General features: G+C 40.4%; 1 protein-coding gene across 1 annotated transcript; it reads right to left on the bottom strand.

The window, feature by feature from the left end:
• Nucleotides 1–44,900: 44,900 nt before the first annotated feature.
• Nucleotides 44,901–62,362, bottom strand: TMEM26 (transmembrane protein 26). Its single transcript, XM_067299504.1, has 6 exons — nucleotides 61,876–62,362; nucleotides 58,571–58,649; nucleotides 52,796–52,909; nucleotides 52,047–52,267; nucleotides 50,955–51,031; nucleotides 44,901–48,676 (listed from the first exon to the last, which is right to left on the bottom strand). Exons 1-6 carry the CDS (start codon nucleotides 62,223–62,225, stop codon nucleotides 48,264–48,266), a joined length of 1,254 nt encoding a protein of 417 aa, XP_067155605.1. The 5' UTR covers nucleotides 62,226–62,362; the 3' UTR covers nucleotides 44,901–48,263.
• Between the last annotated feature and the right edge of the window lie 9,727 nt (nucleotides 62,363–72,089).

Below are 72,089 nucleotides of genomic sequence, written 5' to 3'. Positions count from 1 at the left end.
AAAGCCCTCGTGTCTCCAGCAGGCTGTTGTGGTTCTAAAGAGGATTTGTAGGAACCCTGAATTTGATTTGTTGGAAATTTGCAAATCACAGATTTTAGAGAGAAATTTTATGATTTCAGCCCATGGATATCTCTTTGATGAATATTTTGCTGGAAATTTTCTACCAGCTCTAATATACCCCACAAATTTACTTGGCAGACAGCACCCTCCTTCCTTCTTTCCATCTACAAGTACCCGCTGCTGTGCCAGCTGCATGGGGATTGCTTTCTGTCATGATTTGGTACTCTTCCTTTTAGACTGGTTGTCATGGTTTAACTCTGTGACATAGATTCTCTAAAAGAATATTTAATGTCTTGGGAATGTTTTCCATTTCTCTTCTGTCCCAAGAGAGTCCCCTTATTTAAACGTGGCTGGAGTAAATCTTTGATGTTTGTAATACAAACTGAGGATATATTTCAGACTACTGTATAGACATTAATCAGAGAGAGAGAGAGTCCTGAAAAGCTAAATCATTTTCTGAATAACTTGAACTCATCTCTTTTTACAGTCTGACTGCCAAATATAAAGTTGTGGGCCTTTAAAAACTTCATGCATCCCTTCAGCCATGAAGTATTTGCAATGGAATAGACTTGTCATCAGCATTCAGCCTTTCATGGAAAGAAGGAAAGTAGCATTGTTTATTTTTGGTTCAAAACCAGCAAGTTTCTATAGGAGACATAAGAGGAGTTTTGATTATTTTTGGAGTTCTCAGCTTAAAAATGCCTGAACTTTATTAGCTGTTTTTTGAAACAATAACTAATCATTCATCAGAACTCCTTGCAGCAGGCACTTTTGTACAGCTTCTAAAAATATTTTTTACGTTTTGGCCAGTTTCTAATCTAATTTCCACATCCTGTTTTCTTGGAGCACTTATCTGCTCCATTGAAGTTGTTCAAGTGAGTTCCATCATCATTAACTCTCTATCTGCATTTCCATGATGACACTTCTTTCTTATAAATGGAAAGAGGGTTGCAAAATCATTTCAGTGCGGAGGATTCCTCTTTCTTTTGGCTGCAGAAATTTGGGTAGAAACAGAAACCCTGATACTGGTATGTATCACCCAATCTGTATGGTATGAAAGATAGCAACAATGTCAGAACATCGCCAGGTTATCCCCCTCTTAATTATCACCTGCTTTATTGTCTCCTACCAAAATAGAGTGGAACAGACTTTAGAATTACATCAGACTGTTATGGCATGGCATTTGTATCACATTTTCATGTCGGGGTGATACCAGATAATGTTAATAGCAAATAGTGTTTCTCAAGTTAATATTGTTCAGAACATTTTCTGGTTGCAACCTGCTTGGCAGCGGTAACAGCTACTGTATGTAGGAACTAGCCTCCAAGACTATTTCACAAAAGGCAAATTGTTGCCTTTTTAGTGCATTAAAACAGTAAAGAGCCAGCAAAGCCATGGAGGATTTATTTTCACACAATTATACTGTCATTTCTTTTTATCGGTCATTTATCTCCTTCCTCTTTTCCATTCACTGACACATGCTCTTGTTTCTGGTTCAGGCATGTGGGAAGTTCCACATATGGAATAGTTGCACTGCTGAACTCACAGGAAATTTTTCTATCCATTACCTTTTTGTAAAACTGATGAAGATTAAGGGTTATGAAATTTTGCTTCTGATTCCAGGAATAAAGAATTCCCCCCTTCAGACTCGCATACCAGAAAGAAGAACAAGTCTGTTTATTTTAAGAAAGATTATGTTGATTATGTTAAGATATTTGCTGTTTATACTAAGGCTTTTTGTAAAGCTGTGTATAAACACATACGTCATTTATGCTTTAGAGAGGCAAAAGGTTATGTTCATTCTTATAACTGACTTGAGAGTGTTAGACCTTGAATAGAAAGTGAAATATATGAAAGTTTATTTTAATATAAAAAAGGTCACCTGGCTCCTGTTCACAGAATAATAGGAGCAAGTAACTTGGTACCGCATTTATGTTTTAGTTGGAAATGTTTGTAAAGTAATGGAGATGTTTTAGCATTAACTATCATTATATGACATTAGTGAAGTCAGGCTTGTTTTCAAGACATTTTCAATGTTAATCTTTAACAACACTATAACTCCGATAGTATTCTCATGTGAACATAATGTCAACCAATAGAATAAAAGTACTGAGTATCCTGTGACATCAACATCCTTAACTAATAGTTTTAAATGATCATTAGGAATTACATAGTTTGAAATTATTTTTAGCTGAGAAGAGATTTCTGTATCTCACCTTTATCTTCTGCCGCGCATGGCAGAGAAAAAATTTGTAAGTACAAGAGCTGGTAAGGATTTGACTTTCCTTGAAGGCCTATGAAATTAATGGTATTAAAGAGCACTAAACAGGTATATTTCATTGGTATTAATGTGCAAACAACCAATATTTCCTATGATAATTTCCATTTGACTCTGCAGAGATGAAACTAGTTAAAGAATAGGCATATAACTGGACTCATATTCAACAGTTTGTAGGTGAAGGATGGATTTTGGACTCTTATTCAACAGTTTGTAGGTGAAGAATGGATTTTGAAAGCTTGCATGTTCTCCAGGGAATACCTTGGCAATTATTTTAAATTTCTAAAATAGAATGAACTTCATGGTTCCAGTTTCTGAAACTGTCCTCAATGTGTAGGAACTCAGATTGTAAGCATGTTGAAAGTCATTTCACTCAGTTTTAACAAATGAGGCCTACAGACTTCCAAATAGGATTTGTTTGGTTTTCCAGTTGACTAGTCTGTCCATTCAAGAGTAAACATAAACAAAGGCATTACTAAAAGGGGCTAATTTAGACAAGGAGCCAATAGCGTTGGATAGAATTTTTTTATTCACTTCATAAACTTCAAGTTGGCGTATTCTAACAGGAGATTTCTCTGTTGTTCTAGTTACAGTGAGTTTAAAATTAATCTAGCTGTTGCTAGAACAAACTCACTCCCCTATAAAAATCATTGCATTTATTCCATGGTGATACAGTAGCCATTATTCTTATATGTAGTCTCAGTAGGGTCTACTTGTTAGAACATGCAGAGTATTCACATGGAAATGGTTGCAGTGTTGGACTCATCTCAGACCTTATGAACTGTATTTTCTCCTGGGGATGAGTGGAGTTTTTGATATCCTTCCTGATAATCTGAAGAAAAAGCTCAGGGTTGGATTTGCAATATTATGTAACAGCCACAGGACTGGATGCTGGTTGAAACAACAGCGCATCTTAGAAATAGGACCTTTCATCCAGAAAGCAACCTTCTTATTTGATCAAGACCCAAATGATTGTTGCTTTTCCTAAATGGGCCTTGGATTTATAACTATCTGTAGATACCTAAAAGAGCCTTCCTTAATGCTGATGCAGGAGGATCCCTCACGGCATAATTGGATGATTTTCCCAGGTTTCTATTCTCTGGTGAAAGCAGATGCAACTTCTATATTAAAGCAGTGGGTGGTAGTAGAAGTAGGGGTCATTCCTGACTTCCAAGCAACTTCTGTTCCTTTCTCTACTCAGGAATGGACAGTTTTTGTTATTCACATTAACAGTTTTTAAGTTGCTTTCTTCTGAAGTTGCAATAATTGAAACATCATTTGTGGCAGAGCTTCCTGAGAATATCACCAAAAATTACATGTTAACATGCTCTGTGTAGATATTTTGTAGGTCAAAACAAGCTAGAGTAATCTCTGTGGCCAAAACATGGCACCATTCTATTTGTTTCAAAGGACGTCAGTTTGTTCTTTCCACAACTTTTGATACAGGTCAGTGATTCCATTAATGTCACCTGATAAGCAAGCCATGGCCTTTATAAATTAATGATCACATGCCCTTGGAAACCTAGTTCTTGTTTTAATGTAAAACAGAAGTTCTTTATTTCTGTGAGGGTTTTCCCCCCCCCCGTTTGGAAGCACTCAAGTGTGCATTATCTTTGTGCCATGGCAGTTCCTGAGTATGTTCTGGAAAAGATCAAAGTCCTGTGTTGATTGCTGGATGTGATATACTTAATCATTTTATTGTGATTTGTTGGGTGGAAATATATGGCACATTCTTACAAAAACAGATAAAAGCTAACAAATATATTAAGAACCACAACATTAGAATCTGTAGCTTTTAGAACATCACTGCTAGTATTAAATAGTGAAACTGCCCCTTTTTTCCCATTTTTCTCTGTATTTCAGCCTAGATGCTGTTAGGATTGGAAAGACACCACTGCCTAAGAAATGTAAATATGGAGTGTTTACTATTTATACATTATTCAAAAACTACTTCTGTATTAATAATAATAATTAAAGGTACTTTAATCCTTTCAGGAGAATTAGTAGCTTTTCTAAAATCTACCACAGCATTAGTCTAGCATTGTGCTTAAGGTGTAGGCATGTATAGCTGTGACTTTTCCCTGTGCTTGAAAATATGTGCCAGCCCTACTTGGCTTATCTGTTCTCAAGGAAGGAACAGTGTAAAGCTGCTTTAAAGGAAAAACCTAAGTAATGAGGTGTGATTTCATTTTGCAGATCTACAACCTCAAATCCTTAGTGCCTGGGGGAATTAATTTTTGTTAGACCTGTCTTTTGCATAACAAGACAGTTAAGCCATCTAACAGGCTGGGGTGGGAAAGTGAAGTTAATGTTTCTGGCAAGAAAACTTGGGCAGAGAGATCATTCCATTCATGTAACAATAACAAATTAGTGAGATTTTTAAGGCTATTTCACACATACATGCAATGTACAAAGAACTTTCTCAAGCCCAAAGAACTGACTAATTTGAAGAGAACTTACGAATGAAGGGGTCAAACTCTCCTATTTGACACAAACAGTCAGCACTGTTGAAATAATAGGAATCACAGGTGTGTATAAGGGAAGAGTAGAACACAGTGTTGAGGGATGCTGAGTACCCTGAGCTTACTCTGAAGTCAGAAGGGCACCAGGACACTCACTCTCTCCTTTTGGATCCTTAGTCCACGTTACAAATCAGCACAAAGGATTATTGTGATAGGAACCTACACTTTAGCTGGACAGTTACCAGGCACAGTAAAATCAGCACGTTAAGATGAATTCCAGCTCAGCCTCTTCAGGAGGTGGAGGTGCTATTTTAAATCTTTCCTGAAATGGAAGCTCTTGAGTTTGAACTATTTTTTCTTCTAGTTAGTGAAAAGAAGAGGAACATTTATCTTGATTCTGACTTGCCACAAAGTTCTGAGGACATAGAGGGTTTCCATAGAGTCCCCCCTCTCCTTTTTTGTGTGTTTGTGTATTTTTTCAGACACTATGGTTAAATTTCTGGTATTTCCCACCTAGAACCTCATGGCTGAGAAGAGATGGGGTAGTGTGACCTCTCACTGTCTGTGTCTTCTTCTGCTCATTATTGCTCTCCCAAAAGGAAGCAGCAATATGCATTTAGCCTGAATCTAGTGGCTTTTCTGGGTGCTAGAAGTGTCTTGAATCTCATTCATTTCTCTGATTGCCTGTGGAAAAATGAGCAGAATCGTAGGGACTGAAGCTCCCAACTTGAAGGAATAAGTTATATTCTATTGTATGTTTACAGGCTTATTTAAAAATAAAAACAAGCCCTCAGACATTTCTGAGAATAGAATAAAAATGAGAGTGAGCTGATGGAGTTGGTCCTAGTGCTTTTCAGGATAACCCCATGTTTACTAAATGGACTTTCCAAGCCCTGATGGTATCCACATTTATTTAAGCTTGATTATGTTTAATGAAAAACTCAAAGGTTACATGAGTTAGTCACGTAACTTAAAATCTGTTCCACTGGCAATGGGAGTAGGTGTACTTTGGAAAGCCAACCCTGAGGAGTGGGTTAAACAGGCAGAGTCAAAAGGGATGCAAAACTAAGTGTGTACAGCTCTTTCACAAGCTCTGAACCCACATTGCAGGTTAGAAATCATATCAAAATAGTGAGATGGGAAATCCTCCTTCTTACCAAGCAGCTTGGTGCTTATTACAGCCTTGGTACCCATCACACCTAATCCTGTGAGGTGCGCAATCCTTCTAGATCTCACGGAGACTGATCTCTGAATACCTTGTCATTACAAAGATGCTTTCAGACTGCACAAGCGAGTTCAGAATACAGTTCCTACAGTAATTTCCTTTGTAAGGCATTGAGGAGACAATAGATCCCTTTATGAGGCTCTGTTTGACTACAGAAATGAGCAATTGTTCACATTATATTTAATAAATCCCTTGACACCCTGTTAAAAGGGCCTATGTTTAGCCAAAGCCTTGGCGTGAATGTACTTCCAGAGGTTTAATGACCTTTCACTTTTCAGAGGTGTTCTTTATTTAAACTAATGAAAATGAGCTCAATTTAAAAGGCTTTTAAATGCTGATTAAAAATTAAATCAGCCGTTCATTATCCCCAGGTGGCCTTGTTCTAAGAGCAGTAATTCATAGAGAGTCAAACAAGTAGTCTTTTTGTTTTTTTTTAATGTAGCTAGATCTTGTATTGGGAGGACTTTATTAGAGCTATTTATTAGTCACCAAAATTTCAACTTCTAATGCAAATGTGTCAGAAAACACAGTTCTTCTTTCTTCCCTTTCTCTCTCCTGCTTATTACAAATTTCAAAGAAAATCAGATAAATTTCTTATGATTCATTGTAGCATTTTGTGATAGAAATGTAAACAGCTGTGATGTTTTGCAAACAAAATAGATATTGACCTAGTGAGTGCCATCAGATTAATAGCAATAAACTGAGAAATTACCTATGGAAAGTCTCATTTTAGGTATTTGATTAGGTTGCTTTAGGGTTGGAAAAGTTTCAGAACCAATTACAATACAAATCACAATGAACAACAATAAAACCACACTGGATTATCAGCTTGAATTCATTATGGCTGTTGAGAGCACTGGCCTGGGATTTAAGTAGTTAAACATGATGTAAGATGCTGAGACAATCAAGTCTTCAAGGTTATAAAGTATAATTTATCTGAGAAACTGGAACAGTACTTGGAGACCAAGATTGTTTTACAGAATTTTTCATGTACTTTTTAGCTGCAAAATTTCACTTGATAGAGTACTTCCTGACCCTGAAATGCAATATTAACTAGAAAAAGATATACTTGGACAGAGCAAAATATTCATGATCACTTTGAGAAAAGATAGCATTCTTGAGAGGAATATAGGCGTAAGAGGAAAGGAAATGGAGTTATACCATGCAAAGCCCTGAGGATACTTTTTTTCTGGCTTTTTTACAGGCCATATGACACTCTGCTTTTGCTTACTTGGTGGTAAAATGGGAGCCAGAAGGTTGCTGGGTGAAATATGCTGCAGAAAATTAGGGAGACTATGCAGCCCTGTTATCTTTTTTCTGTTGAAACAAGGAGGGTGGAAAAATCAAGGTGGTGTGGGCCAAAGAAGTTTGAAAACATCTGTCTTGAGCAGAGGCTAGGACCTTTCTAGCAGGGGTATCTGTTAATTTGCCTGTTATTATTACCTGGTGCTCTCAGGATGCACCAGAAGCGCATCCTTGTATTCTTGCACTGTTTGCTTGGAAAGTCTGGCAGAGCTGAACGAGGCCAGAAATCCCAAACGGCTGCAAGGAAAACTGGCTTGGTGCTAGTAGCCTGCTGTTACTGCTCCGAGTCCAGCTCTTCAATGCGTTGTCTGGTAAAGCTTTGAAGCGGGCAAGCCACTCTTATTGCCAGCTTTATGAATAGGAGGAGGAGAGACTGCAGTGGTGATGTTATGAAGACAGCTTCGCAGAGACACAAATGCGTCCTAATAGCTTGCGGGTGGTTTATGCAGTCACACTCAGGCGCCCTGTACCTTGTGACTTTCTAATGGCTTTTGGAATTGGGCACATGACACCAGGGAATGCAGCGTGTGTGTCAGAGGTAATGAGCAAACATCCCCAAATAGGGCGCCTGGCTGGAGAAGTATTCAGACTTTGGCCAGTGAAACTTTTATTTCCCTCCCACCACCCAGGCTGAAAGGTGCTCTATTTTGCTGTCTGCGTGGGAGAAAGAATATCATTGCATCTTAGAGTGAGATTCAGCTTTAAATAACAAATTCAAAGGATTCTTTCTGTCCCAATGTTAATGCAGAACAGATCGCAGTACAGTGCTAGCTGCATGTCTAAACTAACCAAACACTAGTGTTTTGAAGACTATCTTTGGCTGATAGCTGTACATAATTATCTGAAGTAATTGGAAGAGCATTACTTTCCAAGGTATTCAGTATTCTTCCTGAAAACTCTGACTGTTCCTACCTGTGAGGAAGCTTCACTGTTTTCCGGGGAAGAAATGTGTCTGTAGAATGAGCAGTGCTTTGAGTGCTAAAGGCAAATGTCTGTGGATCTGGAAAAGTGAATTAAAAACTGTATGGATGGGGTAACCCTACCTGTCTGCATACGTTAGTGTTGCATGCAGTGTTCTCCATGCATGAGAGCTAGGATTCTGTTCCTCTACCAGTCACATACTGGTTTTGTTTTTTAGCACATGTGTACAAGGGTATATGAAGAGATAAGCCTTTTGGGACAAGTATATAGAAATGGCAGATATGCACACACTACAAAATAAGAGCATAGCATAAAATTTTCACCTTGAGATCTCCCTCCCTCCAGATATTCCCGATTTCACAAAAATCCCACAAAGCTTTAGACTTTTTTTTTCAAAAAAGTCCTCAAACATTTCTTCTGAGTGACAGGAAGAGATAGTCACTTCCTGTTGTTCAAAGAAATGCTCCATATTCTGTTTACCTCCTCTGGAAACAAAATGATTCTTTTCCAAGAGAAGGAATATCTCTACAGAGAGGTCAAAACTGTGTTAAAATGGGAATGAGATTTAACAGGCTCAAAAAGACTGTGAATGAGAAAATATTATCACAAGGACTCTGTTTTGCACAGCGCATCTCTAATCAGAAATCAAAGACATAATGTGTCTCCTTCTGTTCAGCAGCTTTTGTGCTTTTTCACAATTGGAGGGCGCTGTTGTTCTCGTTGTTAGCAGTGTTTTAGAAAAACTTCAGTACAGATGAAGACACCCCTCCAAACGGGGAGGAACTTTTCCCCCTGCAGCCGAGACTGTTGTTATCAGTTCTGGTGTATATTCTTAACTTTTCTACACGTGAGCATTACTAAACAAAAATAATTTCTGGGCCTTGGGCTAGATCCAAAGGTCTTGCGTTTTAAAGTGCTCATTGTTAGTGTGCCCTGCTCTGAAGTGCCTTGTTTACCTACGGGAATAAATCATGGGCTCATGTGAAGCGTGTCAGCTCTGCGATGATGCATCAGGGCAGTTAGGAGCTGGACATATTTCTGTTCACTCTACTGTCAACCTACACAGGGCATGCACAGTCTCATTTAGATGTCAGAAACAATCTAGTTCGAATAGCACAAGGCTCTGTTTAGATTTATTTGTCCTTCTGAACAGGATAAATTAGTCTAGTTGGAAAATGGTGCTGCCTTAAGGACAGTTAAAATAAGCTTGAGGTTTGCCTGGACAATTGTTACGGATGGTTAATTGTCACAGCTTATGGCAGCTCTGCTGACAGGTGGTAACTTTTTTAGTGGCTGTGACTTCATTGCTTGCAATTGTATTTCTCCTGCAGATTTAGCCCAAAATGTGATGTTACAGTTAAGATATTTACTTGATTCATTCTGTTCTTCTGAGTGTATTCAGTACTTATTTTGGAGTAGTTTTTACTTGGAAACAGTGTTATGTATAAAGACACATTCTTGATTTGCAGATTATTTCTTTATTAAACAATGTCAGCATTCCTCTATATGTAAAAATAAGTACACTTGAAAAACAGATGCAATTATCAGAGCCTTAGAATAATTATTTAATTCAGACATCCAAAAGAATGTCTGAGAACTAACGGAAGTCAAGAATTCTGGTTTTTTACTACTATTGTTACTGAAGTAAACTTTCCTGGACAAGAGTATTCTGAGGTGTCCAAAGCTGCTTACATGTGTACTATGAAACAGATGCAGCCATTGTACAAATACTTTTAAAGAATATTCATTTTCCATGCAGTTTATTACCATTGTGTAGGGATCAGTGAATGATAAATGGTATTGTTACTGGGAGAAGTAATGAAGAATTATTGCTAATGGTTTTATAATAAAATCTTGAGAGAATTAAATACTTTGGGCAGAACTTAAGCTTAAATTTATTTAGCAGCAAGGTAAATCCATATCTGTTTAAGAGTCAGAAATCTACTGGAGAGTGCCACGAACACATATTCTTCAGTGGCAGAATCTACATTTCCAGCTTTGATTTTGCTGAAAGGCATATAAAATCTTACCTAGTTCCTATGTACTGGAGCAGGCTCCAGGGTAAAAATTAGTTTCCAAATTGTTTCCATTTTAACTTAATCTCAGAAGATTGCCAGTGGATCACTCTCTTTTGGAAGACAGAGTAAGAGAATTAGAATAATCTTGCCAGAATACCCTATCATATCCCAAACCATTGACATTTGGTTGGGTTTTGCCATTGCTGGCAAGAAAGATAACTGCCTTAGTATGGAAGCTGTTGTCAGGCTTTTAAATACATTACTTGTTCTGAGAGCCACAGGCAGGATTGTGTGGAACTGAAGAAACTCCCAAGTGGAAGTGTAAGCACTTGTCCCTTGAAGAACTGAAAAATAGTGTTTGAAATAGGTCAGACTATTTATATAACTGTACGCAAAAACACCCTTGAGTTTTCCTTTGGGAAACTTTACAGAAAACTGTATATTGTTGCTGTAGAATAAGTTCAGTCTCATGAAGTAGTTAGGAAGACACACTCAGGACACTGAAAAACAAAGAGGGTTCAGAGGGAAGCTGCAAGCTTCATTCTGCAGATGGGAAACAAGGATAAGATAGTGCTGACTGGATGAACAAGGTAAATACAGGGTGTTCAAGACTGTCATCCCTAGATCTCTCCACAGCTTTTCATAGGCATCTGAGATTGCATCTATACTATTTTTTTTAGTCTGGAACAGCAGTGTGCCTTTGTAGCTAATCTCCCACTTGTTTCCACTTACTGTGCTTCCCATGGTGTCACAAAGCAGTCTCAGAGCTTGCAGACTGGATGTCTTTCAGATGAGACTAAACAGGAAGATGGGTCCCAGGAGTGTACCTAATGCACTCCAAACACTAATGGTACTCAAGCCACAGAATCAGACATGAATTTGTCCAAAATAACTCCCCATAACACGTACTCTGTGGTCACTTCTCAGCACTGTTTGCTCTTACCCTTCAGTCCCAGCTTACGTAGATGTGGTCTGAGATACTCTTGCCTGAATGGCAAGGAAGAAGGTGCCTGTGAGAAGGGTTCTTCTCCTTAGCAGTACATTTTAATGCAAACTTGTAGTGCTCCTGCAGGCTCCTCTGAGTGACTTACTGTCTCTTTCAGTTTCTCCCAAGCATGTGTGATCTTTGGGAGTTTGGAAGTGGGACTTGGTAAATAATCTCCTCAATCCCTCTATCCTGGCTAATGCAGCAGTATTCTCCCAGTACTTGAAAGGGAATGTCCAGCCCAGCTCTAAATGGATCATCCTCCTGGAGCAGATTACAGAGGTGGTGTATAGACAGCTAATGGACAAGCTGCAGTAAATATCCAGCACACCAGCCAATCCACAATTTGATTTCAGCTCATGCTGCAAAACCTGTGCTCGTTTCTGCAGACTCATGGGAGTAATTCTTTCAGAGACTGGCTTGTTAGCTGTCTTTGTGTTTGCTACTCAGTCAGTGTCAGTATAAATTTCCAATATTGCTGTAGAAGCATCTATAAACCATTCTGTAAATGCAGAAGAATGAATCACTAAATAATATTCTTTCATCCATCAATCTAGCAGTAGTCTCAGAAGATGTACTGCTGGTACCTTAGGCATTGTCAAGGTGTTATTTTCATGAGAAAATCATTCCTGTCACACGTCAAATATAAAAATACAATATGTCAGTACAAATGTGATATGGGGTATTGTTATGAGGAAATAGCAAAAAAAAATCGTACGGACTTCAGTAATTAATCATTTGAGGACTCTTAATTCATTGTGTCGCTCAGTGAAAACAGACTAGCAAAAATGTGGAGAGTCAGCCAGCCTTAAAGATGGTTCAGAGGTCTCTTAAACTTCACTTTTTACTTCAGCTTTCAAGTAACTGTTCGGATCAGTGCTCAAAAGCATCCAGATATTATACAGAGTGCTTGAAAATGTTTTTATATACATTCATCTTTTGAGATCACCCCTCACAGGAATCTGAGTTTACTCAAACATTTTGGAAACAATTACTATTTCATGATCTAAAAAGGCAAGGAGAAATCAATGGGATATATTCTGAAAAAGTATAAAATGGATGCCATACTTTAATGGAACTGTGGAGATTTATACTGCTGGGAGGAGGAAGCATTCTTAGGTGTGTGTATATCTGGGGTTGATGAGAGCTGTTTGATTAGCCCATACATCTTGCTTGGTGGAAATCTGATGTAAAGTGCAGTGGCAGAGTCTGGCTGAATAGCAGAAAGAAGCTGGCAAGCGGGACTTTGGAGGTTGGGGTTCTGCAGATGGAAGGGTTCCCAATGCAGCAGACTTTAGGGGAAGTGAGCAGGTAACTGAGGTAGATGAATACTTGGTGGCTGGGATGGTGTCTCCTAATGTACATACAGTAGCCTGAAAAGAAGTGAAAGAGTAATTAAAAGGCTACTTTAGCCCAGGTAAAGGGAAAGCCTAGCAAACCTCTCTGGAAGTAGTTAGCAAAGATGGAAAGGCTGTTTACTCTGGGAAGGGAAGATGGAGAGAGTGAGAGTGCTAAGATGGGCCTAGGATTTGCTTCAGTACAAGGATTTGGTGTGATAACCCTTTCACTTCCTTTTCTCTACGTACAGTTGTCATTTTGTGTAAATGGGGGTGCTAAGCTTATACAGTGGCAGGAAAATGAAGCTCTGTCAATAGCTAATATTTATATTTACTAACTTGACATGTTTGGTTTCTATTTTCCAGTAGCTGGCATGTGATTTTATCAGATGTTGAAAGGGCAAGATCCTCAAGCACTAATGAGGAAAGCCCTGGAACTTTAATCCAGATCGTGTATGTCATTTGCCACTAAAATAATGTAGATACAGCCTGGAAGATAGAAACTGTCATGGCGGGGGCCATCTGAACAACTCGGACAACTTCCCAAAGGTTACGTCTTACTTCCTATAATAAACACTTGAGGAACCTGCTGATGTCTGAGGGAGCTCCAGTCCTTTGCATGCTCTGTCTCTGTCTGTTGTTCTCACTGCGACACTGCTAGCTGTTCTTCATTTTGCAGCTCTTGGTTCAGTTTTGTAGTTTCCTAGGTTCCCATCCCATCTTCAACTTGTGCCTAGAAATTATCCATCTTTTTCGCTGAGAAGGAGTATCATGGAACTAGTAATTGTGTAACTATAGGGTGAAGGTTTTTTTCTCCTCTCTTTTAATGCTCCATTTGCATGGAGGTGATAGTAATGGAGGAAAATGACTCAAACTTGTGTTTGCCATCTTCTGGGTGTGGAAGATAGGAAGGAGACACGACTGAACTCAAGGAAAGGGAGTTCTTTATCTGCAGCTTGTTATTGGAAACATGCAGAACCTGAAGCAGTAGGGCACAGCGTGAGGTAAATGATCAACCGGCCTCAGTTCAAACCAGCTGTAGTTGAAGAACTTTGGTTTGCTAAAAGCAACGGAAGAAAAGAAGCTTCTGTTAGAACATGAGAAGTTTGAAACATTAGCTTTGGCTCAAGGAGGAAAAAGGATTGTCAGCATCTCACAGTTTTGCCTTGTCATCTCTCTGGAGACATGCTGGCAGCTCAGATATGACCAACATGTCCTTTTGCACTCCAGATTTCCTCCAAGACACTTCAAGTCAGTGTCACTTTTTAGTTTTCTGCTAAATAATTTGGCTTCATAAGCTAGGTTTGTACCTTTAAAATTGAACCCCTGAGGTAATCTCCCTTTCTGGAAAGGCTGCAGCAGCTGATGCTCTTCTCTGTTTTTCTCAGCTTGCATTATATAGGCCAAGAAAGCCAAAGATGTAACGAAATACAGATGCATACTTACCTTACCTTGCAGAGATCCCTGGTGACCTATGATTGAGAGTTCAGAGTTGAGATTTCTCCAACGACTCAGATACAGGAAGAAATCATATTGTCCTTGATTTCATGGCAGAAGGGGAAAGATGTTAATTAATCTCACATTATTTTCTAGTATGATTTGAACATTCCTCCTAATTCTTCCTGAGAGTGTTTCTAGGTATGAAAAAATCATAGTGTGGCTTTTTCACAGAAGAAAGAATTTGATGTTGGCAGAATCTTGTGGAAGCATATAAACCCTGCAAATGTTTGTGGTATTTAAAAGTAATTTCTAAGTAGTGCTGAACACACTTTGCATTAAATGTTTTAGCTGAGATTTATTACAGTAGATTTATGACCTCTTAAACATGATGTAAGAATCTGGGCCTTCATAATTAGAAAGGCAGAGTGTTAACGCTCAGATATTAAAAACATCTGCACCTAAACTATGGGAAAACAGCATTAGGGTAATAACTAGGCTGCAGTCTTCCAAGATGCTTTAATTTCTCTGCAGTCTCTCCCTAATAACAGAGTATATATCTGCTTCTTCAATCAAAGGTTAGTCAAGATGTGGTATCACAGTAGTTTCAACCCATCACAGGAAGTCCATGTAGTTTTATTACATCTCCATTCAAAGTTTGTTGTACATTTATAGTCCCTTGTCCTTAGTCGCTGGACCTTCTCTTAAGCCAGAGGATTTCCTGGGAATCTACTTCCTTATTCCTGCCCTTGGAGGCATTCTGGCCTCAGTCATATTGTTTTTCCCCTTCTCCTGCTGCCTGTCTACCATGAACAGAAATCTAGGCTGGGGTACCCAAATGGCGAGGAGAGCAAAGAGCATACAGAGCTTGCTCTTGACTGTGGGGATGGTTCTGAGTCCAGTGATGCTTCCCTGTGGCTTCCATGCAATCATGAACTAATTTTTACCATCTGCTCCACTCATTCAAGAAATTAACACATAGATGTTTATCTTCTATTCTCTCACATTAATTATTTAAGCTGCTGCTCAATGTGAAAGTTTAAACCATTAATGTATCAGCAGTGTTAATATTTAATGATCTAAGGCATAGGGAGGAAGAGGGAAATCAATATTTGTACAGTGTTTTCTTCCCTCTTAAGAGAGCCACAAAATTTTTGCTATCTATCCATGTAAGGTGCTGATGTTAACTGAAGCACGGGTGTGGGCTAGGTCCTGAAATTGTGCTGTCAGTCTCACAGTTATTTCCTTCTAGCTATTCTTACTGGCAGCAGGAAGCCAGACACTGCCAGACTTCTTTAAGCTAGGCAACATAAACATGTAAAAAATGCCTAAATTGATTTTTCTCTGAAATGGGTGGAAGTCTTTCTCTTATGAAATTTCTTGTTCTTGATTAGTTCTCAAGTCTTCCAGGACTGAAAGAGAGGAATCCATCTCTAGCCTGCACACGTCTTTCAGGAAAGTCAGTTTTAAACGATGGGGAAGGAAGAGGGTAGAAATCCAGTAACCTAGGGGGGAACCTTTGAGGAAGAAATGCAAGTTGTGTTTAATTTCAGTAACTCAGTAATTATCGGTCTGTCTTGAGACTGGTCTACACAGAGGAGGTGATTTTTTCTTCATACCCTCACTCTTCCAGTAATGAAGCTATTGTACAGGAATTCTCTCATAGGAATTCATAGGGTGTAGCAAGCTGAACATGGATGGACTTTGTGTTCCCTTTAGTCCTGAAGAGCTTTGGAGTTAAGTTAGGATGAAACTCAATGAATGTACTGCTTTCTAGTAAACTGGGATGGGAACAGATGCCCCCTTTTGGCAAAAGAAAAGTACCACATTTTACAAACTCTTGACTTTGCAGGATTATTTCAGGTGTCTTTGGACTAGGGACCATCTCCAGAGGGAAAAGGAAGTTATTTTTTCAGGTTGTTGCAATCTTTGTAAATGACAAGCATAAATCTCAGAACAACTGACAAAAGAGACAGTCATCTATCTGCTCAGTACTATTCCTTGTGGATTATCTGTTTGCGTAAAAGAAACACTTTGTTGTGTGCACCTTCCTACCCAAATGTCATGAATACCCATTAAATTGCAGCTAATGACAAGAAAGAGGAAGGTGTGCTTTTTTAAAGAGACATATAGAAAAATCTTCATAATCTGAAGGAACTGTCAATCAGTCAATAGGCTGAATAGCTTCCTAATTTATATAAAGTCCTGCAAAGCTGAAACTGTGGAGGCAGCCATTCTGTGAGGCTCACTTGGATCCACCTTTGCTGCACTCCATGGCTGGAGGACTTGTGTCTTAGATTTTGCTGCCTGCTCAGCATCTAGAAAGTTAGCCAAACACTTCTGGGGTTGGCCTCTATCTGGCTTCTGGTTTACAGCTTTCTGGGTTTGGAGAATTCTGAATAATGACTGATGTAATCAGGACACTTGTGGGAAGTCAGCCAAGCCCTGTGGAAGAGCTGTCCAGATACTTCTTCTACTGGACAGATTTACAGACACCATCTGGAGTGTGTTTGTTGGTTTTGTTTTGTTTTATGATGAATCCTTGGAGTGGCAAAGAGCAAGTACATTGTATACCAGTGGTAGATTTATGTCTAGATAAATTGCATTTGGAAAGTCACTAATGCATCATGTATAACTTGAATTTTAATGTCCCTAGTGAATAAAAATAAAAAAATAATATTTCTAATAAAAAGGTATTTGAGTTGTTTTTGGAGGGGGATATGCTGCAGAGGAACAACAACTCTGATCGGAGTTGGTCAATTATTCTGAGTACTTATGTGACAGAGTTAGGTAGCTGCAGCAGAGATGTGGAGCTGGATTATTCTTTGTCTCTTCTGTGGAAAAGTTAACTTGCAAAAAGTGCAGTTTTGAGATCATCAGATCTTGGGAATACTGCTAACACTGAATGGATAGTTCTGTATTTTCCTCTTAAAGCAGGAGGGAGAAGTCAGATATTGAAACAACATATTTTAGCTGTTATGAAAGAAGACATTTTGTTTCTAGAAGTGTTTCATTCCTCTATGATATCAGCAAGGATCTGTGTCTGCAGCCCTGCCAGACTGGACCTCCCCTTTATGTCTGTAGGGATGGCTTCTCACTTATCTCTGGGTAGATCTCTGGTAGCCTTTAGAGCAACGAAATCCTGCTTGCATTGATCTCTTCTCAGAGACCTTGTCTGCATTTCTCAACTGCTTTGGTGTCTACTCAGGAATTACTTGCAAATGATTAGACGTGTGACATGCATGTAACATTTTGGCTGGTACTTATGAGAATTTTGAAAAGCTGCGTATGGGAAACTGCTTCTTTTCATTACCCTGAGTAGTTTCATTACACTGAAGCTACTTCTTTTCAAACCCTGGAATTTGTGATTAAATTCCAAAGGAACTTTTCACAGTCTCTTAAAATACATCTCGTTGCTTTACTTTTGGGTGTCTGACTTCACACCTAAGTATCATGGAATGATTAAAAAGTTACCTCCTGGGATTGCCAGTGTATGCGATGAGACTGAGCTGAATAGTTGGACCTCACACACAAGAAATATTTCTGCCTAGAAAATTATATTTAGAGAAGACAGCTTTTACATCAGATTTTCTCTGTTTCCCAGAAGACCCACAATCTCTGCCACTATTTGTGACTTGTTTGTCCAGTTTTTCAGTGACTGTGCTGAGCCAGTTTGAGATTGGGAAGTGGCAATATATGAACTCTTAGTGCTTCATCTCTCATCAGGAAAAACAGCTGGAGGAGGGTTGGAGGGAGGGAATGGAGTGCGGTGTGTATTAATGTTAGTCAAGCTGTGCTGAAGGCAGCTTGCAAGCCTATTTTGTTCGTGAGGCCCAGTTTTCCTAAAGCAGTCCTACTGGGTACAGAGAGGGACAGCTGTCCTGTTGCTCTGGGCTAATGAAAGATGACTAGTATGTCATAAATTGTTAATAAACAGATTTCTCTGGAAGGCCTGTGCAAGAATAAGGAACAGAAATACATGTTAGATGGTGGAGGTCATTGGTTCACTGGCACCTAAGGAGTCATCTCAGTGTTGAACAGGAAGCAAACACTGAGGCAGCGGAATTACCTAAGCTCATTTTAACATGTAACTATTCTTCCCACACAGAGCTAGAAAACAAAACTGGTTCTTTAATGGGAAAGCAGATCCATAAGGATCAAGTATTTTTCTCTCCTGTTCAGCTTCGATGTGTTTGCTTATCCCTGACACTGCTTGGTTTCTTTTCTTTTTAGGTTGTGCTCAGAGCTCCAGTGCCTTTAAGGAAGTGTGCCTTGAGAGGTTGGGCTGAGTGAGGTCCTTTTGAGGACTTATCTTGACTAACTGAAGATACTGAGCAGTACCAAAGCAACCCCTTTCAGAGCTGTCCTCATTCTGAGTGTGAATGAATCCAACTGAAATTAATGGGCCTTCCCCAGTGTGGAAGTGGCTGCAGGATTGCATGGTCACAAGGAGACCTCTGCTTAGAGGCAGCAATCATGCCAGTTTCCCACATGCAGAGAAGGGGAGGGGAAGATAGCGACCATGTGTGAACATTTACTAGCAGCATATGTTTTGTATATTGGATTTAGAATGATGAATGCATCCTTTTGTGTGTGTTGGCACGATTTTATTTTAGGCACATGGTGTATGATATCTCAAATATTACATGATTGGGTGTAAAAATACTGTATACTGACACTTGGGATCACAAGCTTGGTATATATGCTGATGACCTTTGAACTATATTAATTACATATATGTAGAAAGTCATGAGAGTCCCTTAAGTACATGTATTTTCATGCAATTTTTCAGAGGGTTTGTTTGTTCTCTAGGAGCTATAAACTTACTCAAAATACAATTGCTCTATATTTTTGTTTGCCCAGTTACTGAGGTTAGCTAGGATAAAGAACTTACTGTTAATTCAGTGCTCCTTCTCCACCCCCAGAATCTGAAGGAACTGAAAATAATGTTGCTGATGATGTGAATAGTAACGTTGCTCCCTGATTGTTTTATCATTACTTTAATAGCATATGGATCCGTTATGCTAGGTAGCCAGCATAATTTTGAGCACTGTTTAAAATACTGTAAAACGCTGATCATTCACTTTTATTCCTATATGAAGAATTATTATGATTGAGCTTTTGGTAGGAGTACTGGGTTGTGCTCTGTACCCTCCCTTCTAGTTAACCAGCAGCCTCTGTGGCACTCCTGCTGACTGCCATTACAGGTAACCGGCTACAGCCAAAGTGCTCTGTACAAGGTGGTTACAGTTCCCAGTGCCATCTAGTGGTTGTTGTTATCGAAAATGATTGAAGGAGGAGATGTAGAAAGCAATTAATTTCTGTGTATAATTTCCCACTTGCTTGGTGGAATCTTCCTGTGCAAGATGGTTAAGAAACTGCATATTTTCCTTTACCTGAGAATTTTAATGCATTCTTTTAAGCTGATGAAGCAAAGAAGCTTGATTCTTTTCCTCTTTCTCTTCCCACCCTTCCCAGTTCTGCCAAGGCCTTTCTTAAAGCTCCCTTTTATATCTCACAGGCATATGTTTCAATTTTCACTTGCTGGGTGTGATATTTGGTAACATAAGGATGAGTCATATTAATCACTCTTATTGAATCAATACATAAACTGCCCCCAATCATTGTTAGATGTGCTGTAGCCTTTATTATTGTGGTATCACCTGTCCAGTCTTAATAACACTGTGCTGTTTACCGCACCTGGGCTTTTCTCAAATGTGTTAGACCTAAAAACCTCATCAGTTCTAGCTCCAGCAGGGATATTTCTCTACTCTGATTTCCTGAAGCGAATTTTCGTTTGGTCTGAGAAAGGGCTATGAAAATCCTTTAACACAAAACATCTGATAAAACTTTTTTTAAAGCAACGAGCAAGGAAAACTGTAAGAAAGATCTATTTAAGTAATATTTTTACTTTCAGAAATAAAATATTGGCAAAATAAAATCAAAATGTTACAAAAACAAATACTGAAATTGTGTGTCAACATAGCCACATCTGCTGTAAGTAATACAGGAATGCTATTCCACTGTAAATTGCTATAGTCTTCCAAGCCCTAGAACACCATGAAACGTGTTTCCAGACCAGGCTGGCCAAGTCAGAAATCCCATCCTACAGTAAAATCTATATTTCTGCCTACATAAAATCCTCTGGCCAGAATATGGTGACTCCCAACTCTTACTCACAATGAGATTTCAGCCTCCTCTAAATCTTTCCTCACTGTTTCATGGCCAAGATGGCACAGAAGAGGTGCTTCTCTGGTAGGAAAAAAAAGATTCAGTTCTGCAGGTGTAATTCAATTCCTGCAGGTGTAATAAGAGCAAAGGATTTCATTTTCTTCAGAAACAATTGTCTTTTGTCAGAGAATGCATTCCCTCACTGTTCAGGGAAGCATCCTCAGTCTGTGTCCCCTTTTGTTGCTTTCTTCCTAGCTGACCAGTCTTTTCACAGGAGAAGCTGCTCAGGAGGTGCTACAGCACTTACCACTGCCAATGCTGAGAGAAAGGCAGCAGCCAGGGGCTTGCTGCATTAATGTTTCCAGCAGTGTTGTTTCAGATCAGCTTACCTGCCTTAGTCTAAGAGGAATTTGCATAGAGAAGTCACCATTCAAGAAATCTCTTCCATCCAGTGAGCTAGGGGAGGATCTATCACAACTTTCATCATCTGGGCACTGCCTTGAAAACTCACTCCTCTGGAGGTGTCAGCAGTTGGCAATCCCTCAGTTGAAGGGCGGTTGATGTTCTTTATGAGTGATAGAGAGAGGACTTCAGAGCCCTTCTCATCAGCAAGGAGCTTTCCTAGAAGAGTAGAAGTCTGGGTAACTTTCACAAATTAACAGTCAAATCATGAGGTCATAAATAAAATGAGGATTTCACATAGATGTGCCTCAATCACTTGTCTGATTGACATCAAGTAATTGACTCTACCTGTCAGTATTATCTGACGTGGAAAAGCTTTATGCAGTTTTGTCATGCCACAGTTACTTTGCTCACTAAGTGATGACTTACATTCAAGATCATGATAGGCAGATTAAGGAATTCAGCTATAACAATCCTTTGTACTCCTCTGGACTGGTGTGCCTGAGCAGCCCAACTGAGAAATGAAGCATCTGGTAGGAGCCAGTGGTGAGAAGCAGCAGAGGCAGGAAAGAACTGAAAATCACCGTCCATCAGAGAAGAGCTGAGTAGGCACATGGGAATGGAAAGCCAAGAAGGAGCAGTACAGTGGGAGCCTTTGCTCATCCCTTGTAATAACAGAGGTACAAAAGGACTTACAGAGATGCCTCCACTGGTAACTGCCGCTGCCATTCTGTTTCTGATTCTGGTCTTGCATAGCTCTTCCTGAGGTTTCTCTTTGGAGGCCATATTTAGTAAAGCTCATGTTTAACCTTCAGAAAGTTAACTTCGCTTTCATATAACAACTCCTTTCCCTATACTCTCTTACTTCTTCCTCGTGTGTTAAAATATACCTGATCTGGTACCCACTGATGAGGTCTGAAGGAAGATGCAGGCAGACAGTGGTGGATGTTGACCTTGGCCCATTGAGTGTGAGGGCTAATGTAAACCCCCTGGTGTAGGGTGCTTAGTTTTTAAAAAAATTTTGTTCACACAAAATCATGAATTAAAGGAAATAGGGAATTGCAGATCCATTGAAGCCTTTTCTCAGGACTCTCTACCTAATTGTTACTCCATGCTCTAGAGGAACACTTAGAGAGGCACTACACATGGATTTCCATCAAGAAGCAAATATAAAATCATCATTCTTGAACAGTTTATGGTATGTAAGAAGGTATATGAGCCCTTTGAGAACCGAGAAGGGCAACCAGCCCTTTTGGCAAGAGAGAGACTTGTAACCCTGAGAGTCATCTTGGGGTCAGATTCCCAGCTGGCAAATTTAAAAGGCCCAGGAGAAGGAAAGAGAGCTGAAACATGGAGTTGTTCAAGTGCAAAAAGCTGTTGTCCTGAGAGGGACAGGATAATACTTCTGCTTGGTATCGAAGAGGAAGAGTTGTGGAGTTGTTGTGGTCCTGATTTTTTGCAGGGTGGAGTTGCCCTGTTTGTTTATTTGATTACAGTTTTTATGCCAAATAAGCTATGGTACACATCTGTCCTGGCTGGCAGGAGGCTGCCAGGGTGGTTTTATACAAGTTGTGTACCTTTGCTCTATGGTTGTTTAAGAGCTGTGCCTAACCAAGCACGGAACAGTCTGTTCTAACCAGGATTAATACTTACTTTGCTTCTGTTTCCCTTTTTCAGTGTTTTATTTGGAGAGATTTGTCTTTTTTTTTTCTTTTGGCTGTTCTAAAGCTTTTTTAAGCTATGGGGGATGCTTACTGTAATATCTTGTTGAAAATTCCCTGGGAATGTGTGTTAAGATACAAGCTTATTTTAATAATTTCTCCTGGATTAAAGTTTCTTTGTACTTATTTACCAGTGGAGTCAGTTCATCTGTTTATGATGGTATTGCTACAGTTCAGGATCTAGAGCTAATAGATTTTATTTAGTATTTCATGTTTAGGATTTTCTTTAAAGTTTTTGTTTATACACAGGCAAGGAGAGCAATTTCTCTGTGGGCAGCAAAGCTGTTTCAGCTTAGAATGGGGTAGACCTAGCCCTAGTCTAAGAACTACAGTCTTTCCTATGAGGAATGTATTGCCTTTTCTTGTGTGGAAGTACGCTCAACCCTGTCACTGAATGTATTTCTGCTCTCTTTCAGTAGTAGCACACACCTAAACCTGCTGCTGACTTAAGAGTACTAGATAGTTTGTTTATTCTGCAAAACAAATCACTACAGATATTTTATATCTCTTTTAAAACGTTCTGTTTTTATGTGAAAAACCACTCCTTTCCTTCCTCTCTCTTTGAGCTTGCTCTTTCATGATAAACTATTGAGTGCTGTATAAGCAGCTGTGCAAAGCTCAGGCAATCTATGTGGTAGAATAAAAGTTCAAGAAATCAGTTCCCCTCCCTACTCACTATTTAAGTAGTGAGAAGGCACAGCTAGTTCATCTCTGAAATGCTTCCTTTGCCTAGGAAGCCTGTTGTGTATGGCTTTTATACCCATAATAGAAAAAAAAATCAAAGGTATGTTTCTTAAATACTGAAATGAAACAAAAATTTTGTCTGACTAGGCTGCTAGAGTGCCCTAGATGTCGCTAGGACAGGAACAGCAAGAAGCTGTGAAAGAAAATCACTGAGGTAAACAGTTCAGAGCCACAGACCAGGTTGCCATCAAGGTATGTGGTTGCCATCAAGAGAATTGAATGCTATCAGCTATCAGTACCAATTTGGCTGTTATTCTGAATGGACAAAGATAGAGCGGGTCTGGAAACCAAAGGATCATCCAGGGGAACCACAGAGCCAGTTTCTGGAAGGATTGCTGCTGTGGTCCTGCCTGCACCAAAGCTCCAGCTGGAAAGGATTTAGCCCATGGCTAAAAGCCAATAAATATAGATCTTTCTTGAACACCGTCACCAAGCAGCATTACCCCACATGGCAGAGTTAATCCAGCCTAAGCCAAGATATATCAGCTGCAAAAAGAAAAAAAGAATTTTGAGAAATGAGAAAATAGTATCAACACCTAAAGAAGAGGTATCTAAGTCTGGAGCAGGAATAACCAAACTGAATCTAGGAGGTGATCTGCTGTCCAAGTCAGAGTTTCATTTTTAATAATGAGATCATACCAGAGTGACTACAGGAGGTACTGATGGTATCTGAACCCCTAAGTGACAAGCAGGTTTCAAGTATTCATTTTGCTGGGCAAGTTTCAGGCATTTCACTCCAGAAATTTCCCTTCAGAAGACTCAATTGTTGTGGCAAAATGCAGCATCTGAAAGCAGTCTTAAATGCCTTTTTTATTATTATCTAGCACATGTTGGTTTATGAAGAAAGAAATGATGTGCTTTCCTTGGGCTCTCTTGATGTAGAATTTTATTCTATAGCAAAGACTGTGGTTATCAGTGCCTGCTGCTGAGATCATTCATTAGATATTATTAGCTTCAAATACAAGAAACAACCTTTGCTCCTACTTATTTCTGTAGGTAAGATGGTAGCACACTGATTGCTAGTCATCAGTATGTTTTTCTGACAATTTGGCCATGTGGTGTGCCTTAAAGAGATGCTTTTGCTTAAAGGAAAATCCGAGTGAATATATCTCAGTGTGACCTATGGTATGGCATGCAGGAAAATAAACAGGAATTCAAATAAGAGATAAGACTTTCAGATTGGTGTTATCCCTCGAAGTTGTATGGATAATTAATGTCTGTTCAGGTCTTGTACGTGAAGGTTGGTTTATATACAATAAAAAGTACAAACTTCTTCTTAGCATAGTAGATTAATTGTTTAGAATTTCAAAGGCAGATTCTTTCACCTGATGATGAGAACTCAGGTATCAAGTGATGCTATACTGCCAGATTACTTTAGTGCTTAAATCACTCTTGATTTACTCTAAGAGTTTGTATCATCTGAAATTTGTGCTGGTATTTTAGGAAAAGGAAGGAAAAGATGATAAAAACTAAAACTAAACACAGCTTTTACTGTTCTTGTTTAATACGCTAAAGACTGATGGATTAACATTAGACATAATGATTTCACATTTAGAAGATGACTTGCTGCAGTTTCAAAATCAGCCTTTCCTGCTAAGGTTGATCTGTTGTCAAGCTATTTATTCTGTACAATATAAAACAGCAGTAACAGTCAACAGGGTGTGTGTTAGAATGGAGTAAGTGCATTTCCCAAGAGCCTTGGAAAATACTGCCAAAGTCTGAAACTGGATACACATCTCAGAGCCTGTTACTGTGCTTAGGCAATGAAGCCTTCAGTATTATTCAGGAGATCTGATACTTAATTCTGTGTGTTTGGTTTTTGGAATGCCAATGTTTCATGCATAATTTGTAAACTAATTCCTTTCAACTTTAAATTCTGCCTATTTGTACCATTTACTTTAGGTTATTTGTTGAGAACCACATTTTAGCAGCTATGGAGCTGTGTAAAGAGTTAAGTATATGGCAGCGTTCATGAAACAACTTCCCATCAAAGTGTGTGGTAACACTGTTGATTGTCCTAAATGTCATTGGGCTCCTTTGTCCAGTCTGTATTCTTTTGCAGATATAATGTGAGATGTGGGTGACACAAAACAGGCAAGGATTTCTGTAAGGTACACCTAGAAATATTTCTACCTGGAGAGTGTGGGGCTTTTCTTCCAACCCCCAGAGTCCCTTCTCCACAGAGGGATGAACAGGAATTAATACTAAGCCCTTTCTCAGTTAAATGGATCTCATAAGACAGAATAAATTTACCCACAGATGGATGTTTTATGGGAACTATTTGGGTTTCAGCAAGCTTGGACCAAAATGCCAGGTTTCTGGACAAAATGCTGCCTTCCAGCTGCCCTGCTCCTCATACAGGAAACTGTCTGTTGTTTGGCTGTCCTTGCTCCAAGGAGCCTCACAACCACAGATCAGGATCTTCTTGTCTATCTATTGAATGCTCTGAGAATCTCAGTTCGGAGAGGAATTGGGGGTTCAAGACTTGTCTTGCTGCAGCATAGGAAAGGAGGAAGAGGTAAAAAGTTCCTCAAGTCCAAGCATCCTGAGATACTCCTCGTACAGAGCAGAGCAGGGAACCCACTGGAGGTGGGACAATCACTTCCCTCTTTTCCCCCCGCATCAAAAAAATAAATTCATGGCAAATGTTTGTCACGTAAAAAATTTACTTCTAAGAATATTTTGTGTCCACAAGAATCTTTGAAATGTCAACCTTTTGTTCTCATCTGGAATTAAGACTTGAGAAAGTTTTGAACACTTGTGGATATGTTTCTTGAGAAGTAATACATTCCCAGCACAGGGACATGATGATCTAGGCTTTTCCCAGTTTGTCATCCTGCCCTGAAGCCCTGCTCCTTGATGCTCATTTACAAGGGCCCACAATAAATAGCAGCTGTCTTTCAGCCTCCATGAAGTGAGTTGCCTTTTTGCAGCTGGGAAACTGAGGCCTAAGAGGAATGCCCTTTGCAATGTCATGGCTTCAGAAAGCTCCCTGGGAAGCTTGTCAGAGTTTTGGTCTGACTGACTCACAACGCCTTCCCCTTCCCCCTGCAAAAGAAAGACTCCTCCCTCTCTCAGAGGAATAGTGCTGGGGGAAAGCTGTAAACAGAAGGCTCTATACTGTGTTCTTTCTTTTTCTTCCATAACTGATCTCTGGAGGTTGTTAGTGGCTCCATTTTCCCATCACTTCAGTCCTGGACACATGGAAGATCACTCCCTGTTCTAAGGTGAAAGAGATGGGAGGAAGTTGTAACCACATTCTCCCCATCAAAATACCTTAGGCCAAGTTCTTTTTACCTTCATTCCAATTCTGGCTTACTTTTTTTCCAGGAAACTTGGCTTTTAGTGCAACTGGTGATGTTTTTGCTCAGGGTACCTTGCCAAAGGGGCATCTCTGCATACAGCTGTGCCCTCAGACCTCAGGGTCTAACTGAGCCTATGATAAACTAATGTCTTGTGCCCTCCTGCCTCCAGCTCTGTGGCACTGATATGCAGGCAGGTTAAGAAAGGGGAGGGTATAGTTCTGCAACACAAGCAGAGCATTCACATACAGGGTTATTTCATCTTTTTATTGTATTCATAAAAATGTTCGAGTGAAGGTATGATAAAAAAGAAGAGTGGCTTCATTAAATGAGAAATAATAGTTTGTAATGTTCCAAAGTCTCTGCCTGAGGTTCATCAAATGACCTGAAGGCAGAGGATTAAAATAAATGTGAAAATAGCTAAGATTCAGAGCTATTTGTAAGACACAGACAGAAATGGAGGAAAGCACTTCTTTACATTAGCAGAATAAAATATCCATTTTCTTTGCTGGAAAACATTCTGTGGTTTGGTGTTCAGATGGCACCTGATATGGGCCAGCTGTTGAGTGATGCTGTGACCTTGAGCAGAGACATGAGCAAAGTGTAGTGCAGGAGCTGTGGCTCCCTGGAGGTTCTGTGATGCAGGACACCTCTGAGTCCCTCCTCCTCTTTGGCCAGTCCCGAGGGGGGGTGGGATAAGAATTTTCCTTCTGACCTGAGTTAGACCTCATCACCCCCTGGATGGGCAGGCTACAGGCAGATTCTGCCCATACTCCCCCGCATCCTCTGCGAATGGAGCTCAGCCACTGAGTGGTGGAACTGTAAGAAGAATTGGCTTTTTTCTTTTGTGTGTTGATTTCTATTCTGAAAGTGACAGAACTAATAAAACTCGTTGCTTTGGGTTTTGGAGCCTGGGTCACAAACATGCTGTGAGTTTTAATAGAAACATATGCAACTGCTCTTTCATATGTGAAGCTGGTGGTACCTAATAGCTGAGCTCATGTCACAAGTCTTCCCCTCAGAGTGTGCACTAGTAGGATCTCTGTCCTTTAGCTTGCTGTTTGTTTTCATGAAACCTGTCTGTTGGATTGCTGTTGCTGTGCCAGGTTTAACTAAAATTAGCTACTGGGCCCCAAAGTTACTAGGGGGAGGAAATGGTGGCAGAGATGGACAGGCATGCAAATGTTTATGTAGTATGATCACCCAAATCTTGTTTTCTTGTGTGTTCTTTTTTTTAAAGCCCAAATGTTTACGAATTTGGCATGATTTGCTGGACAGTTGGCCTGAAACTTCAATTTCTTTGGCAAATTAACTATTAGAAGAATTTCTCCCAGCTCCATCCAGTAACCCTGGTTACTCTTGAACATAGGTTGGTAAGCAGTTTGGTAAAGAGTGACTTTTTATTAAATCATCCAGGCATATGACCCATGTGATAGTGCAGTTCAAAAAGCCTTTTGTGTCTCAGAATGGAGGCGAGGGTACCAGGACAACAGACAGTGAATGTCAACTTCCATGCCTCCGGCATTCTTTTATTTTTTATTTTTTATTTAATCTGAAGAGGGAGAGGGTTGGGCAGGACAGCAAGGAAATAGGACAAATAAATTGCTGAATTAAAAAAGAAATTAAGATCAAAATTACAAAAGCATAGTGAGAACAGGATCCTCCCTTGTTTTTTCTTATAACATGAGAACTTGATGCATGCACAAAAGTGTTAGAGACCTGTTCTACATGGCATGGTAATAGATAAGAAGTTTTTAAATTTCAGACATTTTAACCTTAAGTTTAGATTCATCTTCAGTGTTGTATCAAGCTCTGTGAAGGGTCAGTCCAAGTAAGCATCTTACCTGTAAAATATATGGCATCCTCTTTTGGACTACAGTGACAATTTCATCTGGTCCCAACACTTCCAGTTCTCCAAGACATGATTTGTGGCCTGAATTGACATGCAATAAACATGAAAGTCTTCTGAAGTGCTTCTCACACATCCACTTCCATATGAAATCAGGAAGTGAATCACTTCATGAGGAACCTGAAAGAGGAACCCGAAAGAGGAACCCGAATCACTCTTTTTTATGAACTTCTAAAAAGTTTCAGTTCATATTAAGACTTACTATTAAGTCACTTATTCAATCTTTGGCCTACTAGGCTTCTAAGTCCTTCTTGCCTTTTTAAATAGTCTTCTGGGTTAAATGCATGACATTTGGTTTTGCTATTGCAATGATGTTATTGTGGTTCTCATGTCAAGTCATGAAGGAATGTGGTTGTGTTTCTTGTATTAGAGGTGTTGAAAAATAGCATTCTGATTCTAAGATTGTGGTTATTGTATTACTAATTTGAATCTTCTTTTTTGGAGGGAACAGTTGCTATGGGGGCAACAGGATGTAATTCTAGTCAGTACAATAAAGACACTGTTCATTATGACTTGCATTTGCCTCCTCCTCCCCTCCCTGGATGAGCCCGTCTAAAACTGAAACAAAAAACGGATGAGAAGAATCTGAGAAGACGGAGATCTTTTGAGATCTTTTGAGATACCTTGGGATGGGGTGAAGGAGGTGGCTTTCACTGAGTAACCACTTGAACTGTGTGAGGTCCAGGTGAGGTGGGATTCAAGACAAATGAATGTGAGCAAGAAACATGTCAGGAGAGTAAATCTCTGAGAGTAAAATAGCTCAACAGCTATCCTAGTCCTATTTTACTTGTATTCTGTTGCAACTTTCATGAGAGCATTCCTTTGTCTACATATTTTTCTGACCTTTTTTTCCTCTTCAGACTGCTTTAGAGAGAAGTAAATTCAGTCTATTGTTTTGTGTAACCCACTGATTACATCCTTTGAAATTGCTGCATTTGTACAAGGTTTACCATCACTGTGCGATATTGTTATGTCAGATACAGCCCAGAAATGAGACTTAAAAGCTGAGACTTAAAATGACCTGAGATTTTCAAGGAGTAACATCAATCTTCTGGAGGTTTGTAGGATCTTATTTTTCATTGAATTTGCATTATCTTTATATTTTTAAGTGCTTGTGTCTCTAAAACTTTTCAAGTTGTAATAGCAGGTTTTGATCAGACATCTAAAAATACAGAAATTGCTTTGTTGTAATCAATTACTTTCTGGTTTAAAAGTGCAGACAGCTGAGGACAAAAAACAAAACATGATTTTACATGGTTGGCTTTCAACACAAATAGCAAGTAGTCACAGTAACCAGATCTTGAAAAGCACATAATATAAGAAATGTTTGTCCTTTGCCTGGTCATTCTACGAGGTTAACTTTGGAATGGATTAGATTCATAATTAGCTCAGCTGCTTTGTTTTATCTGGGGTGGGTGAAGTGATATGCTGAAGAATGTAATTCTCTATAAGGCATGTGAAGAACTTCTTAGATAGGGGGTAGAATTTCACTTTGTTACAATTTCATAGGAAATTCAGTGAGCATTGCTTTTGCCAGGAATAATTTAGGTTTCACATCCAGAAGGATTTCTGTTGTGTTTGTACAAAGGCAATAAGAAATAAAGTAAAAAACCCCACAAGGGTGCTATAGCAATATATAGGACTTTTCTTTGCCATTTATCACTGCTCTAATCTGATGATCTGGACTGCTCAGTGCTAGGGACGCCCATAAAATCTGATGGTCTGTTGATCTAATTCTATCTGGTTCTCTCTGTTTCCCAGCCTGCTTGGCAAGGAGCACTTTCATGTCAAGCAGAGCACGTGTGTGAGCCGACATGCTGCAGCAGCTCTCCTGGGAGGAGCTGCCATTTTGATTCCAAAGTATGGGTGTAGCAAGTAAAATTTTTTGTTGCTCCCTTAAAGAGATGAGTGTTTTAAATAATAAACTGACAGTGCAAAGACTAGAGGGAAGAGCTGTCACAGCCTAATTGAAAGTTCATTATGCTGCTCCTACCATTATTGTAAAACTCTTTATCATGTGTCTGTAAATGTGCAAATTAAAAACCCAGAGGTAATTTTGTATTTTATCTGCATGTAAAAAGATTGTGAAATTATCATCTCTTTCATAGTTAAATAACTTTAACCTGCATGGTGACCTTTGAATATGCAAATAACAGAGCTTTGTTGGATGGAATACATTTTGTTAATTGTAAAATGATAAGTGGAGAAAATCTGAAGAAAACAGGAATTCACTTTGAAGTAATCGTAGTTGAAGGTTTATGTGATAAGGAAAAAGGGAATTTTTATATTTATGTGCAGGCTCAGAAGAATGATTGTCTACTGCTGTTCAAATCTGTGACTCTACAGCTGTAATCAAAACCAGCAGGAGAATTTCTAACTTACATCACCAGCAGCAAACTTGATGAATATATAATGCATGCCCAGAGACTTAAAGAATTTCAATAGGCTCTTAGGTAACCGGGCTTTTTCTTTTTTTTGTTCTTAGTTTGTAAGACGTCTTTGGAAAAACTTAATGTTTTGACCATGAAACTGAAGAATAATTAAACATTTTTCTGCAGGTCAGAACGATCATTTTCACATAAAAAGGAGAGAGAATGTAATGAACATGCGGAGAAAATTATTTGCTCTCAGGCATGGTACAAGCTGGTTTTGAATAAATCTCTCTAGTCTCTTGTCAAGACAGGCATGCTGACATGTGACTTCTCTGCTATCTCCAGGCCTGCTCGTGTGTGTGTGTGTGCGCGCACGCACATACACATTTTACATGGCTGTGCCTTGATTTGGTGATCTCTGGAATGGTGGGTTTCGTTCTCAGTTCATGCCCGGGACCTGACTGGAGACAGCAGTTCACCTCTGCAGAGGTATATGGTGGGAACGATAAGCTGCTCTGCTGTTCCAGCCATTTTGGAGTGTCTCCCACATACCATTCTACTCCTAAGGTCAGCAAATTTTAAGCAAATTTCAAGCAAATTTCACCCTTGATCTCAAAGGGAACAGGTCCAGACCCTCAACTAGTAATGTCGCGTGCAGCTGACTTTTGCAGGCAAAGATTAATACAATCTTCGGTTGGAAAGAGTGGGTGATAATGCCTGCAGAATACCAAGCTTTACTCAAGGGATACTTGCTTGAAGATAAGGTTAAGGGTTAAACTAGAGAAAGTCTGTGTTTTAGGGCCACTTGCTCTTGGTATGCCTTTCACTAGCAGAGATGAGGCAGACTTCTGTGTTACTACAAACCATGGTGCTTTTTAGGCAGCTCGAGCTCTGTAGGAGTTTATGTAAGAGGGAATGACAGAATCAAATTTGAACTGTAAATCTACTGGCTGAAATCTATTAATGCTTTTTTTAGGCATTTATTTATTTTCATAACTTCTGTATTAACGAATGTAAATTATAAGCAAGTCTTTCTTTCGCCTCTCATTTTCTTATCAGAGAATATTTGTTCTCCATTGAGCCATAGCACAACCAATTCAAATTTGTTGCTTTGAGGCTGCATTTTTTGTTTGCAGTTCTGCTCTGGAAAATCAGAAGATAAAACCTCTTTTTTGTCTCATTGGATTCTGTAAAACTCCCTCTTTCTCGCTGTAGATCCTTCTGATTATTGCTTACTATGTAAGTTTTGACAGGAAGTAAGACAGTCTTGGAATTAAGATTCCAAAGGGCTGCAAGCATGCTATGTTTTGACTACTCCGTATGAATATTTTTAAAGGCTGCAAACTATGCTGTCAACCAGAAATACATCATATGAGCAAAATGTGGTTTCTCTGGCTAGAGTGTGAAGGGCTTTATCAAGGGACACGGACATGTTACCAGAGGAAAATCCCTAAAGACATGGTTAGTTTAAGTGTCTCAAAATAACTGACAGTAATGTAAATAATCCATGAGGATATTTTGTTGTAAAGACTCTGCTGTAACATTCATATGCTCCATGCCGTAAAGACAAACCTCTTAGGTTGTTATGTTCCAAGAAGTACAATAAAGGCATAGAAAGTAGAGAAAATTGAATTCAAACATGCAGGCAAGTTATGGACCATTTGTTGAAATGGTCTCATATTTGTACATGCTGTGGTTGGTTTCTTCTGAGTGTGTGAGCACAGAAACTTCAGAGCTGCCATCACACAAGTCATAGCAGCAGAGTTTTCTATCATTTTCCCACAAACTCCTCCCTCAGGAAAACTCAGGTTTTCATTCCTGAGTCCAATACATCCTTATCCGTTTTCTGCAGGCATCTAGATCACAACAATGTTATGAAGGAACTGGGGTAAATCCAAATGTGGGCCAGCCTCTGTTCCTTTTACTTATATAGGGTGCTATCATGAGATTTGTCCATAGCTGAAATCAGTGGCAATTGCTTCCTAAATACTTCCTACTAAATTAAACCAGTTAGAAATTATGAAAATACCAAGACCTGCAGGCTTGCTGGCAGAGAAGAGCCTATGTCTATGCTTGGAAACTCCCTGAGCCTCCACAAGAGGATGGCTGCATGAGAACTGCCAGTTGGGAACAGCATCTGGAACGTCATAACTCTGACACACACCTACCTTGGGATTGTCTAGGCGAATACTGTTTTGCACAGGCCGGAAACAGGCCAGGAGCCATTCTAACCATTTAACCACATAGATGTTCATATCTGAGTGTATATGGAAGTGTTCTGGGGCATTATTTAATTTATTATTGTACCTTGGTGTAGCCTTAGTGGACCGAAGAATTCTGTGGTGAAGTGGCAGTATCCAGATCCCTGGCAACTGCTTTATGTGGAGAGAGAGAAACTTCAGCTGCTGGGATATCATGTCTTCTGGAAAAGGATCCTGCAGAGGTCAGCCTGAAGAGTCTTTAGTGGCAATTTATTTGCTGTGCTGGAAAAGACTTTGTTAGATACATTCCCTAGTCCCTCAGCTTGTATTTAAGCCTTCTTGGCAAAAAAGGTGGTTGTAGAGATGGTTGTGGTGATGTTTGGTAAGTAATGGACTACTCTTTACGGAAAAGAAATTCTGTGCACCTTTATTCATTTTTGTGTTGCAGAGATGGAAGACTATGAATGTGGGAAACATGAGCAACTGGGTTGTAGGGAATACACATATGCCAAAAGCTTATTCGAATCCTTGTACTGATAACAGACTTACCCAGTAGGAAAGTCATAGCCTGCAGACTTCCAAATCTGAAAGATTTGAATTCACTGATTTTGGTACCTACTATTTCCCAGACAGGTAGCAGGAGAAAGTCAGATGGGCCAAAGCAGGAACCTGTCCTAAGAATGTGTGAAAAACTGTTTCCTATAGCATCCGCTTTCTTTGGGTTTCCACTAGCAATAGGAAGATACTAGAAAGAATCTATTTATTGCTGCCATTCCTGGAATGGAGATGTGCTGGTGGAGAGACAAATGGAAGCAATGACTTTCCACACATATTTCTGCTCTCACTGTCCTTAAAGAATGTCAGCCCTCCCTTGATTGTAGCTGATTTGGGGAGTATTCTCACCCAATGGAAAAAACAGGAATGCCTTCTTATGGGAAAGCAAGGTTAATGGGTTCAAATAAGGTGCATTCCATTAAGGTGCTCATTTACTTTTTTATAACATGAGGCAGTTGTACATCTGAAACTAACATTTTAAATATTTGCCATTATTAGCTATAAAAGTACAGTCATATCCTAAAAGTTCTTGTGCTAGGACTGAGAAGTGAACATACTCTTCGTATGCAGAAAGGTTGTATTAGAAATTGGAATGGAGTATTACATGAACTTAACAGAAGAAAAAAATCTTTCCCGCAACCATATGGTTGTGATATAACAAAGCATTTTGCTGCCAAGATATCACATTACAAAGGCGGGCTGCCAGTAACTTCTCTTTTCCTCATTTAAACACAACAACAACATCCAAAAAGAATTCTTTGGCTGAATCAGGCTGTTGCTTCATTATAAATATATACTATTGGCTGCCACTTATTCTACATGCTCAGTTTCCCTAGAGAGCCAGTCCATTTCATTATATTTTATTCAGAAGAGGACCGGAAAATGGCTTATCTAGCACAGATACTCTTAAGACATTTCTTTCTATTCCAGGATCTCCCTTGGAAAGAAGAGCTCTTGCATTGCTGCAGCCCTCAGTCCTCATTGCTAGTTCCTGCCTGAATTAATTTTGGTCTTGATGCAAAACTCGACCCATCTTAGTCATTCTTTGCATCTACACTTAGGAATGGGCAACTTTATGAGATCCGAGGCCAGTATTCTCTGAACACTTTGGCAAGGTCCATTTGTTCACTGCAGCTAAGAGTAGGAAAACCTGCTGATCTAGGCCTTGTCTTGAGGTACTAAGGATTTGTCACGGGATCTCTCATTCCTCCCTGAGGATAGCTTATGTGATTAATGTATGTGGCATCAAATTATGCTTTCTCTGTTTTATAATGAGGAAATTGGGAACGTTTGTTCTTGTTTAATCCCTACCAATAGAAAAGACATAATTGTTTAATCACAGAGCCTAAGGCAGCCACTAATACTCCCTGCATCAAAGCACAAGTCTAGCTAGGGATACTAGTTCCATAAAGGTCAATGTCCCACAATGATGCTGATGTATGTTCAGGAAGCATTAGGCCTTTATAACCATTAACATCTGTTCTTCTACCCAAACTATCTTTACTTCTAGGAAGTGCATCTTGTAACCTTCCCATGAAGTGTAACTGAGTCTTTGATGAGGACGTGGTTATATATTGGGCCACATCCTTGGATAGTATAATTTTTCATAGCTTTTCTGGCATTTTGCATAGATGTCTCTTCTATTCTATTTCTGAACTGTGTATATCTCCTCTAAGTGCAGTTGGACATAGTTACTTTGTGATCTGAAAGTGCGTTATCAGTATCCCAGGACATCTGACTTCATTATTGTTCTGCCTGTGTTTACCCACACCTTATTTTTGTATAGTTCCCCAGAAAATATGAGAATGTATCAAACCAAATAGCTGTCCCTCAGGGAGCAAAACAATTTTGCAAAATACTGAATGATTTGTCTTTTGGCAAAATCATTCATTCTTTGTGTTGCTGAGCTTTCAGTCTTGCTGGGAGTAAGAAATGGTGCTGGTTTTCCTTGTTGTCCACATTTCCTAACCAGCTGGAGTTGAGTTCAGCCCAAACAGATGCTCGTATTGCACTACAGATCAGTTTACTCACTTGTATCTGTATTGTAATTGGTCACAGATTATTTTGTGTGGGCGGACTAACATGTGATTAGCCATATTTAGATTTTTTTGTGTTTTTTATATCTAAATTAAGCTGGGTTGTGTTGCATAGTTTTTAGTTACAAATGGTAATGTTTTTGACATTGTAATCTCATATTCTGAAGTTCCTGTCATGTCACTTTGTTCCTTGTTCTAATAGTTACAGTGATCTTTATTTCAATTCACTCAGGTGAAGATTGTTCACAGGCTATTTTTCTCAGACGACTAATGTTGATAGCAACCTTGGGAAAAGGATTCGCAAGTCATCTTAGATATTGCATGAATGTTTGATACTCAGCTTTAATAAATAAGGAATCATACATGGAATGATAGATGGACATCCCCATGGTTGTGGGCTAATCTGAGGAGTTGTCATTTTCTTGCTCTAAAGAATTTGAAGAAAGTATAACCAGAATGAATGGGTGTGAGCTGTAGCAGGTCCCTCATCCTCCAGTGCCAGAGCTCTAGAACCTAGCAGATCTGCCCTCTTCTGTCCTCTACTTGAGCAAAGGGTCTGTCTCACTTGGCTCAGTCCTCCACTCCCTTTTCTCATCAGTGTCTCATAGTCTTTTGTTCCAGTTGCAATCAGCTATTTTGGGTAGATGTGTTCCACTTTAAAAAGAAAGGGATCCTGCCACTGTGGTTTATCCTTCCTGGGAAACTTTCCAAGTGTGGACAAATCTGAAGAGCTTTCCTTTTCTTTCGTTCTATGTTGTGTACTGGACAGAGATATCCTTAGATAACCCTCCTATCGTATTGTGGGAGTCAAGCGCAGAGGAAAGAGGCCTTCAAGTCAGTAATGACCCATTAAATACAGGCCTAATTGTTCAAGGGTTAAGTATAGAAACAGTTTCCTGATCTGGCTCTTTCCTATTAGGTTATATGATTTGTCAGTCAGCATATAGTTAGGCAACACAGCTGAGTTGATGTAACAGCACACTGTGCCTCCCTTTGCCCTACTTCTCCTTCTTAGTTTTCTGCTGAATTAGTAAATTGAATCAAGGAGCTGCTGATGGCAGTCAGGTGAGCCCCAGGAGCAGCAAGAGGGGAAGGGAGGGGCTCCATGAATGGGGAATTGAGAGGGTGAAAATTCTCTCCCCTGCAAGCAGAGAATTAGATTGGTTCAGAGGTTCACATGTCTGTATTCTCAGTCTTCTAGATGCTGGATATGCAATGGGCTGCTCTGCCATGGTAAGAACATTTTCCATTGTTTTGTGTTGCTAATGAAGTTGTGAATGGAGAAGCTGGTTATTTTGTCAAGGTTTCCTAGGTCTTGGGTCAGGACAGTCTCAGAAACAGAAGATATGATGTCAGTCATGGTGTACACAGTCCCATAGTGAAGAAGTTACTAACTGTTTAAAAACACATGGTCCATAACTGTGTTCCAGAGATGTGTAGGTAGAGGGCTTGGCTGTATGTTCTTGTATATAGCTGGGTCAAGCCTCCCTGTAGTGCTGTCTTCTTCCCGCTCCACCCCTTAAGCATTTACTTCTCCTCACAAAGCAGTATCTACATCCACAGCAACATTGGCTTCCACCAGGACGAGAGTGCCGGTGGACATTTTCTGCTGTTCTCCTTAACCAGTGTTCCCACTTGCTGTGAGATACAGCAGGAAAGGCAATGATGCTTGGGCTCTGTTCACTTTTATTTTCAGTTTTGTGTATACCTTGAGGTCTGTTTTCCAGAAATGACTGTAAGTAAAGAGGGGTCCCTGTCCATGAGGCTTCTTGGAGCAAGGGAATGAGAAAAGCCTCTCAAGTCATAGCTGGAAGGTTGAATGAAAAGGAAAAATTTCATTTGCTGCCACTGTGACCCAGCAGAGGACCTTTTTTTAATGGAAAGTAGAATCTTGCCCTCTACAGGTGTTTAAACTGTTTTGCGGTGACTCACATTTGTAGAATAAGTCCTTTCATACTCTAATTTGTATGTAGTGTTTGGTATTCTCTTTGTTGCTGCTTAGACCTGTAATCTTGCAAGGTGCTTAAAATAGCTGTTTTGCTACGCACTGAAGGTGTTTGGGTGTGGGGTCTTTTGTGGGGGGGGAACAGGGAGGGAAGGGTGCACAGCTATAAATCTGAGGTAAGGAAATGGTGCCAAACGATTGCCACTGATGACAGTAAAATAACTAGCAAAGATCCTAAATTCTATAAATGGGAAATTTCTGGCTTTGGATATCATAATAGAAAGTAGGTATTGGGAGGCCAGGCAGTGTAAACTACTGAAGGCTGAGAGCTCTTGGCATTTCATAAATCACAGGAAATGTTTTAGGCTCTGTCTTGGAAATGCTGTTATGGAGATCCAAGAGTGACTGACGTGCTTCAGGCTTTTTCTTTAAAACCTACCCGTTCTATGGGACGGATGTTTTTGTTTGGTGTCTTTTTTTTTCTTTTCTTTTCTTTTTCTTCCTAGTTCTGGGGTAGTTTTTAGTCCCCAACAGGCACCAGTCCTCTCTGTGCAGCACAATAAAACATGTTGTTCTTCTAAAAAGGCTTGCTTTTCATGTGATGTGAACAGTTGGTGCCGTAGCAAATCTGTTCAGAGCACAGTGACAGCCCCTTTAAACTGCAAAATGGAAATTCACTCAAGTTCATTACTGGAAACGCTTCCATAGAAAAGCCAGTTTGAGACCTAGCTTAGATACACGGTCAGCTCCTGTTGTGTTTCCATACAGGCCATAATTTTTTTCTATTTTCAGTGCTTTAAAGAGAACCTTTTCCTTTAGAGCTAGTTAAAAGGACTTCTTACTGGAAGAAGTGGTGTCCAGGACCAGCTGTATGGAGGTAGACAAAGAAACATTTGGTGCAGATTAAAATGTGATCAGCAGAAGACTTCCCAAAGGGAATATCGGGCTTGCTCACTCCATTTGATTCAGGCTAAGAGGCTTTGATGTAAGCTATCTAGTCCGTGGAAATAGACCTTTAAAGTACGAGTGTATTGCGTTAAAGATTTTCTGCAAGAAACAGTTCCGTTAAGGAAGCAATGCTGTGCAATTCTTTCCTTCCCTTTTCCTTTTCTTTTTAAAAGGATTTTATTTCATTTTAAAAGGGATTATTTCCAGCTGATGAAGTGAAGGGAAAGACTAATTTCTGATGTATGCTAATGGTAAATGGTATTGCATGGTATTTTCTGAGGAATTGCTCTGCGGCAGTAAGGTCCCCAGTAAACCTGCAGGAGGTGAGAATAAAGCCTTTTCCAAGTCTAGTTTTCTGCTGCTGACTGTCTCTGGGCCAGTCCACTCCTTGTGTTTCATCCCTTCTTTCTGTAGTGGAAAAATTTCTGTATCTGGTGTTTCTAGTCAGAAAAGGGTTTTGAAATCATCTGATGGGAATACTGATTTGGGATACATCTGATTGGGAGAAAATAAAGAGCCTGTTTAAACTTTTTCTTGTCTAATTCTGAGTCCTACTAAGAGTCCTAGAAAACTGTATCCAGACGGATTCAGTCTTAATTTCAATATGCTAAAGTTTGACTATGGTGGTCTACAGGCTGACAAATGGAGTGTGAAGGTTGAGTGTCTTCTCTGGAAGCAGCCCAGCCCCTTAGAGTCTGCTCCTTCATTATGGTGTGCCAAGGGTGAGCTTTGCTAAGCAGCCCCTCTAGTTTAAGCCTTTTTCCTTTGTGCAGTCTTAGAGCTTGGGATTTATATTTGCATGTTTACACATTACCTCATCCTTTGGTTGGACTGTGATACACAATTATCATTTTATTTTCCAGCCTTCAAAAGATTTTCCTGAGTTTATCATCTTTTGATATAAGCTCTCTTTTTCTTTTTTTTTTTCCCCTCAAATTTCAAAGGGATTGTCCCACTTCAAAGATCTCTTTTGAACCTGCATACTTATTACAGGTTATACTTATTGCTTTTTTTTTTTAATTATCTTCTGCCTGTATGAGGTTTCTGGAGCTGTGTCTTGGCTACTAGTGAAGCCCAAAGCCTTCCTATGTAGGAATTCATATTTCTTTATAATGTAACTTTAGAGTTAGTATCTTATGAGTAAAACACAATTGTTGTGAAACCTAAGGAAAAGAACCCAGTGTCTTTAGTCATATTGTTTTTCAGTTCTCAGCATTGATCACTTAAAGGCATCAAAATCTGAACCTCAGTTAGGTGCATGTATTTTTCAGAAGTGGACACACTTGTAACTCTGTCTCATGATATTCATATTTGGATTCTAGGAGATACTAACGAAGTTTTAAGTCTCCTTAGGCCTCTGTCTTTGTGTGTGTATTTCTCTCATCTGAAGTTACCCAATTGCTAATTTACCGAGGCTTCCTTCCTAGTTGTCTTTTTGACAGGTTTGTGCCATAATCTGATGCACTTCTGTAGTTGTGGTGAGTCTTAATTTGTCTCTATAAACAGCTGATATCTTTGGCTTGTCAGACGCATCTCTAAGGGAACTGCCTGCCTGTAGTGTTTAGGTTTCTCCTCAGCATTTGTCTCTTCTCATTTCTTCTAATACCTGAAAAATGATAATGCTTTGAAAAAAGGGCAGGAAAAAGAAAACAAAATACTGCAAAACATAATGCGATGGAATCGGGAATAGGAGGCATATGCAATTTCTGTGTGTATTTCATAAAGATGATTATGCAGTGATTTTCAAATCCTTAAAAGTACCTTGTACTCTTATTCTAGTATTCTATACCTTGATAATTTTTATGTTTGTTCTGTATGTGGAAGTGCCCGCAGTTCCTACAGGGGACTTGTGGGGTACTGTGCTGTGATGGATTACATCCATTGTAATCAATCCTGGATACTGCAGAATGTATTGCTATCCTTTGAAATCAATGGTATAAGTATGGATTGAGCTATAAGAGAGATTAAAATCTAGCCCCATCAGTTTAAATTTGGAAGAATATAATCAAAGAGAAATACAGTAATGAAATTTTACTTAGTTTCATTATATTTGATTTCAAGCTGAAGATCTGCAAAATCATTGCTTGATTTGTTGGATTGTATTGCTTGCATTTGTGGATTGCTCTAACCTGGTGTCTGTTAGTCACTTAAGAATTCCAAAGGACTTCGGTCTGTCCTTTATAACCACAACTATCTTTTGATTCAGTTTACACTTTTCACCTTTCTCAAGCCTACATGATGCACTGCAACACTGTAAAAGGTGCAAAAATTTACCTGACAGAGCGGTAAGTGTATCTTTTTTTTCTAAGACGTGCTGTACTGCAGCACAACTACCTTGTAATGTAGAAATTGCCATAGTAACTACTCATTTCTTATTGATTAGATGGATAAAAATTCTTATAATATACAAGCGGAGTAACTTGCTGGCATATGGCTCCAGGCTACCCCCATGGCAACTCTTACTTATGCATTCTCTTCTTTTTCTGAATGTTAGAGATTTTTAATGAATTAGTATTCCTTGGATTAGACCACAAAATAGGCTTTTCTTTTCTGCCACAATACAGCTTAAATCTCAAGTTTAAACTTGATATGCAGCTCACAAAGCAGAAGATTAATTTACATTGGTTTGTTATTGGATCAGGACAACTAGATTTCACCTCAACATGAAATCTGAAAGGAGAAAAGGAAGGAAAGAAGAAAGATTTTCTTTCCTCCCTTACCCCAAATCAGTGACAAGGCTAACCACTTTGCAGAGCTCTAATAAGTAAAAGAGAATATTCTAGTTTGGCCCTTGTGTAAATCTCTTTAGAAGATGCTTCTTACATCAGATTCACTTGCATGAGAAAACGAGTACAGTTCTTATGTTTCTCTAGTAACTTTATAGACATAGTAATGATTTTCAGCAGTGGCATTATGAATGCTTACTGAAGGCAGGATTAGGCCTACAGTGAGTTATTGTTGCTGACAGCTGTCTTGGTTCATGTATGGCTGCTGCTGAACCTACTATTGTCTCTTACAAGTCTTAAAGATGCTGCAACAAAGCTTCTACCGAGTTTTAGTTTGAAAGACAAGCTTTTTATGGATTCTGTCAGGGTATTGAAATTGTGAAGCAGTTAGGCAGAATGCCGGGTAAGATTAAGTGCAACACATTCTTCAACTGTGAAACGTCGGTTTACTCAGAATAAAATAAAATGAAAGAACAGCAATACTCAACCAGTTTTCCGCATTGTAAAGTCTAATCTAAAGCTATTCTGGAGTCTTCTGTGAGGCCTAGGTGTTAACTATATTGTATCCATCCTGTATGATTATTCCAGAATGCTATTATTTATGTGTATAAGAGACTGAAATGTGGGGTGTTTGGTGGTTTTGTTTGTTTTTAGAGCAATTTTCAGTTCAGGTCTTCCAAGCTATTGTCATAGATGTTATCCATACATGTCCACTTTTCTTGACTTGGAGCCCTTTCCCGCCTCCCAGAGTTAAAAATACTGGGTTATGACACTTCTTTTATTTTTGTATCACCCTTCTGATTCCTTATTTTTACCTACAGTCTGACAGCCTCATTTCAGATACTTGTATGACCTTAAGGCTTTTTTGAAGGAGATCCTAATCCATAGCGCTGTAGGAAATGACATTGGCATTTCAATCAGCTAGTCCTTCAGAGAACGACTATGCAGGAAAACATTCTTCTCTTTGTAGTAGGCTACAGACAAATAGAGGAAGCCCTTTGGCAGTTGCAGATATTTTCAGCCTGTAATAAGAGGAAATAGGCTTGGCTCATCTTAATCTAAGATTGGCCTGAGTTCTTATGTGCTTTTGTGGAGGCTTTCACAGGCAGCAGTGGGAAGCTCAGTATTTAGTGTCTTTTGTCTTTGTACTGAGATCTGGAAGATAGGCCCAGAAAGCAGGCTGAAATTTAGACAGCAAGAGAACAGCAGTATGGAGTGGATGAGGTAAGAGTATAAGTCAAGTTCTTATTTGTCTCTTTCCCCCCCCTGTTCCCACCTTAACCCAATCTAACAGGAGAAGAAAGGACCTCAGTGAGTCCAAATGAGGAAAAGGTTGCATGCAGCTTTTTAGGCTCACCTGCAAGACACACTGAGCACCATTCAAGTTCCTCTATTAGCAGCTCATGGGGGATCATTGTGATGGAGCTGGCTCACGAGCTCTTCCTGTGCTGGCTTTAAAATACAAGAGGAGGTTTTCAGGACACAGATGATGTGCAGTTGTCTTGGGCATTGGTGTCTATTCCATTAGGTGTTTGTGTGGCTTTATTTCGCCACTGGTGTGGTGGCCAATTCTGAGCAAACATCTTTGCTACATCTGCCATCATGACCCCTCTTCATTACCTCACCATTACAGAGTAGGAATATTTTGTTTCTCCTCCCCTCTCAAGAGAGGAGCTTGTGTATTATTCTTGAATGGCTTCTTTCCTCTTACAGTAGCATGGAAAAAGGTGGAGACCTGAACCCCAGGACCTGGGGGCCCAGGTCTCTCCAATCTGGTGATTCAAGGGTTTTCTGTTGACACGGAACCAAAGAAACAGCCTGGTACAGATTTAGATGATAGTGTTCTCTTCTAATGCTTTTGCAGAGTACTTTGTGATCTTCCTGCCTGAAGAACATTGAAAATATGCAGGGTGGTATTAAACTGATCAGACATAAAACACAAACTCACAAGGTGTCAGGCAGGCATGACCTGAAAAAATACAAAAGATGTGTATGAGAGATTCTTCTGGATGTATATTCCTATCAAAGTTTTTAAGTGAGTCAGAAATAAAAACATTATTGTTTCCTGTACTTTCCACTAAAAGTTGATTTAAAAACATGGAGCAGAATATTATAAAATAGCTCTTAAAGATAGGTCATGCACTGTATCAGTCACAGGTGCTTTTATGCAAGATTCTCTCAGAAAAGAGGCCAATCATGCCTTTTTCCAAAGCAGGTAATTTCCAAAGCATTTACTTTCCTGGAAGCTAGTTATTCCACTGCTTCTGCCCATTCCTTCTGGATGATGTAAGGAGTCGTTCACAAGCTATACACTGTAAAGAGTCTAAAATACGCTGTTCCTGGACATGCAGTTTTGTAACAGTAACCAAGCTAAACCTGAACTTTCTCCCTCAGTTTGACTTCTAGAGTTTCTGTTGCAGGACTGCTTGGGGCAGAAAGCATTAAAGGTTTGAATATCCCCCCCCCTCCCCCCGATAATCATTTCCACTCTCCTTATACTGCAGTGGTGTTTAATCTGCTGTTCATTAAGCTGTACAGCTGTGAGACTGAATTGGGAGAATTCACTTCACTCGCTTGGGAGAAGCTAATGCCACTTGGTAGAGAGGAGAGCTGCCCACCACCAAAATACTTAATCTTCTTGTATTCGTTTTACTAGATATGGCTTCCCCCTTTGCATCTCCCCTCATAAACAAAGTTATCCTGTAACTCCTGGCTTTCCTGTTATGAGCAATCTGTTTGTTTTACAATCTATCTTAATCTTTATTGTTGAAGAAAACTCTTGAATGCTCCTTCTATACCATTCTTGCTGTCTTTTCACTATTTTTGTGTCTGTGTTGACTCTAGCACTTCTCATAATCTATGCTTTGAAATGTCTCCTATTTTGTTATTCATCATGCGTTTGAGGATTGCAAATGGTCAATCAAAAATCAAACCTGCCATTCTGGTCAGGTTAAGGGAAGAACAGGGATCTTTCTGTCCAGTGTTTTCAAATGACACTACATAAACAACAGAGGCAAAACCATACTAAGTCATAGAGCAGACACTCGGAATGCAGCCCTGTGGATAGCCAAGTTGTGTCCCAGTCCACTGATTTGTACGTGCAGTTTGACAGCCATCTGCGAGAAAAATCACAAAACCTTTACTAACACTGTCAACCAACAATTATTCCAAACCAACATTTCTGTTACATTTTACAGCCAAGCAGATTCATTGGTTTTTAGTAATCGCTTCCAAAGGTTAGAGAAACTAGGTTTTTTTTGAGGGAGAAATAATCGATTAGGTAGGTCTCATTAAACTGGGGAAACCTGCATGGTAATGATACATTCCAGGGAATTTACAAAAACTTATTTTAATCATTATGTTGTTCAGAGAATACCATGTGCTTAATATTTAAAGCCCTAAGGCTAAAATACTTGTAATGTTCTAGGCATTTCTGTAAGTGTTTTACAGACTTCTGCAGAGTGTTTTCATCGGCAATCTCACACACCATAATAAAAATAAAAGCTGGATGTGTTAGGCATTGCCAGGTGTGTATGGGTATCTACATGTGTATATGATATATATATTTGTGTGCATCTGTAAAATGCATCCTGAATGCAGATATTAAAAAAACAAATCCTGTCTGGGATTACTGTGTAACATGTGTACTTGGAGGCAAAGTTTCTGCAGAAAGAAGGACTTATCCGGAGTAGAATGGATTTTACTGCAGTTGCTGTGGATTTACAAAGCAGTGGAGCGGTCAGAATCTGGCCCAAGCAATTAACTTAAAAAGGACAGAAAGGAAAAGCAGCGTGTGGAAGATGTAATTAATAGGAACATATAACAGTCGGCTCACACATAATAAATTGGCAGCTATGCCTGAGGTAACTGCCTTTTATTTGCAAAATGCAGTTGGAATTTTTTAAAAAGTAATTGCACATTCTCTTCCATTTCCACACGGTCCCAGAGAATATAGTACAGTACAAATACCAACAGAAACACAATAAAATCATAGGGTTTTTTTTGTTTGTTTGTTTGGGTTTTTTTTAAGGCTTGGGGCTATGATCTTATTTGCGCCAATGTCCAAACGAAAGGAGGAATACACTTTAGCTTGGGAAGAGACAAGTAGTAAAGTATTCTAGTGAGGTTTAAGATGGAATTACCTGAAAGGACAGCACAGGAACAGCTGGAATAAATAATAGTAAATGGTTAGATATCAATTTGCAGAAGAGATTTAGTAATGCAATTCTCCTGGAGGAGTGAATAATGGCTAAAATAGATGTTCTGAAGTCATTCCATTTTGAAGGCTTGAATTTTCCCAGGGCTGAAAGGTTATTGCAGCTTTTCCTGAATAGCAAACATGATGCCTGTTGTTCTTTGGATATGCCACAGTCTCTGGCAGATCTTCAAGCAAGCACGTTCTGCAGCTTGTGCAGCGCAGTGCTCCGGAAGGCTGCGGGGTGGCGCGATGGTTCCCCATGCCCGGCTGCCGATCGGCCGACTGGGGCAGCCTGCCGGCAAACCAGCTCCCCTGTCCTCCCTTGCAAGAAACTTGCAAGAGGGCGGTGAAGGGGTCTTGCAGCCAAGGTTTGCTGTGACCAAACACACGAGCTACTGTACTTCGAAACTGCCATTTCCAGGCTGCTTCCTGAATTACATGGAACTATGTGTCAGTCCCACTGCTGCTTATCATACGTGATCCCCTGTGCATGCAGCTGGGGAGATAGACTGCCCACTGTTTAAGTGGCTTGTTTGTCTGTCTCTCCCTGCTCCCCCCCCTCTGTTTTTAAGCAGTCTGTCTTTGTGATGGTGAGGATGAAGGAGAAAATCCAAATTTATTATATCCTAAGTGTGGGGGAGGATCTGGCCTATTTTGTCCGTGAGTGAATGGGGAGGGGATCTAGCAGTAACAACCTAGCATCAGCCTGAGTTCTTCCAGTAAAACTGATAGAAACTTTGCTGGTGCCTGAAAAAAAAACAGCCTGAGTACCAGGAAATATAGTTCTGTGTAAAATACTTCTGCAATAGCTAGTCTCTGTATTGCTGACTCCAGGGGATCTTGGATTTGCTGCAGGCCAGCAGCCTGGTAGGCAGTTTGTTACTGACCTAAGCCTTTAAATAGACAGTAAGTTCAAAAAAGTATGTCCTGCAATTACTGTGCTCATGAATTTGGAATGATGTTCTAGGAAGCTCAGCAAACTCCAAATTAATTAACAAGGATCCTTTTAACAGGATAATTAGTATATCAGCAAGTGGTAAACTCAAAATGAATGTGAGTGGTCCTGGCTCCTCTCAAAAAGGGAGAGAGGAGTTACAGCCCTACCAGCTGATTCTAAATTCACCTCAGTGTGAAAGGTTTTAGACAACACAGCTGGCTGGCAGCAGCACTCTAGTCTTTTACCTCTAGACTTGAATTAAAATCCCAAATGAAGTTGCTTTACACTCTCCATATGGCCACCTCACAACAGCATTGCAAATGATCATTGGCAATTTTTTTATTTTTACTGGATAGCAGCCCAAAATGAAAAGAGCAGGAGGTGTTGCATGTTATTACTAAAGGTAAATGGTAGAATGGACTAAGTGGTGTATGAGACTTCTTGCCTTCTTTGTGTCTGTCCATATTCTGCTTTCATAATGGAAGGGCCTGATCACAAGGTTTAGCAGCTCACAAATATAAACAGAGGTTCGCATGTCTGGGTGTTGGAATTTTTAAATAGGTTCACTTTTATCTTTCAAAGAATAAACATGTCATTGCTTATCCGGCTATTGATAAATGAGCGTATGACTGCTGCAATGGAGGTAGGAACACTCTTATGCATTCCCCAAAAGAGATTCTATCTTCAGAGAGCTGGGGCTTTAGAAAATAAGATTTAATTGGGAAATTTTAATAGAGCTATCTTAGGTCACTTTACATTTGCTAGATTTTTTTTTTTTACTATGTTTTTCTGCGTTCTTTCAGAATCAATGCAAAAAGTTGTAGAAGCACCTGTGAACATATCTAGACAGACTTTCAAAAATCACTTGTCTTACGTTAAGCTTCTATAATTCAAGACTAAGCCCAGCAAGGTCAGTGGTCTTACACTGATGTAAAATGTGTAAAATTCGCTCCAAATGTGAAAGAAGTAAATGAATAATTATCAGCCATTTCTCAAAAATGGATCTTAACACTCAATAGACCAGACCGTCACTGAACTGATTATATGGGACTTTGTGGTGCTTTATGAAATGTAAAGCACAAGCCAGAATCCTTTTGTCTAGATTGTCTTGTCAAATGCTGGCGGTGCCATTTTCTTTCCAGTTACATTGTATGCCTGAGTCAGGCCATTAAAAAAAAATAATAATAAAAAATAAAAAATGTTAAAATGGAGACATTTTAAATAGCCTTGTTCAACTGCAAACACTGTGAAGCAGGAGAAGAAGATCTTTACACCTGTTTTCTGACCAGGAGAAATAGAAAGGCAAGTACCTCTAGAAAATGCTTATGTGGCAGATGCAGTTGTCTTCTAATGATCTGTGGGGCTAACTCTCCCCCCCTCCCCTTCACAAAAAGGTTTAGATTATTCAGACCATGCATGTCCTAAGAGAAGGTTTTGTGCATGCTGTTTCATGGTGTTGCATAGTTTAACTGAATCGAGCCAAGGATGAGGTAACATTCAAAGAAACCTTTTCTGCATTTCTTGAATGAACAATGTTTAGATGTCACAGTAACAGTAGAAATCTATATCATCCGCACTTGCTTGCATGTCTGCACAGTTGTCACTGCTGAGGTTTTTCCTGTGCCCGGAGAACATATCGTTAACTGCCCTCTAGCTATAGCCTGACCATGGAAGCAAAGCTAAATGCTTCCATATTTCCCAGTATGGGATAGGCTTGTCCTTCTATGTGAATATATGTGAATACATATGTTAGCATTGTACCATCAAAGATAATAACTAACTTTGTTAGCGTGCCAAATCTTTCTTGCTACTACAAACTATGGCCACAAAATCCCTGTGGATAATATAACAGAGATCTAGTCAAAACCCACCAAAATCCAATAGGACATAAAATGTCCCAGTCCTATGACTTTGCTTCAGAAATCCCCCCTATACTTTAGAAGAAATTACTCATCTCTTGGTGGAAGAGATGAAAAAGATACTCAAGGTCTGTTTGATCCTAGAAACAGACCAAGCCCTTTCAAAGAAGCTGGGGGAAACACAACCTCTTTTGAGTCAGTAGCTGTGCTCACTGATCTTCTGACGGAGCTTCGGACTCCTCTTTTGCAGGAAAAGCAACACACTTTTTCATTTCGGTATCCTGGTTGGCAGTAGCGTGAGTACAAGCTTTATAAGGCTCACATGGGCAACAGTTGACTTCTTTCCTGCTCTTCTGCAGCAGGGTAGCACGAAAGTCTAATGTTATCACCGCTAAACGATACAATTGTAGGGTCACAACTAAGATATTCTTAGCTGTAAAAAACACCAGCATCTGATTGAATATTCTGAAGTGGCCCATGAGGATTGAACGCACGATGAAGAAGGGACCATCCTGTATGAAAAGGCTGACCCCGATGTTCCACAGTTCTGCGCTGTACCTGCACAACAGCAGGCTGGGGATTCGCCTGGTCGATGGGGCTGGTTTGCAGCCAATATGCTGTACTGGAAATAAAACACGCTTAAGTTAAAATAACTCCCTAAAACTTAGCCAGAATTGGCCTAAAGGGCAGCTCATAGGAACCCTGGATTATAAATGCATTCAACTGTGAAGAGTTCAACATAAAGCATATCCCATTTCAGGGATCTGTTTCAGCAAAGAACATTAAGTTCATGTTAAGTAGGCACTTATGTGCTCTGCTGAACAGGACCAAAAGCCCCTTTCTCTATCCCACAAAGGTATCAGGATATATATGCTTTAAGACAAGAAGTAGTAAATCATCTAATCTTCCTGCAGCAATTTCCCCAGACACTTTTCTGTTAAATCAAGTAACGGGGTAGGCTAATGTAACTTGAATTTGTTCCAGTGTGTCCTCGATACTGCTTTTAAAAGTTTCACCTGCTAGCATTGCTTTTCGTGTGTCGCATTCTTCAAATCATGGCTAGAACAGGTGATGTTTGGTCAGCGGAATATCAAGCATTGTGAATAGGAGGAAAATGGGGTCCCTGCTTGCCATATAAAACTGCAGCTACTGATGTTCATTTTTAGCCTTCTGGGTATCATATTTCATGTGACTATTGGAACTCGCACGGATATGTCCCCCTTAACTTTAACAGTGGTGGTGGGTTAGAACGCTCCTTGTGATGTAGCATCTAGAGATGGATCATCAAAGGGTTTATGTATGGTAAATATTGCAGCCTCTTAGAAAATGCATGCAGCTTAACTAACCTGTCTCTCATGCAGCATGATTGCATTAGTTTAAAAAAACATGGTTACTGTGGTGCAGTAACAACCACCAAATGCTTTAACTTAAGAAAAAAAATTTTCTATTATTTAAGTCAACACTGGGGGGAAAAAAATGAGAATGAAAAGTGGAAAATGAATTCTAGAAAAGGGAACACATTTTCTGAATCCATTAAGCAAAGTTTCGACAGCAGCTAATTTTTTAATACATTTTTTGTATCATTTAATAGTCCTAACTGTATTATTGTAGTCCAATAATGAGTCTGCTCAAACTGCTATTTTTAAGCCATGCTTGATGTGCGAGTAAACATTACAATGCTTGAATAAAAAGTAATGTCTGTGCAGCTCTATAGAATTACCTAAAATAAAATTGTACCCATAGTAAATTTCAGGGTAATGTGTGTTTTCAATAACTTAATTTTTAACTGGCTAATGTAATCAAATAAGTAGAAAAGGAATAAGCAGAGAAAATGCCATGTTTGTTTAAGTACCATTTGAATGTATTTGAGTGGTGGTAGCAAGCTTTGCTTTTTTTTGTGTGTGTGTGTGTGTTGTGTATCTTTAAGAGAATGTATTTTGCTAGTATCAGGAATCTTAGCTGTAATGCTGTAATAAATCTGAAATGCTGCTGCATCAGTTTTTCAGGAGGTGAGCAGCTGAGCTGAAATGCTAAAATGCTTTCTCAACTTCAGTGTTTAAAATAAAGCCTAATGCTGTCCATGAAGAAAAAGCTAATGAAAAATTTCTAGAATCATTTTTCATTATTTTATTCATTTATTATTTTAATCAATGTGTCAACCTAGTCATTAATTTCATAGAAGATGCTGGTGAGGGTAACATCTTTGAACTGGTATACCTGAGTTGCAAACTTGTAGTGATTGGAGGCCAAAATGTTTGGAACAGATGAAGATCTAGGAGGCTTCCATTATTCTCCCTGGATCTAGGGAAGCCCTTTCTGTCTAGTGACAAATACCAGCCTAAGTTGGCTGAACTTTGGGCCTTTTAGTTTGAGGTAAGAATCCATAGTCTCAACATTATATGGTTCTATAGGTTGTCTGTGAGTTGGAAATCTCTCTTCTGAGCCTATGACATCTAAGCTCTTGGCTGTGCTGTTCCCTGTGGTTAAAGATAGCCTATCTCACCGTAAGGTCCAGTAGCCTATGCAGTTTGGAGCCGTGATATGATCCAAGACCAGATCTAACCCAAGAGCTCACGGAGTAAAGTTTAAGGCAGTAATTGGCAACTGGAGCAGATGCTTCAACACACTTGCTGCAATTTCAGTTTTTCTGGAAGCACACAGAGTTTTATTGTGGAGATCAGAGGTCTGCCAGAAACAAGGGTTTCCTCAAAAGAAACCACACTGTGCCTTCTTCAGAAAACATCATTGTCTTTGTCATATGAATTGCTTTCCACCACAAGTCTTTGGTTTATAGCCTGTACCGTGTGCACAAAGCTATTGGTGTGTACAGCCCCAAGACATGCCAACAAAAACTCTAAAGAAAAGCACTTGTTTTTCTGTGTCTATTTGCAAATACTAACCTGCAAGATCAAGTGGAAACTGTAACATACTCCAGGTCCATACAGCAAGAATGGCATTAATGAGAGCATAATTCTTCCTACAGGAGAGAAAGAAAGTGATAACGGTGAAGATGCAGTTTCCCTATGTGATAACAGAAGTATTTCCTTTTGTATTTAGAATGTCAGTTAAAGGGAGGTTCAGCCAAACAGTGATTAATGCATGTTTTGGGGATGTGCTAGTAGGACTAAGGAAAACAGGGGCACCTTTTGGTATGGAATTTTTGCTGTTCAGGCCGTGTGTGATTAGAGTAAACCCATGATGCTAACATTACAGTGGTAAGCGTATGGAAATAGATTTTGTGCTCGAAGAAGAGATGTCTTTACCCTTGTAGTGATTTTGCATTTCTTGCAAGCCTGAAGCTTCTCTGCCAAGGGGGAAGGACCTCTTTTCCTGCCATAAAACCTCTTCTGTGATGTAGAAGACATGATTGAATAGTGCGTCTGTAAGAGAGGATGAACCTCTTCTGTGACTTTTTTTTTTCCCCCCCTGTGATGGATGTTCACAGTTCAGCCCTGTGCTATGAGAGGGAGATCACAATGCTGAAAATTCACACCAGAACCATGTTGTTCCCTTTTTTTGTCAGTCTGTCATGAAGAAGAAAGTACATCTGAGATAACCAAAGAAGCAATTTGCCTAACGAATCACTAAAGCAAACTCTAGTTGCCTCCTTGCCAGTCTAGAACAATTTATTAACCTGAAAGGTTTATTGTGTATCCCATGTTTCACCACTGTAGCTGTACAGACTGACACTGCAGGGCAGTTAGCTAGTTGTTTGGATCTTTGCACCCTTTTATTGTGATGGATGTGACATGCTTCTCTGCTGGCAATAGGTGAGTAATCTCTACCAAAGCTCATAGGACCGTTATGCCTTTTATGTAAAGGAAGGAGACAGGAGGAAAACAAAGCCCTTGAATGTAGCCTTCTGTTACTTGTGGGTAATACACTTCCGATAGTCTGGACTCCACAGACAGCACAAACAAATCTCAAAACAAATTTCTTTTGAGTATAGCCTTGCACAATGCTAATGTCTTATGCCAGCAAAGACTGCTTACCGTACATCTTCGATGTCCAAGGTTTCACTAGCAAATTCAAGTATATCTGCTGCTGTTCCCACAAACATGAGAAGCAGCTGAGACAATTGATCCCGGGTGATCTCAACCCCAATGGGGAGAAGCCATCTCCCAATTACTAGTAGCAGTAGAAAAGTCTGGTGGAGGGCCAGTGTCCACACAGTCTCACAGATTGTGGAGAGCTGATTGACAAAGACTTTAGCCTGTTTAAAAGACCAAAACAATAACATACTGTAACTGCAGGAGGTTGACATTAAGGGTACTTTCCAAGATGGTGTTCACCCTTGAGCCTGATTTCTTTCTCCTGCACACTGGATTAAAGCAAATGATTTCTATGTTGCAGGTATGTCTTGAAAAAGGCACATTAATACAAACTTTTTGGCAATGAATAGTGATTTTTTTTTTCCTTGTGCTTTTGCTCCACTCCCATTTTTCAGCTGAGCATTACCCTTTGCAGAACTGCCACCCAGGCACTTGCTAAATTCAGTTACTTGAATTTGGAGGACAGCAGTGGGATACTGTCCTCCTCATCACACTGCAACTTTTCCTACCAATAACAGTTAGTGCACAGCACTCTGTCGGCCACTCATTTCACAACATTATTTTGCCAAACTATCTTTTTGTGCTCACTGTGGGGGAGAGATTGCCCAAACAGACCCACCAATCCTTTCTAATTGTTCTTTCCCTGCACATTGTAAGATCTCTGGTAGGAATAGGAAAAGATGTCCCACCGTCTGAATTATGTGGTGGTCTGTTCCCTCACTTCCGTGACTGCTGTCTCTGGATTGATTGAAGTCTTGGTTGCTGACATTCACCTGAACTGCTCCAGGCTCATTACTGCAATACTGTTGTGAACGAAAACATCATACATACATAAACATCCTGCAGAGGGAGAGGATGTGCCCTGTGGCTGAAAGAGGCCACTTTTACTGAACTGCAAAGGGTTTGTTTGTAAAAGCTGGTGAATAGTTACAAAGGTATGTGCACACTATGAGTGTAATTTGCCTCTTGTTCAGAAGGGAGGAATTCCTGTTATGAAGACAGAAGTTTTGTGTAGGTTGGCCCTTGAGAAGGTGTAGGATTGTACTGTAGAACCAGATGTAAAATCAAGGGGTGATGGAGCAGGTGACACCTTAGCAAAGTTAAGACTGTGCTCTTTGAATGCAATCTGCCTGCAGCCTTCTTGGACCAGGCTACTGGGTTTCCCGCATAGTCTCTCTCTGGCTGAAAATGTAAAATAGGGCATGTCAGCATGGTCAGTCTGAAATTTTATGGTCACGTAGAGAGAGAGTCTCTGTACTCAAACCTATTTTTAAAAGAATCTGCTTCTTGTCTGTACTGTCCAGAAAAAGGTTCTCTAAAAATGCTCTTTTCTTTCTTCTTTATGACTTTCCTCAAGGATGAAATGAATACATTTGAGGGAGTGGGTTTTTTGGTGCCTCCTCTCCCAGCTGTGCCTATTTTGCAAGGAAATTCATAGTGTGAGAGGTAAGATTCAGGATTAATTAAGAAAGATGGCCCTGTGTTGTTACCTATCCCTGTGGAGTGAAAAAACAGATATTTTAACTTTCTCTGAGTACCAAGGCTCCAGGAAAAGTAATGTTGACTAAAACATAATGCTACTTGAGCTGCAGTAAACCAGTGTTGGGACTGTGCAACCAAGAGTTTTGAGGTATGCAGCACTGCGTTGCCATTCTACCTTCACCCCCAAAGCTGCCCTGGAGCAGCTGGGATATGATTTCTAAAATCTGTCTTCATAGCAGTCCCTTAACATCTCATTTCATTGTAATAAAAAAGGGATAATTAGAAAATCAAACCATGCTGTTATTAAAGACTTTTATCCTGCCCTATTTGTGCCAGATAACAGCAAATGATTTGCATTTCTTCCCTGGGCCCCCCACCATTTTACTGTACAAGGAGCGATTTGCTGCGAGAATTGGAATGTGTTCTGATGCATACTGAATAGCTGTATTCAGCGTAGCGCCTGCCAATATAAAGGCAACATTTTCCAACAAACATCACATTCCAACAAATTTCAGATTCCACTCTTCTCCTTTTGATACTTTGCTTGGTCTCTGATAATATTGCTCAGTATCTGGACAAATGCTGCCTCTTGCCTGCCATTGTAGATAAATGGAGCAACTTCCTGTGGTTTGAAAAATCAGGGAAAAAGTCAGTACTTGTTGCTTTTATAGTTGGTGATAAAGGCTCTTAGAGTGAATACTTGGCTTATTTGGACAGTGGGTGTGATAGCATTGAAAGATTGACACAGAGATGGGGGGAACATGCTTCTTTTGGAGAAGGAAAGTCTACAGTTCTGGGCATGGAAACAGTGAGACAGAGTGGTTGGTGTTCTGGCCGGCTGCAGCCTTGGGGGGGCTAATCTCCCTGGCTTAGCCCTTCAGTTGAAGGAACGCGAGAGAGGCAGAAGGGCTTGTTCAGGGGATGTTAAAGAAGTGAAGCTTAACTGGTGCTCTGGACAAGCCTTTTTCTCTCTGTAGAAAGAGTCTTATAGTCTATGGAGACCAGCCTCCCTGGCCAAAGTCAGCCCTTCTGGGGGTGGACTGAGTTTGAACAGCCCTTACAGGTAGCATGAGATGGTCAGCTGAGGACACCATGACTTAAAAGTATTGCATAAGTGAGGTGACCACCCCAGAAGTCTGAGGAGAGACATGAATGTCCACACTGCTGTAACTGGTGTGGGCAGGGCAGTGGGACTGCTAACTTGTGCTGGAGGAAGCTCAAGGAAGAATTTACCAAGTTTGAGGCAGAACCCGTATATGCAGCCTGCTGCGTTTGCTGTATGTGGAGGGGCACAAATACCTTCCCAAAGACTGCAAGAGCTTCCAGCAAGTAAATCCAGGGGGTGAATGACAAGAGTGAAACAGGAACCTGTAGCAGTTGTACTGCGTGGGCAGCAAGCTGCTGGTAACTCTGGTCTGGCATTGCCATCACATAGGTGCCATTCAGCAGATGCCGTGGCCTTCCCCTGCCAACAACGGGAGCAGGTAATTCTCCCTGCCCTGGTGCAGCTGGCCAGCGCGACCCGCTCACGGCGCAAAGGAGCTGAGAGCACCGGTGATGCCGGCTGCTGGAGGAAGGTGGGGGAAAGCACGCCGCAGCTTCTGCCTGGCTTGCAAGGGAGGGGGGGTCATCTTTTTCTCAGCAGCACAGAGATGCAGAGAATGTTTCTTTAAGAAAATCAACTTAATTTATCAGTGTCTTCCATAGGTTCCTTATGTGTAATTTTCAAAACTACTCCTGGCTTAATTGGGGGTTACTATTTCGGTATTAGGCTCTGTGAATTCTGACTGACTGGCACTCCTCAGAGCAGGGACCGTATCTCTTCCTGACTACATGTAGGCAGGAAATGGAAAACAGCAGTTGCAAAAAGCAGTCGTTTAATTAGACTCCTGATTTTAATTTAAGTATGTTCATATCTTCTTTTGGTTTGTTTCTCTCTGAATATTCATTAAAAGTGGTGTTTGTTCACTGGAAAGTTTGGAGAAGAGCCTTTATTTTACATCATGTATATGCGTGTGAATGGGAGTGTTGGTGCCAGACACATCTGCCTAGGTAATGATGTATGTGTAATGCCTTAATGGGAAAATGACAAGGAAAAGTGAATGCTAAGTTTCGTAGGCAGTTGATAAAACTAGTTTACCTCTTTACTGCTAGGTGAAGATGGAGCCCGGTTTCTCTTGGGTATTGAGACTGTGTGCATAGCTAAACAAAAATGCATATGTGTGGGATTTTTTTTTTAACTGTGCAAAAATAAAACGGGAAGAAATTGTACACTCTAACAGAAGTTTCAGCTCTGTTTACTCCTTTTGTTTCTTCTAAGATGCAACTTGTATTGCTCTGACTTACAGAACATCTCATCCAAAACAAACTGTCACATGATGCGGTGGTGTCCTAGTGCGTGGCCTGCAGAGGCCTTGCTGTCAATAGACTGGCAACCCCTGAAATACCAAACTAGCCCAGCAAATTCCTATTTGGGATTGTGAATAACTTGCAAATAGAGACGAGATCAGCTGTGATAAAATGATGCTTGGACAGCCGGGCAGAGGACCCTCAATCCTGTTCAGCTGTGCAGTTGCTGCCAGCCTGGGTACCCGGTGCAGGAGGCTGGCCCTTGCCGGGAGGACCAGGCGCCCTGCTCGCCCCCTCTGGCGATTCTGGCGGGCGGGAAGAGCGGGGCCGTCGCTATGGCAAAGCCCGTATGTGATGCCACAAACTCTGCCCTGTGACTTCGCTTCGGTCATAAAAGCGAGCCGAAACATCGGGTCGGACACTTGTTTAAGCTGAGTGGTGGGCAGGGGAGGGAAGAAGTGATGCAAGCTGTAAGACCGCTTTTAGAAGAATGATGCACTCAAATTTTTTCTGGTAAGAGAATCCCACTTCAGAATGAGGCTGAGGGGTCTGGACACCATATTTGATTACTCCTTAAAATGCCCAAATGAGGGTGGTTAAGAATAATTATGAGATTTACCAAGAATCTGTCTTTTTAACTGAATGGGAAGCTTACGTTGACTACTGCACTAGCAGTCAGGTGAGCTGTGCTAAAAGTGGCTAATTATTGCTCTGTGGTACTGATGCACCAGGCATTTGAGAAGATAGGTGGCATTTGTTCATCTAGGTTTTTATGCGTTATGAAGGAAGAATGGATTTTGTTTTTAAATGGATTAAATGACTTTAACTTTCTTTCCACTCTGTTTTGCTGACAGCAGTTTTTTTCACTCAATACAATTCAATTTACTTCATAGAGCCTCTTTCAAAAATGTAATTCTTCCCTGAATACTTTACTGCAAAGCAGTACTTTCTATGCAGTGAGTATTTCACTGCTGATATATGAATGGTATTACTTATGTCCAGCTCTGCAGTACTCAGAGAGGCAAAATTGCCTTGGCCTTCCAGAGGAGAGGCTGCGTATTAGAACATGCCTTAAATAATAACAGCACTGACACAAGCAGCTGATGTTTCTTCTCAGGGATTCAACAGCAGATCAAAGCTCTACTGCCTTAAAGACCACACACTATTTTCAAGATATATATATTAAAGTCTGAGTCTAGCGACTGGATAATTACCCATTCTATTAGTATTTTAATAAGGAATTCCCAGCAGTACTTCAGTATAAAGAATAGTACTTCTCTGGGTACTGCATTTGGGGTTAATTGTTGGGAGGGCTGCTCCCCTTCCAGGTGTATGGGTTTTGAATCTATTAACTTGTGTTTCCAGAACTCTCCTTCCTATCTCTTCAGGTATAAACTAAGCTGTTAACTTGATATACTCCTTCTTTAATTCACAGTAGCAGTGTATCAATAAGAACAAAGTATGCCATGTTTTAACATCATTTTGGGAAATAAACTGCTGCCTTTGACTACAGAATTAGCCTGTTTCTTGGACCAGATTTAACTATGACAAATGTTCTCAATATCCACATTACCTGTCTGTGAGTGTTTAAGGAGATTTGGCAAAACAAGAAGACGATAAATTCCTGCTGCTGTATTTAGAAAAAACCTTAGGCATTTCCAGTGTAAACACAATTTTGAATATTTGATTATGTTTCTGTGGGCTGTAACAATGTTTCAAAGAAGAAAATGAGGCACTATGTCTCCTTAGTCTAATTTATGTATTTTTCTCTGTTGCTTTTTTTGCTGTTACTCCTGTTGGGCCCTCTTCTGCCACGAGTGTAAAGTACTGCATATGTGCAAATGCTGGGTTGGATAAAATCCTCTTCTTCACTGCACCAGAAGTGCTATGTGGACTTGAAAGCGACCTGAATGGTGGCTCGCTTGGCTTGGGATGCTGGGCTAAAGGGCTCTATCCCAGCCCTAACTGACCCCATCTGCCCAAAGGACGATCACCTTTAAAAGTTCTGCCGTGTGCTTAGGTCCTGGAGTGGAATCCAGATCCCTGTGTCTGGCACCCAGATTGCTATACAGCACAAACGCAAAAAGGAAAAGAACACATCCAGGCGAATTACCATGTCGGCTAATTTGTGGTAATAATCTGTGAGTATGTTTCTAGGTTGCAGCAAACACAAGGAAATTTGAGTTTAAGATCCCTTTCACTGACACCTGTCTCAATTTTGGCTTGCTTGGAGTTGTGACATCTGCCTACAAATGCTGTGAAACCAATACTTTATTTTACAAAACCCTCTAAAGCAATGAAATACTTTCACCATCCTGAGCAGGATTCAAAACGGTAACCTGGGGGTGAAAGGCTGTATTTCATTAACCTCAAAACTACTAGGCCTCAGTTCCCCAACTGAATACAAATAAATGGTCTCATTTGAGGTAGGAATGAGGCCCATTATTTGGAGGAAATGCGTAGTAGTGCATTGAGAGTGCTAGCAGTGCTGTGGGACTCCCATGGCAGTGGGAGGCCTACCAGCATAAAATGGAAAATAGGAACAAGACCTGACAGACTTCTGTGTGCTCACATCCAATCAATCAAATAATGCATCAATTTCCAGCTAATCCATCTTGTCTCATAATAAATACCTGAGTCCCATGATGAATTTCTAGTAGCCATAATGATGGTACTGTGCAAATCAGATATAAAAATATTGCTGGTGAAAACCTGTGAAGGAAAAGAAAAGATACCTTTGGTATTATATCACATCATAAATACCATGTATCCTGTCGTTTTCTGAGTTGGACCTTGGTAATGCTACTTAAGTTACAGTTCACATTGAGAAGTATCTTGTGCCATCTATCATATGAGCTGTAACTGCAAATAAGAGTTGCTGTTCTTGCTGAATTTCTCATGCTGTCAATGCTTGTGAATCATAGGTTTATTAGCAAACCCATCTAAGATCAGATATGGAAGTTTATTTAAAGTAGCTTTTCAAGAACTGACTGAAAGTTTTTCTCTGTTTGTATTTCCACTACAACATCCTCTGCATTGGCGGGGGGGGGGGGGGGAAGCTCTAGCAAACGTGCCCTTTCTGATCTCTTGGAGGGCAAGTTAATAAATTGAGTCATTCCACTGAATGATGCTGGTACAAAGGCTGTTGATCAGACTCCTGCGCATTGACTTAAGAAAGGTAGAAATACCATCAGTTTGCCTAAAATAAGCATTTCTTCATCAGAAGATCTTTCAGTGAAGGCTAAAATGGCCTGGCCCTATAAGAGTGGGTCTTGGCCTTGTGTCTCACTTGTTCTGGCAATCATATAATCAAGGTATTTTTAGGATTTTTGTTTCTAGTTCACTTCCCCTGCCACCTTTCTGTATAACTTATCATAAATGTTAGCAAGGACACAGTGACACTTTATGATCTCCACCTTCTTGAGCTGGGCTTCTTCAGGAGTACCAGAAAGGTTTCATCACTCCTTCTGTAAGCTCCAATTCCTGTGAGGATTGCTGAGGTTTCTTACCAGATGTGTGCCAAAATTTGTTACTGTCCTTATCCTTTTGGAGTAGGAACGAGGTGTGTCTGCCTCTGCCGTGGCACGGAGCAAGCGGTGCAGCAGCACCATGGCGATGCCCTGCAGCCTGGGCATCAGCTGCACGTACTGGCCTAGGACAGAGCAGTGGCGTCAAACTGAGCATACTCGCTTGAATCCCTCTCTCCCGTCATTGGCACATTCTGCAGCAAGTTTACGTAACTGCTCTGTCTGCAGCAATGTTTCAGTCAAAAGTTGCTGCGTTTATTGTCCCGAATATAGCATTATTTTTGTAATCATGACTTTTCCACTAGAGAGTATGTTTTGAGGAAGAAAAAAACTCCTGCCTTTCAGGAAAATGACTGGGTTGCTGAGCTGCTATGAAATGTTTCAATCGACCCCTTCAAAATAAGATAGATAGATAGATATATTTTTAACAAAACAAGCTGTTACCGATTCTGTGGGGTTTTAGCCTGGTGGTTTGGGAAGAGAACACGTATCTCATCTGAATTGGAGGACTACCATGTTTTACAGCATTTTTTTGTAGGACTTCAGCACAAGGAAAAATCCATCCAGCTGGCAGGTTAGCATTGCTGAACTAATGACAGCAGATCAGGCCAGGAGAGTTCAGGAGCTTTAACCCTGCCTTTCTTTCAGAAGGAGCAGTCTAGGGGAAATATTACTTGGCCAGGTCCACAATATTACTTTTTCTCCACATGTGCCATTTAATTACATGTGCTGGTGTAATAAGCAACAGTCTTTTGTCGATAACGAATGGACAGAATAGGAGGCTCTTGGAGGCAGGAGAGGCCTGTGGCACACTCTCCGTTGCCTGGATCAGTGGACATCTACAGAGGTATTTCTATGAATGTGGATGATCCGGTTCTGAATGCTAGTATTTTCTACCAGAGGAGAAAGTTCTCCAGATGCAAATAAATGCTGGCCAGGTCTTGCCCTGTAGACAAGACCTTTTCTACAGGTCTTACCTATAATGTACTTTATTGTGCTCTCTAGAGTGCAGGACCACATCCATTTTACATATTTGTTTCTAGCTAAATTTACCCCAGTCTTCCAGTGCACATTCATCTAAAATGAATCTGCTTTCTGTAGCTATTTGTCTTTGGTTTTTCCAAAAGCTGGCATAGAAAATGTTCCTTCATGAAGCCCCTGCTGCCTCCTCCTCTCCTCAGTGCATCGGGTGTGCTCACTCTGCCTCCGTTTTGTAAACTGTGTATTTGGCGTTCTGCTGCCTTTAAATATTCCTGTATCGTTAGGAAGCCCAGGCTTTATCACTGCTGTGATCACATTTGAATTTAGAGCATGGAACATTAGTGTGAGTTGTCACGCAACACTGCTTCTGTTATAATGAGTTTCACAGGTTGCAATGGACAGGAATTTAAAATCATTGAAGTACTGTAGTCTTTTTGTCCTGGATTTGTCTCGGTGGCCTGCGGTCTGAGGCTTTTAAAATTAAAAGATCCTAATGAAACCTTGACGATTAGTTACACGACCACTTCCTTTGTCCAGAGCATTTGTTTTGGCTGGCTGATCGTGCTGATGAGCTGTACATGGCTGCAGTCATCCCTCGTGAACAGACATTCTTTAGATGCATGTAAAACCCATGTGCTCGGGCAAGCTCTGCTGTAATTTTTTGTTTCTATTTCATTTCTCGGGCAGCCTTTCCAGCTGGAAGGCTCTGCTCTAGACCAGCCTCTCAAATTCAAATCCAAACATTTAACTGCTTGTACTGTATTGTGAGAATGGTTTGCTGCTCATCTAGCATTTGTCACTGAGTTTTAGCTCTTGTGTTAGCTTGGGGTTAGTATCGCTGCCGGGAGCGGGAATGCAGGCGCCGTGGTACGGGGTGAGAGGGACTGGGGCGAGAGGGGCCAGGGCAAGAGGTGTGGGGCTTTTGCCCGGAGCCTGTTTGGGCCCCGGTGCCTTCCCACACCTCTTGCAGGGGCCCTGACCAGCTGCTACTGAGAAGGTGCCCGGCCCCTCCGTGCCGACGGCAGCGTAGGAGCGTGTGTGCTGCCCTGCCCCAGCCCACAACATCACCAGCACTACGGCACCTATCTCGTGCCTGCAGCAAAGTTTCCAGTGCTTTTCAGCCATTGGAGTGGATGCACACACATAACGTACACACACACGATATACAGAGCGGCTCCCAAATAGTCTAGTGCAAGGCTGCCTCTCCTGAAAGCCCCCTGGTTTTGGCAATGCAATAGCCAGGAGTTTACCAGCTTCCAGTCCCCCAGAGGCAACAGGGGAGAAAACGCGACCCCCCGAAAGCTGGGCAGAAACAAAAGCAGGGCAGCTGTGCTCCGAGGCAGCAGCCGCAAAAGGGAGCCTCATATCTGCAGCAAAGTACATGCAAAGAAGCAAGAGGGGCTCTATCGGAGCCGGCGGGATATGCTCACCATTTGTAGCCTCTGCCTTGTTTAAACTTGAGGGTGAGCCCTGTCTCCAGACACAGGAGAAGGTTGAGCAGTGCCAGCAGCCAGTACTTGGGTTCTTTCTTCACTTCAGTCACCCTCCAGACCCCGATGAGCGAGTGCAGAACGAAGAGGAGGCGCGTAACCAGCGCGTTGCACAGAACCATGAGCTCCATGCCGGAGCAGGCCCCCTCCCTGCCCGGCCCCGCGCTGGGCAGCAGCGCTGCGAGCTTTCCCTGCGAAGCGCTGCGCAGCGTGCGCGCCGCAGGCACCCAGACCTCTTCTCCTCTTCCATCCCCACAAAGGGGCCCATTATAACAAAAAAGAAACGGCATTGCCCCTCCCCCAGACTTCCTGAAAACTTTTTAAAGGGAGGAAAAAAAAAAAACCTCACGCTTCCAAGCTGTAGTGGTTTGCAGTGCTCAGCACAGCTCTGGCCGCGCTGAGACAGGGGCGTAAAGGGTTTCCTTCTGCTCACTCGGTTGTCCGCTCGGGAACTAAAGGGCAGGGAGGTTTCTGTCTCGTACAGCACCCATCTCTCTGCTAGCATCGCTCACTGCTCTCATTTCACAGATTTCGAACAAAGAGGAAAAAAAAAGTAAGAAGTGTTACTAATTCAAAATTTCCTTGCTAAAACTTCCCCTGCATTACTGTGACTGAAAACCTTCTTTCCTTTTTCCTCTCTCCAAAAAAAGATAATTCATATTTGGCAGCTTTTAAAGTTGTTCATTTGCATTGCAATAAATAAAGTAGAAGCTATGTACTTAGTTCAGTATTGGAAACCCTGTGTGCAAATGCTTCGGTGTGGTGGTTGGTGTTGAATAGACTGATTAAATTTCATTGATGTTTAGCTTTTCTATTTTGTATTACTTGTCATCTAAATATTATATTGAATTATCTACAACCTGCTTCAGGATTAAGAAGCAGCCCCAGTGAGGAACTACAGAAAACAGGTTGAAATCTAGGCTAACACTCTAACTTTACCTGAAAGGCTGTTGGGACACGCACAAAAAATACCCAAAGTTTGACTGTTAGGCCAGTTATCTCTATATCAAGCTGTAGTGTCTTCTGTGGGAACAGTTTATAAAGTACAGAGTACATTAAAAGTTGCTTTGGAATTTCTTAGGGTGATTTTAAATACTATTTGAATTTACACTTCTGTAACTGAAGAGAAATCTCTTCTTGATGAAAATTGTCACTGTGTTGCTCCAGCTTTGTGTTCATTTACTTCCAAAGCACTTAAATGGAGACACATCAGTGTGAAAAAGAAATGGAGAATCAAGTGCACGCGACTTCTTATGGCTATCCGAAGGTCTAACTTCTGAACGTATTTAGTTTTACATATCCCATTCTACTTTAAACGTAAGGAGATGCTTTTCTAAGAGCTGTTGCCCTTGCAAGAAGGTGTTTTCCTTGATTACTAAACTCTCTCAATGCTTAAATCCATGTGTTCCTCACTACAAAACCAAGCCTATTTCTCTGAGTCACTGAAACCAGTGCTGGCCAGCTGGTATCCTTTGCGGGGGAGAAGACTACTTAAAAAATAAACCTTCCCAGAAAAAAACAAAAATTAAAGGTTCTTCCACAGCATAGACCACCCGCTAAGGAAATGCCTGAGTAAATAAATGGACATGGACATGCTAACTGCACAGACACATTGTGAGTCTGGAAAGATTATGATCAATGGGACAGTCCATTCCTGTGATATCACGATTTGAGAAAGATGCAGCGGGCTTTGCTGGTAGTTCAGGTCTGCACGTTAAAAACAGTTTGTTGCTGAACTGTTTAACAAATAAGCTTTTAAACAAACTAATCGCACAAAACCCCCCCCACACTCTACATGGGTGCAAGTCCCAGACTTGAGCAGGAAAAATATAGTTTTGACTCTGCCTTGCTGACCAGTGGAGCGGAGTGGCAACACAATGGGCTGACTAGAGGCAGAGAGTATCATAGGTATAGAGGACTTTTACATAGGTCTAGATGGGCAAGTTGTTATCTCCAAACTTGACGGACTGCATTTTTAGATGCATCAGTAGGTGTTTTGTGGAGCAGCTGGCTTGGGACCGCAGGAGGACCAACCCTTGGCTGAGTCCTGAGTGGCTCACAGGATGTGATTTAGCAAGTAATAGCTGAAGAGCGCCCCCCCTGCAACAGGGATCTTATGAGCTTAGATTCAGCACCCTTGCAAGAGTAAGACGAGTCAGAGTTCTCTACCATAGCTGTGTTCAGCTTCAAAAAGGGAAATTAGGCACAGATCAGGAAGCTTCTTAAAAGTAAGACAGATTGAGGATTTAACTCCTTACAGGGAGTATGGATGCTACTTCAGTATATCACAGTTATTTTCTCTGCTCTTCCCATGTGTGTAAAGAAGAGCCTGAGAAAGAGTGAAGAGAAGCCAGTATTGGCAGGGTAAGTGAGACTGTGGGAGCAAGAAGGCATCCTTCAAAAAGCTGAAATTGTGTCCAGATGAAGAAAATAGAAATGATAATAAACTCTGGCAAGTTGAATGTACAAAAATGATAAGGTTGGCTGAAGGAATTTGAGGGACAACTGGCAAAAGGCATAACAACTAAAATATGTTATCTGTTCAAACACATCAGGAGCAGGAAGTCTGCCAGGGAATCTGCTGGGTCAGTAGATGGCCAGGTACCACAGGAGTCCTTGGAGATGATAAGGTCATGCTGGAAACGCTGATGAATTCTTTGCATCTGTGCGAGGATCTGGGAAGATTCCCATGCTGGGACTCTGTGCGGCAGCGTGAGGCAGCACTGATCCCCGTACAAAAGCTTGCAGAAATAGTGTTTTGTTTTTCTTACTATGTCATATTTACCAGTGTTTCCACTAATTCTGTTCTTTTTTTTGTATTTTCTATTAATTTCCCCCTTACAGTTGTCAGACCAGCTAGCACAGGATCGGGAGTACTTTGGGAGAAACACTGTATGTGTTTACCCTGTTCTTGCACTCTTTCCTTGAGCATGGACTATGAATGCTGTTGGAGGCAGACAGAGGGATAGATGGATATTTGCCCTAAGCCAAGATGGCTACATTACTTTCCAGTCTCTAAAGAAATTGGGTCTGGAATGAGAGAAAAACAGTTCATGTGTATGGTATCCTGGCAGTGTTAATTGGACCCAAGCTCAAAGCAAGACGGCTGTCTGTAAGGAAAGCTCTGCTAATAACATTCCTCCTCCTCCTTTTTCCTGTCTGGAAACTTTGTCTATATGAAAGCTGAGAATTATCTTCTTCTGGGAGTCTTTGTGAATTCGATGTCTCTAGATGAGCTGCTGTACTTCTGCAAATCCTGGACATGGTGGTGTGAGCATGTAGTGGTGTTCCTGGGGTTTTCATACAAGGCACCTTGGCGCTGCGTGTCTGTATTGCACGTCGTAGTCAACTGCAGCAAGTCAGATGCACTTGGGAAGCATGAAACCTTGCTGTGCCCCTACCACGACCCAGTCAGCTTCTGCAGGAGCAGTAAATCTGGTATTTGCAAAATCTGTGCCACAAAATCATTGCACATGCGTTTGTCTAATTTCTGCTTCTAGGGTAAGTCCCTATTCCGATTTCACGAAACAGACCCAGGAACTGTCAGAAACTTGGAAAGTGCACCAGTTCCCAAGAAAGGAACCAGGGATGAGGTGACTCACAAGCTGAACACAAATCAGCAATACTGTGCTGTTATGAAATGGGTGGTCACGTTACCATGTCAAAACAGAGCCAAAACCTGCAAAGGACCTGCTCCCCTCTGCTTGGGAAGGCCTTAGCTAAAGTGCTGTCCTATTCTGGTACAACTCTTCCAAGAAAAAGTGTCAATCGGTTAGGGAGAATCCAGCAGAGAAGAGCAAGAGTGTTTATATAGTAGGAAGTGAATACATTGCATAAACGAATGGTACGTTTTTGAGTAACAAAGTGAGGCACTTTATGCTGAAGTGCTTAAAGAACTGAAAGACCCCCATTCAAGCACTTAAGGACCCTTGTTTGGACAGGAATGCAGGGGCTGGAAGTCCTGTGAGGAGGAATCTGAGTACTGAAGTGTTTTTGTGAAAATGTGCCGTATTGAAAAAGCTCTAAAACTGCTGAGAGCATACTTTGCGTTGATCTAAACTCAACGAAGGAGATGATGGTCTCAGAATTTACTCGTGTTGCGTATTTATAAACTTGATGTTTTGGCCGTGACTTGGGGGTAGTGGCTATTAGGTAACTTCAGTTCAAGAGAGACTTGTAACTTGATTTACAATATTCATAATCAAAGAAATAATTAAAGGATATTAAGCAAGTAGCTGAAAGAAACTGGGGATGAGAATGGGTTGCAAATCCAATGTGAGTCAGCAGTGTCAGTCTGTGAAGGAGACGCACTGGGATGTATAAACAGACCTGTAGCCTGCAAGATGTGAGTTATTACTTCCACCTTCCTTGGTGCTAGGAGAGACCTCAGCTAAACTACCCTACTGCAGGTGTTGTATTTCCAAGAGAGAACTGGCCATTTAGAAAGTCTGGAGAAGCACAAGACTGCTGGGGAAAGAATAAGGGGGTGCTGTGACTCAGTCTAGAGAAGAGAAAACTGAGGAGAGAAGAGGAGGCCAAGTATTCAGGAAGCTGTGCAGGAAGGCCAGGAATAGCCTCGTTCCCAGTCCCAAAGCACAGGGAAGGAAGTCAAGGGCTTAAAAAAACATCAAGAAAGATCACAGTTAGGTATCTGGATGCATGTTCTGACAGGAAGGAGAGTGAAGCACTGAAATAGTGCAGAGAGATGTCAAATCTCCATTGTTGCAGGCTTTTAAGCACAGATTAGGGAAACATCTGTCAGGAATGACAGCAGTTTAGTTGATCATGCTTTGGGGCAGAGGGCTAACTGAATGATCTCTGGAGGTTTCTCCAACTCTTACCTTCCAGGGCTCTAAGGTTTATTTCTTTATTATCTGATCATTGTCCCAAGTCACTGTGGAAGTTTCTTGTTTAAATTAAATCTGCTTAATTTAATTTTCAATAGGGTTCTTAAAGAGGAGGAAATTGTTCAGTTTTCTGAATGCTTGACTGCAAACTGTGAACAATTATGACAGCCTTATAAGGAGATCGCAACATGTGACAGTTAACATATATGTTGAAATGAATAGAAATGACTCAGTTTTACATGTGAGAGAAACAAAAAAATCAATCCAATTTTGGCATAAGTGAAAGTCTGACTCTTGCTGATCAAATGCAAGAGGGGAGAGACAAATCTTTCAAAACATGATATGTGGTAGAAGGTACTAGCTAGCTTAGTAAGGCTGTGAAGGAAATGGATAAAGGAGTGAAAAAACAGCATAAAAAAAGATTAGCTCTCCAGTAAAGAGCCAATATGATTGCAGAAGCATTAAAATCCCTGCAGGAGATTTACTGAGGACTCTGCCCTGGATTAGAATTTGATATAAAATAACTTAACTGAAGTCATACAATTTCTGTGCCATTTGTAGCTGAGTTAATAGCATATGTTCCTGGAGGATTACAGTCAATGATTAAGGAAATTAGGTTTTGTTTGAATTTAATTTAGTTGTATAAAGCTGCTACAATAATTTACAGCTTTGATATTTAATATTTAATAACCCAGATCTTAAAAGAATCCGAGATATAGCAGTGTCATTATATATTGAAATATTATCCTCATAACTCATTTATATTTGCTAGTTGATAAGAATGTTCATCAACTAGATGGGCTCAACAGGAGCTATTTGATAAAACCAATGCAGTTTTACAGGCAGGGGAGAAAATCTTTCTCTACCTGTTATCTGGTAAATCATAATTCACTTAAAAGGAACTTTGCAGTTTCAGTAATCATTTAGTGCAAGAAAATAGCTCTGATAGTTTTCCTTCTTTTAATTTCCAAGCTTGTGACTTCATGAACATTACAAACCCAGCCCCTCCTTTTTTTATACACCTGCCCTTTGTCATCCCTCTGCCCCTTGCCCCCAATATATTTTTTAATTCTTTCCTCACTCTCCAGTTTAGCAAGCTATCCTGCCTCTGTTCAGAGAGGAGGAGGTGTGTAATGGAGCACCCTGGTCCAGAAATCCAGCCCTCAGTAATGTGACTTTGCCACTGAGCTTAGAAGAGCCAAAAGATGCGGTTTAAGTACCATCCTGCATCTACACTGCAAGCTCCAGAACCCTCTCTCTCAAAAAACACTTGTACAAGCTTCTGATCCCAAGGGCAAAACTCTCAAACTGCACTGTGCAAAGCAAGAGAGCAAAAGGCTGCCAATGACCTGCCTTTGTTCTCATTTTCTCTCTTCCCTGCTATATCCTGGATGTGCACTTCACTCCATGCTTCCCTCCTAGGGCCTGTAGTTGTGTCTCTCCTTCTCTAAACCCATTTCTTTGAGGATGGGACCTCTCAAATGGTTGGCCGTTTTGGATAGCTACCACCCATTGTGGGCCACTGTTTTCCAAGACTTAGATCAGGTTCAGGGGAGTAAGGCTGGCATGAACTTCAGTTCATATTTTGGTGTGTTGTGAGTACAGCCTTTTAGTTGGGGGAGGTAAAAGCAGAATTCTCAATTATTAGCGGACATGGGACTACAGCAAACTCCAGGCACCTGGCCAGAGCATTGGATCATGCGAGCTGGTAGAGCTCCATGGACATCAAAGCTTCTGCAGCTCCAAAATATGGCACAGAGGGATATGTTTTTTTTCCCCCCTATTAAAACTGGGGGAAAGCATGGGAGTGATTTACAGCTCTTTACAATTATATATCTTTTCTTTTGGGTTTATAGTTTAGGAAAAAAACCCTTCTGAAGGGATCATTCTTTTCTTAAAGAATTGGGAGAACAAAAGAGTTCCAAGAATTTTACTAGGATTTATAACTCCTCCTCCAGTCCAAGCTTTATTTCTGAGTATGCATGGGAGTTCTGCACCACTCTATTTCAAAGACAAAAGAAGAAACCATGTTCACAGGTACTACTTCAACCATGGTCAGAGTAGGAATAGCTGGAGTTACAAACACTGAAAAACTATAGTATTCATCCTCAATAAAGAGGAAAATGTCCCATCCTTTGTTTTGACTAGCTATCCTGTCAAATGGCCTTTCTAGCCATTCTGTCTCCCATTTTGTAGCATAAGAATCGTGTGATGACCCCACAGGAAATGTTGTTTGGGTTTGGGGCCCAAGGAAATGGTGGCTGGGCACATGGTTCTGGTGCAGCTATGACAGAAGAAAGGTCAGCTCCTTTTGCACATGAGATACCAGCTTCAAAGGCAAAATATCTCAGGTTTTGTAAGACACAGTCAGTCAAGTTCACCAGCCAAACACTAATGGCACTGCTTTCATTTAAACTGTGGGTACTTCTGCACAGTATCTTACAAGCAAAGACTTTGCCCATGCTCTGAACACACTGGAATTTCTGCAAAAGTAATTATTATGGCACTGAGTCTGAACTAACAGGTCTGAGGCCAAGCTAATACACCCAGTCTCTTTATACAGCTTGACCCTTTTGGGCATGGTGTCTGGCTACTTGCAGTCACATGCCTCCAATAACCTCAAAGCATCGGCAAGAGAGTTTGCGTCAGTAGCCAACATTTTGAAAAAATATATATTTGTAATGTTAGTGCTGGGTAAATGAGAATTCAGGTCTCTAACAAAGTTATGCTGTATCTCGTTAGGGGAGTTGTGACAGGACCCTGGGTTCTCTGTACATCTGTGCCTGATAATAAAGATGAGCAAAGACATTATTTATATTTTCTATCATACAAAGGTTGCGTGTAGGCCTCTGCCATCATCACTGAGAACAGCTAAACCATGGTACCTCTCTGTTGTCCAAAGAGGCCTTTTTCTTCCCTGGGATTACTGGGGTCCAGTGATGAAATATCTATCTGCAGCTATCTATCTATCTCTATATGCGTGTATGTATATACACATGCACAGAATATGTATAGGTATATATTTTGGCTCTCCCTTGACATGCATTCAGAGGTTAATGAGGAAAATAGTACTGAAACAGCCTATGATAACGCCATCACCTTAGTATTTCTACAGACTTATTAGTTAAGCTGGCTTTTTAGTCTCTCTTGGTGTTGGAAGTTTCCAAGAGCTGGGAAAGGACTGAAAATCTGGACTGTACCCCAAAACATAGGTTGGCAGACTGGAAAGTGTTTGTATGAATGTGGACAAGGAGAGGGGGAGAGTGGAAAGAAAACAGCTCTCACCTTCTCAAAAAACCTCAGTGACAATCTGTTAATCAGATTCATCATCACTACAGCAGAAATATAATGACACAGGTCTTTGAGAGCAAGGCTTCCATAAAGCTGTCAAGATGCTTAATTATAATCTTCTGTTGCATGTGAGTGCAGCAGACATGGCAAGTAAAAAAGAAAGTAATATGATTAGCCATACTCTTTTTGAGCCTAAATACTGCACTGCCTTCCCTGTCCTCTTACAATCAAGAAAAACTTTCTAAGGACAAAAATTGCCACATCTTTGTTGCTTGCAAAATATATTCAATTTTACAAACAAGCTTCTTCCCAAAGGCTGTAGTTTCTGAGCAGACCATCTGCTCAATCATTTTTTTTTCTGGCAAAAAGAGAGGCTGAGTGCCAGAAATTTTTTTGCAATGTTACCTCTCAGTTATTAATACCCGGTCTGTCATCCATAGAGATTTTGAACCTTTTTCTTTTACTGAGTAAAACAATATTGTCGAGTTGTCTGACAACATCAAAAAAAGAGCGATCATTAAAAATTTTGTTTCTGATTACCTCCACCATGTGGCTAACAGTGCCAGCTTGTTTATAAATAATTTAATCTGTTCTCACCTCTTGAGTGTTTTATCCCATTGACTACACTTCCCTCAACCTTTATTTGAGACATCTGTCTATGCCAGTCCTGGTATAGATAATGACTTGAGAGACCTGAATAAAAACAGCTTATATGATGTAATAGGCACCTACAAATATCTTCTGGAGTTTAAACTCAGCAATGTCACAGTATGTTCCTAATGGTCTTTAAACTGCCTTCAAGTAAAATGTCAAACCCAAGTATTGCTTATGGGAAAAGTCACACATGGAAAAGCTGGTTTAAAGAAAAAAAACTAATGATTACATTGAATGGCTACTAGTTGTTATGAATTTGCTGAGTCTGATAAATTGTACTTGAAATAGTAAAATCTTACATGACAGGAAAATCTTCAGCGTCTGACAGGAAATAATAATGAAAAGTTTTGAACTAAGTTTTATAATTACCCCCAACTTTTCTGTATTTAATATATAATATTAACAACCACTACAGGATGTGAATGAGAGGACGAAAGGAATGATCTGTTGCTATAGTTCTGATATGTGTTTAGGGCAGCTTTACCTTCAAACTCCTTTAGAGGAAAGTTTAGGAGTATGTTGGAGTATTTATCATACTAAATGATAAGCAGAGGACAAAAACCATGAAGTCTCATCATCAGGTTTTATTTTCATTTTCATGACCAAAACCTAATTATTTCATCCAAGAGTTTCCATTGGAATAATTCAATAGCATCAGCTTCTGGTAACACCTTAAATATGGGAAGATACTCCTGTTGCTCTTTGAAACATCTTGGATGATTAATAATCTCCATTACCTCTATTGGCTAAGCTGTGTATTTCCTCTTCTGGAAATTTGGGTGGGATCTACTCATTTAGCATTTTAACATTGACTTTGTAGAAATCAAAGTTTATCCAAATATGGTATGTCATTAGAAATCCTACCCTTGAATTCTTTGATCTGTAATTGAATCAGAAACCAGAGGCTCTTCTAGAAAAGGAAACATAAAATTCTCTGTTATTTTGCTACTTGAAAGTCCAGTTTGGGATCCCAAAGAGTGTCAGCACACACTTGGCATCCTTGCTGAAGGATTCGAGAAGGGGAGAGGTAACATGTTCACCTGTTTTTCACAGGAGGATCCTTTATTATTTTGCCTGCGCCAAGTGAAAGCAAAATCTTTTTGGAATAAACCTATCAAAACATAGAGTTCAAAGATTCTCAGTCCCAGTAGAGAGGTGAAATTTTTGGAAGTTCTACAGAAATGGGCCATGATTAAGTCTCATCAGAAAAAATTTGCTTTACTGATTAGAACTAGTCTAGGTGTTTTGTGTTACTTTTTTTGGATGGAGAGGGTAGCAACTGGAGAAAGAGAGAAGATGAGTAAGGACAATGGAGGCCTGCTCAAGCTGTGCAAAACTGCTTTTATTGCACAAAGGCAGTAT

This window comes from Apteryx mantelli, chromosome 7 (genome assembly GCF_036417845.1).
Source record: "Apteryx mantelli isolate bAptMan1 chromosome 7, bAptMan1.hap1, whole genome shotgun sequence".
In the NCBI taxonomy this organism is placed as follows: domain Eukaryota; kingdom Metazoa; phylum Chordata; class Aves; order Apterygiformes; family Apterygidae; genus Apteryx; species Apteryx mantelli.
Note: the sequence above shows the minus strand (reverse complement) of the source record. Positions and strands in the feature narration are given on the sequence as shown.

What these genes read in the sequence shown, in the direction of transcription:
- TMEM26 (XM_067299504.1), bottom strand. Translation starts at nt 62,225, where the DNA reads ATGCCGTTTCTTTTTTGTTATAATGGGCCCCTTTGTGGGGATGGAAGA. An exon ending in CAAGGCAGAGGCTACAAATG is followed by an intron (nt 58,650 to 61,875) that starts GTGAGCATATCC and finishes TTTCCTTCACAG; the next exon opens with GTTTTCACCAGCAATATTTT. An exon ending in TTGGACATCGAAGATGTACG is followed by an intron (nt 51,032 to 52,046) that starts GTAAGCAGTCTT and finishes TCTCTCCTGTAG; the next exon opens with GAAGAATTATGCTCTCATTA.